This window comes from Triturus cristatus, chromosome 10, assembly GCF_964204655.1.
Source record: "Triturus cristatus chromosome 10, aTriCri1.1, whole genome shotgun sequence".
NCBI classification, from domain to species: Eukaryota; Metazoa; Chordata; class Amphibia; order Caudata; family Salamandridae; genus Triturus; species Triturus cristatus.
Genome location: NC_140593.1, coordinates 196142996 through 196205230, shown reverse-complemented (window position 1 = coordinate 196205230; position 62235 = coordinate 196142996). Strand labels below are relative to the sequence as shown.

Genomic DNA, 62235 nt, shown 5'->3' with positions numbered 1-62235 from the left:
GAGTGGTGTTGTCCTGGCTTTTGGCACGGGAACGCCTACTCTGCCTCTCATTAGCAATAGTTGTGGGGGTCATCTGTGGCGATGTTTTTTTGCGGCTGCTATCGCGGGTAGTGGTGGGGGGTAAGGGCCCGTGTCCATTCTCAGAGTAGAAATTGAGGTGGGGTGGGCATATACCCAGGTTGGCCTATTCCCAACCCCTAAGCTTGGATTGTTTCTAGAGGGAGCACCAGCAGGGGAGCCCCATGGCTTCATGAGAACTTGTGGGGGAGGAAGGGCGGCTACCATAGGCGTCCAACCATTTCTGATTTCTGGCAGTATCACTCCACAGGAGAGGGTGCAGAAGCTTATATGGAGGGGTAAGAGGTGGAAACAGTCTACAATGGGAGGGCCAGAGGATCAGGGTTTGCCAGCTCTGAGATGAGAGCACCCTAAGACTGACCCTGGTGAGGCCACTTCTGGCATTGGCCAATGTTTGTTTTTATTACATTTCAGAAAGCAAATATAAGGGCTGAAATTCCTGAGCCACATTTCTGATGGTGTATTCAATGGCACCAGCAGTGATATGACTCCATTGTGGCCTTCTCTTAAACAGGGTACAACTGTCAGCTGCGGACAGTTTAAGGCTTTCAGCCCTCCTTGTGGGGTGCCTCAGGTCTTCTCCCTCAGATCTACTCTCTTCAGTCTCTACGTTCCTCCCCTAGCTGCCGTGGTGCACTCTTTTGGCTTCAAGGTTCTGTCGTATGCTGATGACAAGCAAACCCTCATGTCAATAACTGACAGCATACCTCTGGTGGCAAATAGGTTTAAGAACTTCATGGCAGGAATCAGTAACTGGATGAAAGACAGCTTTCTAAAGTTGAATGTAGACAAAACAAAGGTCCTGATTTTTAGGGATCAGCAATCCATCTGGTCTGAACTTTGGTAGCCTAAATCGTGTGGTCCATTACCCACCCCAGTAGAGTCAGTCACAAACCTCGGCGATCTTTTTGACAATTCCCTGACTTCTAATCTGCAGGTTAACCGCATTACCAGTACTTGTTTCTACATCGTTAGATCTCTGAAAAAGATCTTTTCTGTTTATCCCGGCTGAGCTCTGTATATCGACAGCAATGGCTTTCATTACTTCTCGTTTAGACTACTGTAATGTCCTATATCTGAATATTAATAATTCTACGTAGAACAAGCCTCAGGTTATTCATAAATCCACTGTGTGTCTTAAACACTCCTAAACAAATTTATTTTGCAGAAGGCCTTTGGGCTCTTCGCTGGCTTCCACTAAGGAAGTGAGTGATTTTTAAAGAACTCTGCACAGTTTTTCTGGCCCTGCAGTAAAAGGGACGACGGCATATCCAGTCATCTTTTCAGTGGTATGTGCCCAATGGGCCACTCATTGGTATCTAGAAGGTGGGGGTCCCCAAGATCAGTCAAGCCAGATGGGGGGGGGGGGGGGACTGGGACGTTCAAGATACGTAAAGCCAGATGGAGGGAGGGGTGTTCGTTCTCCTATGCTGCAGTGAAACTTTGGAAAACCTTACCTGCTCACCTTTCTGAAATAGGAATATTGTCGGTTTTACAAAAACACCTCAATACCTAGCTCTTCGTCACCTAGCTCTTTGGGTCCACGGGAGTCCGCCTTCTTGTGGTTTAGGCAGGTGTTATTTGACTGGCTTAGCGCTTTTATACCCTAGGGTTTAGTACGTTTTATAAATTCGCTCATTTCCTTTAAAAGAGTTAGACAGATTTTGTTGCTTAAGCATTAAATAATTTTCAGTATGCCTTGGTGGCACTGCTGGTTAGAACAAACAGTTATTGCGAACACACTTCACTCGGAAACCGGTTAATAAAGCAATGCCTGGCGAACAGATAATAAATACCCAAAAATGGATTTATTTAAAAATGTGTTGCTTACAGATGAAGCATAAAGAAAGTATTTTAAAAAATCTAGCACAGTCAAACGTCGAGATGCCAGGAAGTGTTTACAGGCCGATGAATCATATTCCCAGTAATGTTTTTACAGTGTCTTCCATGAATTTCAAATCAACTGAAGTAAACTTTCTGGTTGGTAAGTCTCATGAGGAAACAGGATGCGGGGGTCACGCGTCTAGGCATTCTTCACTCACAGTTCAGTTTTCAGAAGTTTGAGGGCTTTCTGCATGTTACTGTACACTAAAAAACAAAACACATTTCATTAATTACTCCAAAAGCCATAAAACGGTTTTATGATATTCCGAAGAAAATGGAACAACATCATTTTTATATTTTCATTTAGTTAGCTAAACCTTTTCGGTATGCGGCGAAGGTAAATTTGCCTCTTCCTCTCTATATATATATATATATATAATACATAAAAAATAATATGCTTTTTCCTGGTTGTTCATCTAATGTAATGTGATTTGTCGTCTCAAATGTGGCGTAGGAAGCGCTATAGAAAAATCAACCTAAATAAAATACACGTTTTTAGATGCCGCTAGACTGCTTACAGGGACGGCTAAATTTGCCTCTGTCGCCGGTGATATCAGAAGACTTCACTGGTTACCCATAAAGAAACGGGTGCAGTTTAAGTCACTCTGTACTGTTTTTAAAGCTCTTCACTGGACCGGTCCAGAGCATCTGCAGCAGCAGTTTCAGTGGTATGTCCCCAATAGACCACTTCGCTCTCTGGGAGCAAAATTGGTAACAGTCCCTATCTCTAAAAAAGCCAGCTGGGGAGGTGGGAGTTTTTTGGTAGGGGCAGCCAAAGCTTGGAACGCCCTCCCATTCCAGCTTAGAAATAGTATGGATCTACTGGCATTCAGGAAAGCCTTAAAAACCTGGCTATTTGGCGTTTAATCCGTGGCCTCATATGTGAGTCTCTTTGGGAGGTTTTGTAGATAGTGGCAAGAAACCTTCGGGTAGCAGTTTGCGCTTTAAAAATATTATAACATAACATAACAAAAGGTGGCCATCTCTGCGCACATTTGTTCTCATCTCAAAAGGCAATGATATGTAATTATCTCAGCTCATACATGTGGGTAAATCATTTGTTATGTTTTACTCATGGTAGTGAAAGAAACACCACAAATTTGCTCGACGGATGACCTCACAGCATTGAGACCTATTTCCAAAGAAATTACATCACACAGCCTTTCATCCTCATGTAGTCACAAAGTAAACTTAATAAGTGTAAAGATAATAAACTACCTAAAAACATCACAAAAAATGCTTCGTCAAGTACTGCACATATCACTTCTGCTTTAACCCCTTCAGTGCCACGCCCTTTCCCCGCCCTGTGCCGGGTGTTGCATTAGCGGGCGGGGTTCATGACGAGATAGTCTCGTCATGGGCACAGCGTAACCGCGCTCCATGACGAGACCATCTCGTCATGGGCACTGAAGCGGTTAAATAAATGTGAAACGACCCAAAGTTGGTAAGGGTAAACGTTTACATGAACAGTAGTTCATCCCCACTGTTACAACATGATTCCCTTGTTTATCCACAGAACAGACAAACATGTTTTTTTAGTGCAAACTTCTGTCAATAGCCACATGGCTTTCGGGTCTTTTTGCTTTAACCACTGGCTGCTGTCGAGGCTCAGTGGCTACCACCAGGGCTTTAAGTGGGATGAAAAAACAGGGGGGGGGGGGGTAGGGGTCTCTCAAAGGGGTGTGACCAATGTAATTAAAGGCGTGGCTTGAAAACATGTAAACTAAAAATCTGTGCTTAGCATAGTGCGCCGTGCGATTTGTATTTTGCTGTTTCTGACACTGCATCTAGATATATGATACAAGTAATATCATACCTACAACAAGTCAGGACAATCGTCTTTGTCAATGGTTGTTAGTTGCATAAGATAAATAAGCAGCAACTATGGCTTGTCTATATTATTGAAAAAGCTTCCATTTAAATCTCTGGTGAATCTTAAATCTTAAATCTGATGTTGCTGCTCCTGAGTTTCAAAAAGAGAAGGGAAATTCAGAGAGAAAATGGCTCTCTATAGGATTTCCCTTCCCCCTACAACGCTCACCTGGCATGACGTCATGCCGTAACTTCTCCACTAGTGAGAAGTAAGCAGTGTGAGCACGCACACATAATATGCCTGCTGTCACTGCAGTCTGGAAAAAAACGTGCCGCCTGTGCCAGTGACCAAAACAGAGACCCGTTTCGAGGCCCCCTTTAAAACACTGCCGGTGCTCAGCACCGGTGAGACCCGGCCCACTTAATGTCCTGGATACCACCACAGCAGGGATGTGTTAGGTTCGTTGGGCTTGGCACCGTCAATTACTTACACAGCTCAGCGTCTGTAGGCTCGTACGTGTACCGATGATTGGAGTATTTTCCAGGAAGATCAGCTCTCACTACCATAGATGGATCTACAAGGGTAAAAAGACAGCACAATTCACATCTTCTAAATAGTACTAGGTGGATGACTGTAATTGGAGAAGTAGGGCATGCCTACTTATAGGTACATAAAGTGTAATTCACAAAGCATGAAACTGGTAAATGAATTTCTCACACTTATATGTATGGCTCTGGTAGTTACACAGTACAAACGTAGCCAAAGACAGTGGAGGGCTGTCCAGGGCCACAAGCAACAGAACACAATCAGCAGGTGCTTTCAGGGCTGCTGAATTCAGATGGTATGGGGAACTTCTGTGGCATACAGGTTGGTAAGGATCCAATTCACAAAATAAGAGCTTTCTGACCACAAAAGGGCATTTTTTAAATCACCAAACCCAGTTTGTGATTTGGTGAGATGTTACCAAATCTTACCGGATCGCTAATTGGGTTTAGGAATAAACCCGATTCAGTATTTGGAAGGGGCGTGTTAAGGGTGTCCTTTCCAGATACCGAATGTTTGAGCCAGGGGTCTCCAACCTTTTGTGAAACAAGAGCTACTTATGTTAAATAAAATTTACCATGAACTACCAATACTATTAGTGAAATTCGGTCATAAAACATTATTCTAGCACCTTAAAGGAGGTGGTTAGCCATTTGTGAATGGGAAAGGGTCCCAAGGAGCAGACAGTAGTCCATGAGACCACTGCCCACTCATGAAAAAGGTTAGTGTAAATTTTGTATTTTATTTTGTTACATGCATCCCCTTTTTCCTTTAAGCATAACGGGCTGCATGCAGCAAAAAGAAAAAAAAGGCGGCTTCCTTTATTTTAAATAAATCACAGACATGGTAGTCTGCTGAGCCCAGCAAGTCACAGTGCCTTTCATTGTATCTAATCCCAATGGGTCTCAATTTACGACCTGCCTCATGCATATTACTGAGGTGGGTTGAATTGTGGGTCACTACGGACTTATATTTTGAGAACCAACCTATTAATACATAGGTCGGTTCTCAAAATACCAATGGATTCGTTAGAAGTCGCTTTCGAAAATTGCGACCACTTCTCACAAATTCAGTTTTGTACATTTCATTTAAGGAATTGCAAATTGTGAATCGTTATTTGCTGCAATTTACAATTCCTTAAATGGAATCTTTGTACATGAGGGCCTTGGTGTTGTTTGAAGGTTTGTGGCTTAAATTGTTTCCTGATTTTAAGGAGGATCAGCTGGAACTGATGAATGTAGGTATATGCTTGCAGACGTAGCATACTCCAGGATTAAATGCTGCAGAAGGGGTACAACATTGTATCAACATCCTCAGTTTGGCATGTGTAGGAATCAGAGATGCTGGCATGAGCATTTTCATCAAGTGTTTATTGTGGGAAGCAAGCATGTGATCCAAGAAGGGTTGTGTGAGAGGTAGGGTCATGGGATGGGAAGATTCTGAAATCATCACTAAAGCAGAGACTGAAATTTTGTGCTGCTTTCTGAATTGCACTAGTGCCATGGTGGGCGTGATGCATGCGAGGGAAGGGGATGCTGTTTCATCACAGGATCAAGGAGGCCTAGCTTCCAGGTTTTTCTATCTGCCAGATTGAGCAGGAGTCTTACAACGCTTCCTCTTCTGGAGCTGTATCATGAACAAGTTCTGCATCTGTGTCTGAATCTGTATCTCAGGGAAATGCTTGATCCTGTGCTCCTTACCCATGGGGAAATTCTCATGGTAGCATTCCATATTTTTGAGTTAGTCTGTGCCGCTCCATGTAGGTAATAAGCATATGCGTGTCTTTCTTTCATCAACCTCAAAGGATTAGCCAACCCAGAATTGCGAGACTGCTTCCTCTCCACATGGGAATACAAACTTGACTTTAGAAAAAGCATTGTTGTGCCAAGTTTGAGGAACAGACGAACACATTAGAAAAGGAGTCAGTTGTCATCATGTGTTTTTTTAATTGATTCCTACAAACTAGCCTAAACCAATGACAGATGTAACTGTCTATGTTCTCCCTTCTTTTTAAACACATTAATTTCATGTATTGTTTATGCACTTTTAAAGTAAATTTTGTATTTAGTGCTCCTTAATCGGATCATTTGCAATGAACTTTGGTATAAGGATTTTTATTAAAAGAAACTTTTTGTGATATGAATATTTAGAAAATGGTGTCGTGTTCTGCTCATTCAGGATTGGGGTGATGGATGGCTGCCATGTGAGTGTCCTGGATTGGAGTTAATGAATAATCCGTGACCCCAATGGGATCAATTTATGACTTGGTATTATTTCATAGAGCCCTGACCCTTTGGTCTGTGGAGCCCCTCTCATTGTATTTATAAACATTCAAGACTCCGCCTTCATGGACTAAGGACATGCCTTGTCCTGTTTAGAGTGCATCCAATTTCCCAAAAGCAGTTCTGCATGAACTTCTCAAAATGATGCCCTCACTGGATACAACAGTTGGCACTGCCCACTGGACTTGCAAAGGATAATGGAAACTTGTAAATGGAGAATAGTCAGGGGACACCGCTAGCACCATCTGATAACTTCCAAGGGTGCCTTGTCTGTAGACGGATACTTCATCCCAGAAGCAGACTTTACCTCTGGATTTCATGTTCTCATCAAGAACTCCTATTGATAGTATCTAAACATGTGGAAAGTTGGACAAAACCTCAGTCTGTACTCCACTGGATAGACTGTTGCCTAAAGGAAAAATTGCGGGTTCCAGAAGGTCCTGGCTCTATCCAGTCATGTGCACTCACTGATGGTATAAACACAAGCAGCTCATGCAGGAATTTAACAGGGACACGCACATGTCTATGATGTATACGCTCTCTCATACTGACATCTACTAAATTGCAAATTTCCCTTGTCAGCCACAGATGCGCTTGATATTTTTATAAATTACCTTTGACTAAATTTCCTTTTTTCTGTGGTATTTAGTTATTACCTTAAAGTTTAATTCTGACTATTAAAACTTGGGGACTGATTTAGGGTTTAGCGGACAGTACTCAATCCATCAAATTAGAGAAGGCCATTACCTCTGCCATCCTGATGGACTACCATTTGCCAACTTCAGAGATGATTGCCATCACTCTGTTCCTTGAAATGAACGGCCATCACAGCACTTCCCTACAAGGTAGAAAAAGTTTGGTGGACGGCCCCTATCGGTTCTGAGAGCTCTCCATCAAACTTTTAAACTTTATTTGGTTTTCCAGAAACAAACTCCCAAAGTGTGAACTTGTTTCTGAAACAAAATACCCTTAAAGTTTGTTCCCAAGATGTGGGGTCATTGTTTTTATTTCTGTCCCTTACTGTCAGATTTTTTCTGGACATAAACATTAAACCATCCTAATAAATAGGGTGGTCAGTGTAAAGTTCTTCCTCTGACAGCCCCATTCCAGCAGGCTGTAAGAGGAACTTTCTGTCGACTATCCTGGGAGGGGTGGGGGGGGGGGCGGCAGTCACTGGAAAGCTTAGGTTTTGCCCATCACTAAATGAGGCGGGCGAACCAAGAGTTTGGCAGACAGGACACTCGTCGCATTTACAACACAGTAACCTGTGCGCGAAACTCTAAATCAGGCCCTTGTTTTTGATCCCTGTGTTCTTTATCTCATAAATCTAGTGTTGTACTGTGTGTTTTTACGGCACATACCCCTTATCCCCAAATATATCCCTGAAAGACAATCTATGGACTTGCCCAAGCTATGAAATGTCAGCCAAAAGATACCCATGGGGAAAGCTTGTTTTGCCCTTGTTAATTCTCTTTATTTGGAGGTGAGGGCACCCAGTCACAGATCACATTAGGACAGTAGTTCTTCCTCTGCCTTGGAGCCATATGGGTGGGTTCTCATTATATTACCCTCTTTCCCTCCTTTGTTTTTTCCCAGCATTTATTTTCTAATTTGCATTAACCCCTCCCCCTTCTATTCTCCCTTGCTTAACCATTTTGCCCTTCATCTTCTCTGCTTTGCTTGGCTTTGGGTTATGGTACACACAGTCAATAGAAAGACTGCGGCAATCTAAGTGATGTTTCTTGTTCACATGACCTCTAGAATTCTTTTTCCACGATGTGAACCTGTTCTCCCTTAATTCCTTCTGGAACTAGTCCTTCAAACAGGAATGGATTTTTGGTTGGAATTCGCAGGAAAAGATTCATACAGCCCTCATACATGTTACAACACCTTCGTGTTAATTCAGCGTACATAGGATTATTTCACTCTCATCTGAAAAATAAAACGTCTCCCACCAGGTCTTTTACACGCGAGTGATCTTTAAATCATTGGACCTTTTATGAAATCAGACTTGCGATCCTTTAATACTTAATTTTTCCAAAAGTCATAGAGAAATAGTTACCTACATTTGATTATATAATATTTTCTGATACTCTCGCATGTGACTCCTTCATTTGTTTGCGGTATGCCTTTTATTACAAAGTACAAAGAGAACTTACCCACGAAAACAACCTTGGGTACATACTGGCCATCAAGTAAAAGGTTCTTGTCAGTTGGATCATGCTGGAATTAAAAGAGCGACATGTATTGAGTATTACATTCTAGAATTAAGTGCTTTTAAATAATCATGCAGGTGTATTCTCATAAACCAGGCATCCATGCAGATTAAATATGCCCAGTTAAGAGGAATGTGACAGTGGATTCTGGGTACTGTATCCTATAAACCCTTCAATCAATGGTGTCGCCTGCAAAGTTTAAGCCATGGACATCGATTCACCAAAATGGCAAGCGAAGCAAAAGTGAGATCACACAAGCTTTCAACCCTAAATGACATCAAAGGATTGATGTCCCACTAAATAACCCTTTATTGCATACTGAGGGTGGGGTGAGTTGGGAGGGCAAAGAGTGTGAACTGCAATAGGTAATCAGGGCTCATGGTACCCCTGGTGGCTTTCCATTCCTTTAATTCCCTCCAGGTGCCCTAAGACCAGGGAATGCAAGGGCATTAATAGGGGCAGCTATTGTTCTCCCTGCTTGCTCCAAATTGATACCCATAGCAAGTGTACATTATATATGGCCTATTTTTTCATGAATTAAGCAACATTATAGTGGATTAAATCTAACTCTAGATGTGATTGTACAGCATACATTCTGAACTTGTGTATTTGAATACACGATCATATGTGAAAATGAAGAAAAAGGAGGTTTGGAGAGATGCAACATTTGTCTGGGCTCACACAATTTGGTCAAGTAGGGAAGCCGGGATTAATCCCAGAATTTCTGTTTTCACATTGTGCATTTCAGCCATAGACGGCTATATCTTTCTTTCTCTCATGTTTTGCAACAAACGTCACTATTTTGTCTTTTTTCTTTAATCATAAGATTAGAGTTTGGGTGTCAGGCAGATGCAACATCAAAGTTTCGGGCTCGAGGGTGCAAAAGGACCTGGAACTGAGCCAGACCCAGGCATTTGGCTAAATCCTGGTTCGACCTTTCAGCAGCTTGACCTCTTCCAGGACGAGGGAAGCGGACTTTACAGCAGGTAAGGAGCTTCGAGGCAAAGCAGTGCCATCTAGGAGCCGCTGGGTGATGTCTGCTAGGCGGCAATGAAACAAGAAATTTTACCATAGTTAAAGATTTCCAAAAAGGGCTAAGGAAAATAGCTTGTGCAAGTCATATGTGACTTAAGTGTTGTACTACGGGAAGCCCACTTCTATTACGCTATGTAGCTGAAGGAAAGAAAAATAACTAGAAATTCCAAAGAAGGACCCATATTAAGTCCCTCGCTGCCCGCAGAGTTAGGGATGCATTGCCAACAGGTCTGCTTGGCTTTTTTTTTTTTTTAAGATGGTGCTTCTTTTCATTGTGGCACTCTTTTGCATGCCCAATGAATGCCTTTAAAGTCTTTTTTTCATCAATAAAAAAATGAGCCATGTCAACATTGGTTGATGCCCAGCTTTCAAAGCTGGGGTGCCATCACATACATACAATTTGGCACCTGCAGAAGTGAAGGGCGGGCACGATTTCAATCACAAGCATGTTTTTTTTTCCAATCTGTAATCTTTTTAATAGGAATTTCAGATATTCCTTTTAAAGTGTCCATTTTGTTGTTTGATGTTCCCTAGTAGTTCGAGTAAAACCAGAGTCTGTTTACTTGAATCTATAACTTCAGAAAAAACACCTATTGCAATATTTTGCCACAGGTGTGATGCTGGTAGTTTTGTAAGGATGAATTTACGTTTCATCTTAATACCAAAAGAGAGACAATGCCGCTGGCTAATATTAAGGCCATAAGGTGGAGTAACCTTCTTAAAGATGACGTGGTTGGAGTAAGGTGGTTTGATGCTTTTGAGCACTGGGTACTGTAGATCTATTATAATGATGCTAAACAGGCAAGGCATTTTTTAAATAGAATGAGATCATGGTGTTTAATTTTCAAGGTTTCTTTCTTAAAATGCCCTCACAATCCATTACTGTGCATAATGTAAAAATTCAAAATATCTGTCTTGTGCCTTGCACAGAGGCAATCTATACACGTCAAATTTGAAAGATTAAATTAAATGCACCCCTTTGTACGTAGAAGAGCAAAAGGAATAGTAAAAAGATACCAAAATGCTTCTGTATCATTATGTATATCTACACACTGAGAACATCAATAAAATTGAATGTGCTCCTGGACACGCCCCTTAGCTTCGCCCATACTACCATCCCCAGTCCCCACTCCTAGTGTCCAGCCCCCAATCCCCACTCCTAGTCTAAAAATCAATTTGGCAAGTACATGCAATTATTTTGTTTCATTTAAAGCACTGGTTAAAAGCTCGGCATGAGGTAAAATCAGTATGATCTGGAAATGTAGAATGCCTGAGCACATGGTAAAAACGCATGATCATGTTTTGTTATCTTTTTGTTGACATGGAACAAAGGAAATTGACCCAATTATTCTACTGCCCTACACTTTATTATAGTTAACCTATCATAGTATTCCTACGCTTCTCAGGTAGCTTCACCCGTGCTGTACCTACTATTCTCTGCCATACTCTGTCAGTTCTTCGCCTCTCACTTCCTGCAGACTTTTAGACAGGAAGTGGTGTCAAGTGTCCTTGCCGAGGACCTGGGAAGTACTTCCTGTTCCAGAACAACAAGTTTTGGATGGAGGAGTAAGAGAAACCCGGAAACGAATGAGTGATTCGTACCTGCTGCAAGGACAAGTTGAAATCCCTGCAGTAACCTCTAATCTTCGATAATTTCCAACTTCCCTCTGCCGTGACCCTAATTTACAAGCCTAATTAAGAGCCTACAATTCCTAGCGTGTTTATTGTTATTGGCTGAAAAAAATGGGAGTTTCTGAAAATGAACCTCATGCCCTGGGCCGAACTGACGTGTGTATGTGCTATTGTAGTGAAATTGTATTTATATAGCGCTTACTACCCTTGATGAGGCGTTGAAGTGCCTTTTGGCAAGTAGCACATTATTCCGAAGCCCAATAGGATTAGTGGGGGATGGTGAAATATAAGTATAGTATTAGTATAGGGAGGTACGAGTTAATGTGAGTGGGGGACATGTGTGTCTGGTAGTTGGTGTGAATAGAGTTATGGAAGGATAGAAGAGGGAATAAAACCAGAAGTGTTGACGTCTAGCTTTCTTAATGTCCTTTAACTTGTATTAATGCATTTGTGATGGGAAATACCAAACTACAAGTAGTACTTTGGAAACATTAAACGCATCATTGGTCCAGCTGGCCGCTCCTGACATGGAACAACTTAAGAGGCCCGGCAAAAGAGTGAAATATTTGTTAGCATCATTCACTTCAGATAAAGAAAGAAAGCTGCTCCTTTTAACTGAAATTGCCTTCAAGGGAACTTACAACAACGTTCAGGAGAATGAATTTCTCTGCTAGTTTCTGGATGCCTTTGTGCTCAGCAAATGCTTTCTTCAAAGCTGTAAAAAAACATAAACATATGTAAATAAGTTGTGCCTTACAATCAAACCAACCTGCTCCCTCGTCAGCTAAACAGAGCTGCGAGGTTTGCCACGTCCATACGTGTGTAGCTCATCCTGTCCGCAGTTTGTTTCTTTCCATCTGGGACTTGTAGTCCTGATTTTATGATGACACAATCGGTGCTACAAATCTCAGAATGCAAAGGGGAAAAACTGGATTCGAAGACCTGCTTAGGTATGGAAGTTGGCAATATTAGAGCTTTGCAATATCAGAGCTCACAAGTTTATAGATTTAGCAGCTCGCCCAGCCAGGATTTTTTTCTTTGCATTCTGGGACTAGCTTTCCTCTGTATTCCATTATCGCTGCAGGACTTCAGATTCCAGAATGCAAAGAACAATCCTGGCTTGGATGTGCTGCTCATGCATTACCCTAGGAAACACGCGACCTCTGAAATATGCTTTTTGCAGCATACAAACAACACATTGCAGACCAAAGAAGTGATCATTGCTTTATAAACCAAGGGGCATATTATCAAGGACTGGCGATAACTATCGCTAACCTAAGTTAGTGTTAGTTTTTTTATCACCGTCTATCGCCCTTTTAATTTGCCTTGTTTGCGACGTGTCGCTAACAGGCGACAGCTTCCGTGAAAACTGCCGCTAACCGCTGCGCGATGGCGATAAGTAAACTGGCGATAGCAGGCAGAATCCAGCGATAAGCTTTTAGCGACAATAAAACGCACACTAAACTGCAAGTGTGGACTTAGAAAAAATAGCCTATCAGTCCACCTACCATAGAAAAGATGTACAAAAAAAAGTGAAATGCAGATCTGAGCACCCAGGGCCAAGTGCAGCACACATCAACAACCCCCTCAAGCCCCCCAACATCCAGGATTACCAGGATGAGAGCCTGGATGTCCCGTTGGACTTGCGTATTGCGCCTGGATGCCTGCTGGACTTGCGCCTGGATCCTGGATGCCTTCTGGACTTGCGCCGGGGGCCTGTATGCCTCGCTGGACCTGCGTCTGGTGCCTGGATGCCTGCTGGACTTGCGTCTGGAGCCTGGATGCCTGCTGGACTTGCGCATGAAACCTGGATGCCTCGCTGGACCTGTGTCTGGTGCCTGGATGCCTGCTGGACCTGCGCCTGGAGCCTGGATGCCTCGCTGGACTTGCGCATGGAGCCTGGATGCCTCGCTGGATTTGCGCCTGGATGCCTCGCTGGACCTGCGTCTGGTGCCTGGAGTGGGATGTGGAGTGGCTGTGGAGTCGATAACCTGTGGCGGTAGTGTCCCATGCTGAAGGTGTGGTTCCAAGGACATGGACTACTGTCTTCTCGGTGATGAGCTTCAGGCAGCTGTTGGTCATCCAGACTGCGATGTCTGGCATTCCTTTCTGGAAGTTGAGTCTGGTGGTGGTGGGGTCTTTGGTGAGGGAGAGGATGAGCTGGGTGTCATCAGCGTAGGATGCAATGTTGAAGCCGTGTTGTCAGACGATGGCGTTGAGGTGGCCATGTAGATGTTGAAGAGGGTCGGGCTCAGAGATGACCCCTCTGGGACTCCGCAGGTGATTTATGTGGGATCTGAGAGGAAGGGTGGCAGTCTGATCCTTTGGCTTCTTCCGGTGATGAATGATCGGATCCATTCTAGGGCTGTTCCTTGTATGCCGGCGTCATGTAGTCTGGCGACTGGTGTACAGAGGGAGACGGTGTCAAAGGCCGGTGAAAGGTCAAGTAGGATGAGGGCTGCCGAGTGGCCATTGTCCAGGAGGGTGCGTATGTCATCTGTGGTGGCGAGTAGGGTGGCCTCGTAGCTGTGGTTGCTTGGCAATCAGGAATGGGATGGGTCGAGGATGGTGTTGTCATCAATGAATCGTATCAGTTCCCTGTTGACTGTTTACTCAGCAACTTTGCCCGCGAAGGGGAGAAGCGAGATGGGCCAGTAGTTCTTAAGGTCAGTGGGGTCAGCTGTGGTATTACTGAGCAGGGGCCAGATTTCTGCACGCTTCCAGTCATCTGTGTAGGTGCCGGTTTTGAAAGTGGTGTTGATGGTGCGTTGTAGATCATGTATGATGGCGGACGCAACTCTGTGGTAGATGTGAGGAGGGCATGGGTTGGTGGGGGCCCAAGAGTGGATGCCTTTCATGGTCGAGGCGGTATCTTCAGCTGTGACTGGCATCCAGGTGGAGATGGTGGGCTGGCTGGTGTGTCCGGCCGCCGGGGGGGGGGTCTGTAGACGAGGGTTCCTCAGAGTGTGGAGTTGTGGCTGGTCTGGATCTGGAAGTGCAGGTGTTCGGCGGAGGGGAAGGTTTAGCTGGAGGCGGAGGGTGCTCTTTTTTGGCCAATGGCGAGGCCCCCTCCAGGTGGTTGTGGCAGTCCTTCCTCTGGATCTTGTATCCGTGTGGGATGGCTGTGTTGATGTCGGGCGGAGGAGGAGTTGGTCCCGGTCTCCGTGAAGAAGGCGATGTCGGGCGAGAGGGAGTCAAGTATCTCCCAGATTTCCACAGCGTGTTTGTGCACGGAGCGCACATTGAAGAGGATGCATCTTAGGGTGTCACCAATGCTGGCGTCAGCTGTGTTTGAGTCCTGGGTGGTGGTTAAGCTCTGGCAGCAGTGGAGGCCGGAGAACTGGACGTGGGTCGTGTTTGGCAAGGCCTGTATGCAGTCTCTGACTTTTCCAGGGTTGAGTGCGTGGAGTGTGGCTGTGCTGGAGCAGTGGGTGGCCCGGGATTCAGGGTTCTTGGTGCTGGTCGCGGTCAGGTCGCAGATGGGCTTGGCTTAGGTGCACCTTCTGTGCGCCAGCGGCGCGCGTCCACTGAGCAATCGTGCAGTGTCCGCCATTAATTAAGGGAGGGTGGATGATCGACCACCTGGGAGGCGGGAATGAGCGAGGACAGGGGTGCGGGCCCGCGGGGGCAGCAGCGGCAGGAAACTTGAAGTGAGGGCTCAGAGAAGCCAACAAAAAAGTAGAAAATGGGAAAAAAAGGGATAACTAACTGATGTAATCATGTTATGTATCCTCAGGGGGTGGGGGGAGGTGGGTGGGTGGGTAGGACTGCTCCGAACACCAAGCAGGGCATGGGTGGATGGGCATTCACACTCAAGTGCGCATTGACTGTTTGGTTGGCCCACTCAGGCCACCCAAAGCAGTCATGCGCTCTTCCCTGTTCGCAATGCAGGCTGCATTGCAGCCTATATGGATAACATACCCACCCCTCCGGCACTTGGCTGCATGACTTGTCCCGTTGCCAATTGCCAATCCCACCGCTGCATCGCAGCATTGTGATTGACACAGGAGAGAGAGCCTGGCTGCCTACTTCATTTTAATGGAAGCAGACGCAGAAGAGCAGGAGCTACGAAGACACGAGAGACAGATTAGAGATAAGACTTCCCTCAACAAATTTCTGACTACACCCGCTCACACACATCCCCGCGTCCATGCACCATCCAGTGTTCTTTACGGCGTTTATCACCTCACAGCTGTCCAGACCCCCCCGCACTTATCAATGTTGGCCAGTGTGCACCCATGCACAGTGGGCGTACCACCCGTGTGCCAAAGGCACATGCGTGGTTGCGACGCATGCCATGACATCGCATTTCATTCCAATGCATACCAATACTAGGCACATCGCAACAGTAGAGTAGGTGTTGCAAGGCGGACACATGAAGATCACTATTCCCATTTCAGTGAGTGGAAACCAAAACTAACCTTAGCACAACAAACCCAAACGTGAACCCTGGAATTCCATTTTAGGACCCCCAAAAGACACTCAAAAATCACAAAGACAAATGCTCACCCCAAAAATGTATTTTTGTACCCCAAAACACCCCCAAAATGTTTCATATATTACCTCCCAAAACACCCCATTTTTCATATTTTACCCCAAAATACACCCCATTTTTCATATTTTACTGCATAAAACACCCCCAAATTATCCTATTACTGACCTGAGAATGCGTTGTATTCAAATGCGATGTTAAGGTACCCGCAGTCGTAGTTGCGTTGTTAACGATGTACTGCCTACGTTGTAATGGTCCTCTCCCGTGCAAAGGGCAACCCATGGGCTATGTCGTTTCTGTCCGTCTGCCCCTGGCCCGCGCTCAGCACCAAGGTGCATTCCTCTTGGACACTCCACCGCTACAACGTCAGTGCCCTCCTCGCCATCAACCCTATACGCCACCTCGCCTGCCAGGACCAACCTCTGCTCCGTACCGGACATCGCCTTTGCCATCACTGACAGCTTCAGTTACACCGGCAGGGGGCACCCCGGACATCAAGGAGGAGGCCTTGCCCTCACCTACAGGGCACACTCTGACTGACCACGCATTCTAATGTGCCAAGGGTGACCATGGACCAGGTCAAGTCCCAGATCTGGACCAAGCCCATGGACATCCTCTGTAGCACCCTCATGTGCAGGCTCCCCGTCCCATGGCCCCCCATTCTCCAATCCCATTGTAGACCTCATTGCACACCAGGGTCTCCCTTCCACCGACAACATCCAACTCTGTGATCTCAAGTTCCACCTGGGCTACCCCAGTGACCAGAGCACCACCCCCTCCTGTCACCGTCGTCAGACGCAAGCAGCAACTCACCTCAACAGGCCACATTGCAGGACACACGGTCGAGCACGTCAGCTCCGCCAGCGGCTACTTCAACTACAGCCACAACAACGGACTCTCCTGGCACTACCATCATTGAATGAATCACGTCTTCACCTTGCCCACCGGACGGCAGCGCCATCATCGCACCCCCTCGCAGCTGGATCAAGGCCACCACAGAACGTCTCAACAACTCCCTCCACACCAACACTTCATCAATGCTTCCAAACGATGACACAGCAGAGCGGTACCACCACCGATGGATCTCTAATGACGCCGACATCTGGACACCCCTCATGAACGGCACTGCGTCAGTACCTTGCACCCGCCTGATGGGAGGCGTGAGGGAGGCAGTGCCACAGGGACAGGCTGGCCCCATGCATTGCTGGAGTTGCGTCATCGTTGTGCAAAAATGCGTGACTTAAGCGCAGGCGGACACATCAAGATTCCTGACGTTTCTGTCATTACTTGTGTCATGGAGCGCTGTCCAGTGATTACAGCGCATCCATGTTGTCGCAAGAAGGGCGTAGTGAGAAGTGTCGCAATACGGTCTTTTCTCAGCGCAGCAACACTTTTTATGACTGGGGCACAGGTATGCGCACTATCTTATTTATTGTGCGCATTCCTGCACTGTAGTTTTGTCGCAGGTCAGCGCTGCAACATTGCTTGCAGCGCTGTCCTGCACCAAAAGCTGCATTGATGAGGCGCCAATAGTTATCACTATTTATTAGACCTGCTTTTTCTTGTCTTAGCTTCCTGCAGCTAACGGGCCTTAGCGCGAGTTTTTTTATGACTTCGCGGGTCCGGGCCATCCTTGACAATAGGGCAAAGTGGTGTTAGTGTGAGTTTTTGTGAAATTTTGCCAGGGAACCCTACCTTGCATGTCATTAGCAATAAATATCGCTGGCATACAAGGCGATGGAAATTCCTCCCGCTATCGCCTGTAAACTGTCGCTAACGCATGCCAGCGGCAGCTTGCTAATTGGGCGAAAACAATATCGCCACTTTAGCCTCAATATAGTGCCGCTAAAGCGGAGATGAGCCCTTGATAATATGCCTCCAATTGTGCTCCTGATATTCGCCCCACGGCGAACTATCAACACATTACTAGAAAAGTACCATCATTTAACAGATGGAAAAAAAATCAAGGCAGGGCAGGAGGCTAAAACAATCTAATTATTTTAGCCAAACAGGGAGGAGTAAATAGCCCTGGCCGTAATTATGTGGCAACGCTGAAAGTTTCTAAATAAAGGCGCAGGGAAGCACTTTCGATGTTTGTCAATCAAATTCTTCGCCAGCCTGCTGATCCAGCTGAACGAGTCTGCGTGGGAATCAGCGCAGGTGCGTGGGTCGAGGCCGCCCCTGGCAGGCCAATTACCTGCTGAGTCACGCCTCATGTCACTGGGTTGCTAGGATACAAAGCATGGCACTCCCAATCACCAGACTGGTTCCTTTTAAGAACATGCTGGGAGGCGGCCTCCTATTTGTGGGTTTGTTCATTAAAACCCAACGCCTCTTTAATTTTGAACCTTCTCAGTAGCTAAACTGACACGCAAGCGTTTTGCCAGGGGCGTCGTAACTTATTTTGACACGCTAGGCGCAGTAAATATTGTGCACCCCACCTCTGCTTCTTTTCCATTTGGGCCATTTCATATCTGTGAGTCGCCTCGGATCTGCAGTAAAGCGCTGCAAGGCTGCACGTTGCGGCCTCCGTCTGTGTCAGTCCCAGTCTGAGGTAACACATGCTTCAGACTGGGGCAATGGAAGGGCTCGCCAGTGTGGCCCGTGCATAGAAAATGTTCTGTGCTCTCGAGTGTTCCATTGGGGAGGTTCACCAAAGAACAGGACACAAGTTTTCCAAGCATCGACCTTATCTTTACAAATGCTCGTGATCGGGTGTCTTAGACTATTTCAATTGCACACCCACCAGACAAGTCCCCGAATGCATTGCATTGCTAAATGACAGCCCCAGACAGGGAAGAAAAGGTGCAGATTTTTTTTGTTGTTGCAGAGTTTTATATAGCGCGAACTTGACCCGAATCCAATCGGGTATCAGGGCGCTTTACATAGCACCAGTTACGTTACATGAGGACAAGAGTCTTCTAGGGACCCTACAAAGGGCTCCAAATGGCCGCGCTGCTTCTGTACATTTTTAAACAACGGGCCCTAATGAGCTCATTTCTTGCGTCGGAAAAGAAAACTAGGTTAAGCCGTACTTGCCTGGTACATAGGGCGCCACCTCATTCTAGGTCATTACCAGCGCTTTAAATAGCCATATACTGAGTACCTGCACATTCATTTGAAAGGGAGCGTACGTGCAGTTCTCAGCGCTGCTGCAACAGAGTGCTGGCACTTCTCAGGAGCCAACAGGTACTAAGAAGAGAGGGTACCTGCACTTCTATATTTTCAGTAAGGGTACTGGTCATTGCAGACACTGTTTCTGTTTCACCTACAAATCCTTGAATTCAGATGTAAGTAGTCTAACGAAAGCAAAACAAGACTACAACACCCAGAATGCACTAGTTACCAGACAATAGTCCAGGACTGGAAGCAGTGCCCCTAATGACCTGGAGAACGGTGGGCGTTTTTACTGGAGAATGGCTGGGTTTAAACAGACCTACTGCTTGTAGTAATGCTGCCTCTGCTGCAGGACAGGATACAGGGCATTCCATCTGCTGGCCCCTGGCCCCCAGAGAGAGTGGTCTGTGCGTTTCACCCTGAGGGAGATCCTTTTCGGTAATCAGGTGCTTTTAACTAGGAAAGCGACACAGACTCTAATTTTGAACATATGCACCACACAATCTCACAATTTAATGCCGAATTGATTTATGTTAAACCAGGAGACGAAGAAGATGGTTTAGAGAGGGGCGTGAAGGCAGGCTAGAAAACCCCGAGTGTCATTTCCAGTTGAGCTGAGCTTTTATAAGCAAATTACAGTTAAACGTGTTGGTGAAAGTAGGAATAACAAGCAGCAGCAGAGTTACCACCCGATGAAGTGCTTCTTTTACGACGCAGTGCCACCACTTGTTTTGCTCGTGGTGACGTCACATGTTCTGCATCACGTGAGATGACTTTGTTGCATTTTTATTGCATCGTGGTATGGGCATGACCGGCATACAGAAGTAGTTTAGCACTACAACTGTCTATTTGCAAAATACATGAAAATCTCAGTATAAATCTATTTTTTTCTGCACAAATAAGGTTTAGCTGCACTACAAGCAATGCAGCAGTGCCTACCATTGATCCCTTACCTTGAGAGTGTGGGCAGTCGTCTCTGTGGTTGATGACGAGCAGTGGTTTGTTGCTGTTAAAGAAAAAACATGGATGTGATGCACTGTGTAAGACACAACAGCAGAATACTCTGGTCTGTGACTCCTGGTGAATATTGGGGCACATTAATCACCGATGTTGAAACCACGCACCTCACACACAAAATGTTTTCCATTCGTATAGCCGCCATCAATGTGCAGCTGTGGAAGGTGGATCAAATTAAGCAGCGACATTAACTGAATTATGCAGCAGTAGATTGCAAAGTGTATACTGCACATGTACAATATGTGTTTCAGTGGGATGAACTGCAAGATTGAAAATAACAGATCTTAAACATTTTTTTTTTTGGGGGGGGTGGGGGGGGGGGGTTGTGTACTTCGAGTGCTCTTTTCACATAACCGTTGCTCTGAGATCAGTGCTTGTAATGCAACAGTTTGCATGAACAATGAAACAAAATATTTTCATGACAAAGAAAGAGTTATGATTTCCATACTGCTCAAATTGAATATCTAAGGATTCAACTGCTGCAGACAACGGCTCTTCTACAGTCGATCAACTGGGGAAGTTACTGCTGTATGAACAAAGGTTTCACCTCAATGGTTCCCGTGTGACAAGTTAAAACAGCAAGCAGCAGGTGGGGAGCCAACTTGTGTAAAGTGTCTAAAAGTTCGGTGCATCATGTGTGCCACATTTTAAAGTAATTTTTGACCAGTGTCTCATTTGTAAAACAGTTAAGTGCCGGGGCCCATAGTTTGCTCAGAAGCCTGCGGCCGGCGCTATTTACTGTCAGCGTGCCGCATACCAAGGCTGTGTGTGTGGTGTTGATTTCACCTCAGGGGTCTTTTTAATCCACCACCACACACTCCCTGCCCATTTATTTCACTCGAGAAGGTCTTTCGTTCCCGCTTTTTCTCTTTCATTGTCACAGTTTTCCATCCTTCTATTCATCCGTCTGCCCCCCCACCCCCCCGCCCGGTCCCTAAACGTGTTTTTCCTGTTTCCCAGTCTTGACCAGGACTAAAGTCTTATGAGGAAAAATAAACACCAGCCCCCCAAAAATGAGTGCCGGTGGGCTCCACATGCAACCACTGGCTCAAATTAAACGCTTCGTTTGACACCGTTTGAGATAGATTTTTTTCTGTTGAAATAAGGATATTATGCAGCATTCATAATTATGTGAAAACCTACGTAACCACTAATTGTGTAATTTCAGTGGCCCATGTAGTGACACTTTTAGAAACATCAATACGGACCGTACCAACATACACGTACTAATGAAAAGCTAGCTGGCTTTAGACGCAGACAAAACATTTGAATAAAAAAATAGGAGCACTTGACGCTGCTGTGTTGCACTTTGTGATATCTGACATGGCAAATAAATACATATTTCCAAAGATAATGCGCATTAACGATGTAGCAGCATCGAGAGTTATTTTTTAACCGCGAAATTATCTCGTGATCGCTGAAGGCTATGCACATGTCCACTAGGTGGCGCCATTGGAAAGTACTGTTTGTGTTTAGGTTCTTACCTGTTCTTGGCTTTGAACAGGCCTTCCTCATACGTCTGAACCCATTCGAGGCTGTCGCCCCACCCTGTGGAGAAATTGAGACAGGTGTAAAGGAAGGTGCTGGAAGTTACTCATTTTAATTTTTATACAACGGACACGTCGTTAGGATGGACGCTCGCGTTCCCTTGAAAGATGGCAAAAAAACGCACAAGCAAGTAATTATAAAAAAACACAAAGCTAGAGAGTGCACGACTGTTCAGCTGGAACACACAATAGAAAGTGACTTGTGAGAATCATCGTCCTGGTCAGAGAATCATTCATCCAAGGATATACTACTGAGAGTAGCCTTCTAGAGGGAGAAGGAAGGTGCTCAGCAGGGAGTGATGTTTCTTGGAGAAAACAAAGTTATTTCAGTGCAGGGGCATCAGGGAAGCTTGTCGGGGGTCTGTGGTGTTGCGTTCAATATAGAAACAGCAGGTGGGAAGCAATACAGGATGTCATGGGAGAGGTGGGGAGGGGTAGGGAGCTGGGGGTGGGGTGTCAGTGGAGAGGTGGGAAGGAGTAGAGAGAGTTAGGGATGGGGAGTCAGGGGAGAGGTTGGAAGGAGTAGAGAGCTGGGGAAGGGGTGTCAGTGGAGAGGTGGGAAGGAGTAGAGATCTGGGGATGGGGTATCAGGAGAGGTGGGAAGGAGTAGAGACCTGGGGATGGGGTGTCTGGGGATAGGTGGGAAGGAGTAGAGGGCTGGGGTGTCAGTGAAGAGGTGGGAAGGAGTAGAGAGCTGGGAATGAGGTGTCAGGGGAGAGGCGTGGAGGAGTAGAGAGCTGGGGATGGGGTGTCAGGGGAGAGGTGGGAAGTAGTAGAGAGAGTTTGGGATGGTTATCAGGGGAGGGTGGGAAGGAGTAGAGAGCTGGGATGGGGTGTCGGGGGAGACGTGCAGAGGGGTAGAGGGCTGGGAATGGGGTGTCAGGGGAGAGATGGGAAGGAGTAGGGAGAGTTGGGGATGGGGTGTTAGGAGAGAGGTGTGAAGGAGAAGAGAGCTGAGACTGGGTTGTCAGGCGAGAGGTGGGGAGGGGTAGAGAGCTGGGAATGAGGTGTCAGGGTTGAGGTGGGAAGTAGAAGATAGCTGGGGATGGGGTGTCAGGGGAGAGCCGGGAAGGAGTAGAGAGCTTTGGATGGTTTGTCAGGGGAGAGGTGAGAAGGGTAGAGAGCAGGGGATGTGTTGTCAGTGAAGAGGGGCAGAGAGCTGGGAATGGGGTGTCAGGGGAGAGGTGGGAAAGAGTAGAGAGCTGTGAATTGGGTATCAGTGGAGAGGGGTTGAGAGCTGAATATGGGGTGTCAGGAGATAGGTGGGAAGGAGTAGAGACCTGGGAATGTGTCAGGGGAGAGGTGAGATGGAGTAGGGTGCTGAGGATGGGGTGTCAGGGGAGAGGTGGGATGAGTAGAGAGCTGGGGATGGGGTTTCAGGCGAGCGGTGGGAAGGAGTAGAGACATGGAGAAGGGGTGTCAGTGGAGAGGTGGAGAGGAGTAGAGACCTGGGGATAGGGTGTTAGTGGAGAGGTGGGAAGGAGTAGAGAGCTAGGAATGGGGTGTCAGTGGAGAGTTGGGGAGGGTAGAGAGCTGGGGATGGGGTGTCAGGGTAGAGGTGGGAAGGAGTAAAGAGCTGGGGATGGGGTGTCAGGGGAGAGCTGGGAAGGAGTAGAGAGCTTTGGATGGGGTGTCAGGGGAGAGGTGGGCAGGGGTAGAGACTTGGGGATGGGGTGTCAGGAGAGGTGGGAATGAGTGGAGAGCGGGGGACGAGGAGTCAGTGGAAAGGTGGAGGGCGATAGAGAGCTTTGAATGGGATGTCCGTGGATAGGTGAAGAGGGATAGAGAGCTGGACATGTGGTGTCAGGAGAGAAGTGGGAAGGAGTAGAGATGTGGAAATGGGGAAAGGTGGGAAGTGGTACTGAGCTGGGGATGGGGTTACATAGGAGAGGTGGGAAGGAGTGGAAAACTGGGGATGGGGTGTCAGTGGAGAGGTGGGAAGGAGTAGGGAGTTGGGAATGGGGTGTCAGTGGAGAGGTGGGAAGGAGAAGAGAGCAGGGGATGGAGCGTCAGGGGAGAGGTGGGAGGGGTAGAGACCTGGGGATGGGGTGTCATTGGAGAGGTGGGCAGGAGTAGAGAGATGGGGCTGGGGTGTCAGGGGAGAGGTGGGAATGAGTAGGGAGCTGGGGATAGGGTGTCAGGGGAGAGGTGGGAAAAAGTAGAGAGCTGGGATTGGGGTGTCAGGGAAGAGGTGGGAGGGTAAGAGAGCTGGGAATGGGGTATCATCGGAGAGGTGAGAAGGAGTAGACAGCTGGGGATGGGGTGTCAGGGGAGAGCTGGGAAGGAATAGATAGCTTTGGATGGGGTGTCAGGGGAGAGGTGGAAAGGAGTAGAGACCTGGGGATGGGGTGTCAGGTGAAAGCTGGAAAGGAGTAGAGACCTGGGGATGGGGTGTCAGGGGAGACGTGGGAATAAGTATAGGGCTGAGGTGTCAGTGGAGAGGTGGGAAGGAGTACAAAGCTTTGGATGGGGTGTCAGGGGAAAGGCGGGGAGGAGTAGAGAGCTGGGGATGGGGTGCATGTATTTGTATTGTATGTTTTTGGTATTTGTTAGGCGTGTGTGACCCGTAGGTCTGGCAGTGCCAGCAGATACTCAAACCTCTTGTGAGCTTGTTCCATTCGGAGATATAGAGGTAGGGCGTTCCAGGTTTCAGGGCCTATTTTGGAGAAGGCTTGGCCTCCGTTCCTTACTGTATGCACTTTAGGTACTGCTAGGAATTGTTTACTGGTCGAGCGCAGAAGTCTAGTTGGTTGGTATTTTATTAGTTTTTTGGCTAGATATTTTGGCCCTTTGCCGTTTAGGGTCTTGTGGACCAAGCAGCATATTTTGAAATTGATCCTCTTTTTTATGGGCGGGGGGGGGGATGAGGGGGGGGCAATGGAGGGTCTTTAGGCTGATTGCGGAAGTGGTGCGGGGAGGGAGGTTTAGGACCAGTCTGGCCGCAGTGTTTTGTACGACATGAAGTTTTGACAACTGCTCCTCAGTAATGGAAGCTAGTAGCGCATTCCCCTAATCTAAACGGCTAATGATAAGTCCCTGTACTAGGGGCATGCGGGATGATAGGGGAATCCACTTAAAGATTTTTCTAAGGGTTCTCATTAGGCCGTAGCTGGTGCGTACCACGTTGTTTATGTGGTCTGCCATGGAGAGTTTATCAACTATTATTGTGCTCAGATTTCGCGCTATGTGATTTGGGTGGAGGGCAGGGTCCCAAGGACGGCGGCCACCAGTCATCTGTCCATATTTTCTGAGCGTTGCCAAAAAGCAGGATTTCAGTTTTGCTTGCATTGAGTAATAAGTGGTTACTCGCCATCCAGTCGTTAATGGACGACATGCACTGTGTGAATCTGGATTTGATGTCATTGGGATCTGATCCAAGTGTGATCAGTAACTGCATGTCATCGGCGTATGACACTGTGTCGAACCCATATGCTCAGATTGTCGTCACCAGTGGTGACACATATGGATTAAAGAGCGTGGGGCTCAATATGGATCCCTGGGGGACTCCCTTGTCAATTTTCTGATTTTTGGAGGAGAAGACAACTATTTGAACCTTGGAGGACCTGTCTGTCAGGTAGCTCTTGATCCAGCTTAATGCTGGGCCCTCGACACCAAACTCCAATAGGCGTTCCAGAAGGACGTCATGTGAGATAATGTTGAAGGCCGCTGATAAATCAAGCAAGATCAAGATGGCAGACTGTCTTGCGTCGAGAGAGAGCCTGATGTTGTCGACTATCTCAAGCAGGGCAGTTTCGGTGCTGTGAAACGCCCGGAAACCCGACTGAGATGGGTCCAGCAGATTGTTGTTTTCCAGATATTTATTTAGCTGGTCCTTGATCAGTGATTCCATGACCTTGCCAAATAAGGGTAGAAAGCAGATTGGTCGATAATTGTCAAGTTGTTTAGGGTCGGCTGTTGGTTTTTTCAGGATTGGTCTAATTATGGCCTCCTTCCAGTGTGAGGTAATGATAGATTTTGATAGTGAGAGGTTACATTTTTTCGTTAGGTGTGGGATAAGAGTTGGCGCGATTTTAGATAATATCTGAGAGGATGCAGGGTCGGCTGGAGATCCAGATTTGATTTTGTTTAGGGTGAGGGCTACTTCTTCCTCTGTAATAGTGCAAAATTGTTTGAGGGAGGGGGTGTGTGAGGGAGGAACTTTATTGCACTCCTGTTTGGATGGAGTGTCTGTTGGGAATTGTTTGTAGATATCGTCTATTATATCTACAAAAAAAGATGAGAGGGAGTCGACCCACTCTTTGGAAGTAGTGAGCAGTTGTTGGCACGAGGAGGGGTTAGTAAATTCTTTTACTATTTTGTACAGTTCTTTATGGGAGTTGGAGGCGTGATTTATTCTGTTTCCTAAATATTTTTTTTGGGGCCGTAGCTATGTGGTCCATATAGAGCCGATGTATAGTTTTATAGTGCTGTTTGTCTGTTTCATTTTTTGTGTGTCGCCATTTACATTCAGCTTTTCTGACGGTGAGTTTGTCAATTTTTAAGTCTGGAGTGAACCAGGGGGAGAGTTTAACCGGGTACCCAGTAGCCTTTTTCAGAGCGATTATGTCCAAGGTCTTACTGATGGTGAGTTCCAAATCTCTGGCTGCCTTGTTAGTGTAGGTGATCTCGGATGGGGAGAGGAGAGTGAAGTGAGTGGAGAAAGATTCTATGTTTCTCTTGTTCCAAGATCTACTTGGCTTTGGTTCTCTCTTGGGTTGAGGTTCAGTCGGCATCCCGTGTATTAAAAACCTTATTACGTGGTGGTCGGACCATAGGACTGGGAGTAGCTGGTGGATCACGACATTGGGGGAGTTTGTGAATAAAAGGTCTAAGGAGTGGCCGGCGATGTGGGTGGGGCCCTTCACCAGTTGCTTTAGGTCCAATATACTAAGACTGGTGATGAGATCTATTGTGTGGGGATCCGATGAGAGTTCAGAATGGTAGTTGAAATCCCCTAGTAGGAGGAAATTGTCGGTGGCCAGAATGTGTGGCATAATTATTTCTGTTAGATTATTAGTGAAGTGAGCTTTGTTACCGGGTAGTCTGTAGAGTAGGGCGCCTTTCCAGGATAACTTGTTGATATGCTCTGAGTTGAAGATACATATCAGCTGATAGCAATAGCACTTCCCCTTGGCTATGTCAGGTAAAGATGAATCTTGTAGCCATGTTTCTGTGATAAAGAATACATTGGGTTTTTCTGAGTCCAATAAGGACCAGATTTCTAGTGCGTGTTTTGGGAAGGAGGGCGCATTGCAGTATAGACTGGTCAGGTGTTTGGGCTTTGTTGTGGAATTGATTAGGGGGCTTTTGTTGCTACTGTGGGATGTTTCGATTTGTCTACTTGGTGAAGGGTACTCGTGCGTTATGTGACTCGTTAATATTGGCAGGGTGGAGGTGCTGTCAGGTTTCCCATGGGGTACTTTGTTAAGAAGGTGAAGTCCATGGTTGGTGTATTAAAGAATGGCCATCCTGTACTAGTGAGAGAAAATTGCTGGTGGGAAAAGGGCAGAGTGTCTGGCGTCGGTCAAGCGCGGACGGGTGCAGACGGGCTTGCCTTCGGCAGGCCGCCGGTGAGCTGCTGCGCGCGTCCGCTCGGCGCACTTCCTTTTATGCCAGGAAGTGGGCGGGACCGCGACAGCTTGTCTGAAGCGCTGACCGGCTTCAGGGGGAGTGAGTGACGTTGGGAGGAAGTGAGGATGAGATTGTTGGTGCCTAACCCCTCTGCTCAAACCGCACAATCCGCGGCAGACCAGGGGTGCACAAAAGACAAGTGAGTAAAAACGAGCAATTTAAAAGCAATTATGTTTAAAATAAAAGATTCTGCAGCGTCAATTCTGTCTTGACCTGCCTTAGTTGACTCTCTTCTGGTTTCTGGGTGTCAGGGGAGAGGTGGGAAGGAGTAGAGAGCTGGGGATGGGGTGTCAGGTTGGAGCTGGGAAGTAGTAGAGAGAGTTGGGGATGGTTATCAGGGGAGGGTGGGAAGGAGTAGAGAGCTGGGATGGGGTGTCGGGGCAGAGGTGCAGAGGGGTAGAGAGCTGGGAATGGGGTGTCAGGGGAGAGGTGGTAAGGAGTAGAGATCTGGGAATGTGGTGTCCGTGGGTAGGTGGAAAGGGATAGAGAGCTGGGGATGTGGTGTCAGGTAAGAGGTGCGAAGAGGTAGAGAACTTGAATTGGGAGATATAAGAGGAAACATGAACCAAAGTATGATGTGCGGAAGAAACGGATGACAAGACGAAGGGAGAGGATGAAACAAGAGTGCCCAGAGTGAAGGGGGAGTCCCAAAAAGAGATGAAATCGATGGTACATTGAGAAGGATGCAAAGACTTTGATGGGTACCATGTGCTGTTAAGGAGGTTCTCAGTTTTAAAAAAAAAAAGAGAACAAAAGGTCTTGTCTCATATCTCTGGAAATGTTGTCCCAGAGTGAAGAACCTGAGAAGGACTGAAGCGAAGCGCAGGATCTGATATAACTGGGTGATTAGGGGGCGTGGGGGGGTGGTTGGGTTCTAGGTGGAGAATACTGAAACTAAAGATGCTTTATGCCTCTGCATCATGGCTTAAGCTTTTTCAGATAATTCGATGTTTTTATAGTAAAGGCATTGAAAATAGAGCAGGTACATCCCATTAAAATGTAACTTTCGAGTCCTGGTGATATAAAGTGTATTTAAAGGTGCATAGCTCTCACGTCCAGGCAAAAGTATTGATTTACAAAAGAGGCTGAGGCAAGACTGTATCACGCCTGTCACTGCCTTGGGGTATATATACTACAGGAACAAGCATCCCATCCTGTCCAGGTTTTAGTTTTGCATTCTTGCACTTGTAGTCCTGGTTGTCTCCTTACACAACGAGCACTACACGTCCCACAACGCAAAGCAAACCCTTAGATGAGCTGCTCAGGCGTGGACCAATGAAACGTGTGAGTTCTGCAGAGTATTTCAGGCGCAGATACCTTGTAAAGGGAGCAGGGCAGAGGATTGAAAGAGGAGTTCAAATTCTAAAGTCCCAAATTAAGCACTTTCATAGAGCGCATTTCTTGTTGTTTAATAATCCTCACAGAAAATGACAACACAGAAAGTAACAGATAGTGCGACAGGCAAAAAAGGGCACCAGTTTTACTTCAGAGCAACACATTCTTCTTTCCTTTTACAAAATATTGTTACAGTGTGTGCCCCATTGACTCGACTGAGGACTACAATGCAAGTGCACTGGTTTCTTAAATGTAAACGGGGATGTAACATTTATACCTGTGACATGCGTCCATCTTGTCACCCTCTAGCACACAACGCTTTGAAACATTGGGTATAGAGAACAAAGAAGAAACGAACGAGGAAAAGCTGGAACTAAAATTTTAAAAAAAGAAGGAAAAAGAAAACAAATGCCATACCCCTGGACAGAGTCTGGACTTTCTTCACTTCCGGTTTCTTGGCGCTCTCCTTGGCTAGGCTGTACGAAGACAGCACCAGGAGCAGAAGGGCTGACAGGTAACCTTTCACCATGTTGAGCGATGTCTGGGTAAATAAACAGAAAAAAAAACAAGGGCATACCTTAATCTTCAACTCGTGATCGCAAAGCAAGAATTAGGGAAACCATGCTATCTACCCACCTCATAAGTTCATAAAAACATACATTGCTCTGTTAAATACGTAAACGCCTTTCACAATTCACCAAACAATTAACTGCTGCTGGAGCGGGGAGTTTTAAACCTCAAACAATAACTTTTTATGCAGGTAACAAATTCAGGTTGGGGAGAGGCAGTGTTGTATGTTGTTAAGGAGTGGCCGTCCGAAAATGGGTAGTCAAGATAGTAGTGAATGAAGCAGTCACATACACGCTCAACTATGACCCTTTTGTCATATAGTTGTTTCCATAAGGGTTCCAACATAGCACAATGACATCCCATCCCCAGCTGACACTTTACGTTTTCTGCAGTTATTGATTCATCTTCTCACTGAAAAAAATGCCAGACCCAATTTCTGAACATACAACATTGATTCAAAATAAGTAAATTCTAAATACTGAAGTAGGCACTATACAGAAACCTAATGTGCCGTTCAAAGGTGACTCATGTACACCAAGCCTCTCCCTGAAAACAAACACAGGAGCTATCACAGTGTGCAGAGAATCTTAGACTCGCGCTGCAGGAGCTCTTTGTGGTCAAAGGACATTATTCGACGATGGAAAAATCTCTTGACGAATAGCGCGCATTATAAGCTTTCCCGGAGCGGTGATATTTTGCTATAATTGGATGTAATCGGCAGATCTTTCGAAGCTCCTCGAACCTGGTTGGGTGGGAGCGGGCTCGCGCCGGTACCAGACTCCTGCCTGAGCCCTTTGTTTGTTTCAGATTCCTTCGCATGCAACCTGAACCCAAAGCTCCCCTGGCCGCAGGTGAGCTCCCGGCAGAGCGATGACAGCCTTACCTGGCCTCCCACCTGCACTTGTCTTCCGTGCTGGGAAGTGCTCCGGCTTTGGATGGGAACTTCTGAGACTGAGGAGTCGCTATTTATACAGCTTGGCCGCCTGTCCCCTCCCACTTGCCCTGGAGGCCAGGGCTGATGCTACACTGGCACACTTTGTACACTTAAAAGAGTACCGAGGACGTCAGCAAGCCAGGGAGACCCTCACTGCACCCACAGAGAACCGTGCCTCCAAAGTGACACCTGCTGACCCCTGGATTTGTGCATTTCTCCAATTTATGGGAATTTATTCCTGATTTTGGCGTGTGTCCAAGTACAGGTAAGCTAGATTGCTAAAATCTGATTTGCCCGCAGGCTGATTTGTCCTTTTACGATTGGACGGATCTTTGCTTTGGGTAGGTGTCCATTGTGTACGTGGGAACGTGCTCCCAGCTCTGAATCATCACTATAAATACACAGGTAGATTCACCCTTACCTGGGTGGCTGCCAACTGAGAAATGGAGTCGAACCTCTGGGTGTGATCAAAATGGCTTAGTAGTTTTGATAATTATATTAAATGAGGTATGAACATGTCAAAAACATTATTATTATTGGTTCTCCCTTTGTCTGACTTTTATCCACTGGAACGTGCTAGCCGCTCTGCTCTCCAGGGGTTAGTTTACCATGAAACACAGGACCTGTTGGTTCACAGGTTTTTGGGCTCTTCTGTTTCTTCAGACAGAACAACAGGATGTCTGGCTGACTGAGCCCCACTGCTCCCGAAACTGAAGCTCAGTTGCCCCAGAAATGTGCTCTTGGCATATCTAAGGCTTGAATGTTTCTATGGCAGGTTTGGGAAGAGGCGTTCAGTACTCTCGGTGTTCTCAGCACAGTAACTGGATCACGAGAACGCCTTTGTTGTCCTCACAATATACCTCTTTTGGTAAATGACCTAATTAATACCGCGCAAATCAATGCTTTTGACTGAAATCAACACAACTGAAAATGTATGAAGGTAAGGGGCGGAGTTCATCTATTTCTTGAAGAGTTGTGGATGCTCAGACAAGATGTGAACATCCACAATTATAATGTGTGCAAATGCACACATTATGCAAATGGACAATTTTACAACAGACATATTCTCAATCTGCACGCATGTATAGATCCAATAAACCAGGTTTGACTAGAACCAAAGATCTAAACAACATACAATTTCTCTTTCAAGTAACTGGGGAGGAATGATTCCCCTATGGCAATGTACACAGTATCTGTGCATCTCTTTTTGATGTGAGTGGAGTCCTTGAATTCTCTTTCAAACTGCTTAAAATGCAGAGGATTTCAAAACCCTTTTATACTCTAATTGTGACAAGGGGTTAGCTCCTCTCACAGCAACAAACTAAGGCACATCGAGACAATCACAAAAAGTGGATTCGCTTAGTCACCAGCACAGCGTAGAACTTTCCCTCTTGCTAACTAATATCGGTGAGTCGTGTATAGGTTTAATTCTTAGTTAACAGAATCAAGGCCCTGGAACATTCTGACTTACTAACTATTTAGAGCAAGGATCCATTTAGGAGGCTCAATTATAGATGTCCACCTGTGTTCTGGTTGGAAGACACAGCAACAGAGAACCCTCAGCTACTTTTCCACAAATACCTATGTTTTTAATATTGTGTTTTAATTTGTTGAATCCCGAGGTGCCTGTAAACGAATACAGTACACCTCTGAGCTGCTGGAAGTGTCTTTAAAAAGGAACTGGAATCAGGTTTTCCCAGAGCTTGCTAAGTGCATCTAAATATCAGCTGTCTCCAGTTGCAGCTAAGGGGAAAACAGGTCACTGGCTCCTGTTCTGGAGAGATGGGAGGCATTCATTTAGTTCTGAGTAGACCACAGTGCCTTACTGCGGTATCTGCAGTACTAATACTGTCTGTAGACCACAGTGTCTTACTGCGGTACCTGCAGTACTAATACTGTCTTCAAACACCACATGATGCACAAGGGAGCACTTGACCTGGTTTCTGGGATGAGTGTAATCTCCGCATGAAATATGGAACCAACACGTCAAGCTTGTATGCCGACCAGCCTAATAGCACATATTTTGCTCTGATTGAGGTGCATAAATGTGTTGCCAAAAGTAATTCCTCTTTTCTCAGAATCGCTTATGTTTCAAAACCATTCAAATGGAGCTAACATAATTATTCAGGTGCAATGCAAGTTACAATGATTGCGTAATCCCTTTTCTGGCCATACACTTCATGCACACACACACACACATTTGGATATTATCTGGGTAGTGACAGAAACACATTTGTTGGGCTAGTAGCCCCCGCATAAATGAGTAAATAATCAAATTTGAACAACCTCTTTTTAGTTCACTCTTATGCTAGAAGGTTGTGACATAACTATAAAATTTGAGTGGACCATAGGGACCTTATGCAGGCCCAAGTTTCGGGTAACTTAATGTGAAGGTTAGCTGGCAAGTGATTGCTGAGTTTGTAGAAGCTTAACTGAGCTTCATCAATTGGACGGTTGAGCATTGCTTCGAGGATGCGTTGTTCAGCAGCTACTGAGAGTAAGGTGCGGGGCTGCATTGCAGAGTCCAGCACTGTCACGAGGAAGCCCTGGTTGAGGGACTTGCATTGCAAAGTTCGTCGTAGCATACCAGCGGTTCCAAAGAAGCTGCGGGGCTGGGATGCAGAGTCCTATGCCATCATCGATGATGCTGTCGATTATGGGCTTGTGGTGCGAAGGCCTGCATCAAGGATGCATCATGCAGCAGCAGTTCTCGAGAGACTGTGTGTCAGGCCGTGAGGTAACGAGCCGCGCCTACTCCCGACAAACGTCGGAACTACAATTCCCGGCGGCCTTTGCCGAAGGGGAGGAGCCACGAGAATATAGTCGCGTACGACGCTCCTGGCGTCGTACGTGATACTGACCAGACTTGCCAAGCGGACGCTTGGCACGGTGATTTCCGCGTTACGAGACGAGTGCTATCGTCCAACCCGGGTTCAATTCGGACCCTCCTTCTGGCTACGCGACACGGCTGTCCGTGAGCGGGAGGCCAGGAACCTTGAACCGAAGATACGAATCAGCTGCGGACCTTCCACGAAGGCGGGAGGACTCGTAGCGGTGTATCAGACCCCCCCGTGTCTCCCTGAGTTCACAGGGTTTTGGGCAGGACTGTTCCCGGTCGAACTCCGTGAGACCTGGGTCTGCCGACGACCAGAGGGGTAAGACTCTTGACCCCCGGAGCGGAGGTTGAGAGTAGCTTTTACTCATTTGTTTTCGAGACATTTGGCCACCACCCTCTAGGCTTCCAGGGAGGAAGTGGAGGGGCTTCTTTTTTCTTTGGTTAGTAGGGGCAAAACTTCAGGGACGAGACTTATGTTCGTTTGATAAAAACATTGCTGCATTCCTTGGATTCCCCGGTGAGGGGCCTTTTTGGTTTGTTCTGTTTCCTGCTGCTAGATGCTGGCAGAGTTCCTATATGCTTTCAGTGTGGGCAGCATGGTTCTTCTCATCCGTGATTGAAACACATCCTACCGTCAGGACTAGAGAAGACTGATGGTACGAAGAGGTCTTAGCGAGAATGAAATGAGAGTAGTTAGGGAAATGAACTGTTGTTGACCTGTGTGTTTTCTCTCGTTTCAGGTATCCCTTCCCTTGCAGCCCCTTCCCTACCTTTCCCTCGCTTGATTACCTCTATGCTCTGTTCACAATTGTCTAGTCAGAGTGTGGGGAAATCAGGAGGTGGACCCATATGAGCATCGCCCTGATCCTGAGGAGCGTGGAGCCGTCGTGACAGAATCACGTACCCACGAAACAGTCTCCTCCCGGTCAGGGTTCGGCTCAGTGATGGCTACGTTAGAGGAAGTTATCCGAGCTTTGAATTTGGTCCAACAGGAAGTCGCAGCTTCTCGCGCAGAGAATGCGGTGCTGAAGGATAGACTTGATAGACAAGCCAGAAATCCCTTTGATGTGTCTTCAGGCAGTTCACAAATCCAAGTACATGTCCCCCCGCCGATTCCCTTGGCTAGTCCGGAAAGGTATGCAGGCGACCCCCATAAAATACAAAATTTCCTGACACAAATTGCACTTCATTTCTCTTGTAGACCTGCCTCTTTTGCCACAAACATATCTAGGGTATCCTTCGCTATATCATATCTCACAGGGGACGCCGCCAATTGGGCGGTTCCGTTGGTCAGAAACGACGATCCACTACTCTCCGATTGGACAGCCTTCCGGATGGAATTCGAGAGGGTGTTCGATAGGAGAGCCACCACACTCAGTGCGGATAGGGAGTTTTTGGAACTGCGGCAGGGTAGGAAGGATTTGGTAACATACATGACCTCCTTCAACCGACTGGTGGGAGAAACAGCATGGCCTGAGGAAAAACGAATGGCCCTGTATTACCAAGGACTTCGGGACGAACTAAAAGACGTCCTGGCCCAAATTGATCCCCAGCCCAACACTTGTACGGATCTCATAAACCTCACCCTGAGACTAGACCATCGAATGTCCGATAGGGGCGGGGACCGTAGAGGAAGAGAAAGAGGGACGGGGGGCGTAGAGAGACCAATCCGACCATCTCAGGCCTCGAATGAGGCCGTTCCCGAGCCCATGGACGTCGGAGCTATAAGGCCTCCACTGTCAAAATCCGAACGCGAATCCAGGCGAGTGCAGGGGCTCTGCATGTACTGTGGGAAGAAGGGACACTACGTAAGGGAGTGCCCTGTGAAGCCCAAGAAAAGGAATGAGTCATACCCAGGGAAACAAGTAGCCACCGCACAAACGGAGTCTGACGAACGAAAAACCGGAGACATCAGGCGGGAGGAGGTAGCTGAATGCAAATGGATAGTTCCGTCGTTGGGGTTTTCAGGGGTACAGGGAGCAACCGCTCACATAGTGTTAACAATGACCCTCCGAACCGGGCGGAAACAACATCTGGTTCGGACGATGATTGACTCCGGGGCCACCGGTAACTTTATAGATGACGGACTAGTGCAGCGACTGGGACTTGGAAGAGTGCCCAGCGAAAAACCAGAGACCGTATTAGCAGTAGACGGCAAACCGTTGAAATCCGGCCCAGTTACTGAGCATACGGATATCATAGAACTAGTGCTCGAAGGCTCACCACAAGACCATGTGGAGAACCTCGCGCTGAACATCATTGAGGCACCACAATACGAAATAATTCTGGGCATGCCATGGCTCTGGCATCACAATCCCACCCTGGATTGGAAACAAAAAACCATAGCGTTCAACTCTCCTGACTGTATGACCAAGTGCATGAAAGCACATACCTCGCAGGTTCTATCCATGATTCAGGGTTACCAGGTAGCCACAGCAGCCGAAAAGGACGTGGCGTTGCCCGCGGAGTATCGGAGATACCAAGAGGTGTTCAGTGAAACCAAGGCGGAGAAACTCCCTCCACACCGCGAATATGATTGTCAAATTGATCTCATAGATGGCGCCATCATCCCATCATGTAGGGTATATGCCTTATCGGAACCCGAAACGAGACACCTACGGGCCTACCTAGATCATTTCTGTTCCATTGGCTTTATTCGCCCTTCTCGTTCACCAGCGGCATCCCCCCTTTTTTTTACGGCGAAAGCCAATGGGGAACTTCGCACGTGTATCGATTACAGACAACTGAATAAAAACACCATTAGAAATCGATACCCTCTCCCACTCATCCCCGTGTTGTTGGATCAGGTCAGGGAGGCCAAGATATATACCCGATTGGATTTAAGAGGGGCGTACCACCTGGTGAGGATCCGAGACGGAGATGAGTGGAAGACGGCTTTTAAAACTCGTTTTGGTTTATTTGAATACTTGGTTATGCCGTTCGGGCTATGTAACGCCCCGGCGGCATTCCAGTATTTCCTTAATGATGTTTTAAAAGAATACGTGGACAGATTCGTAATCGTCTATATCGACGACATTTTGGTCTATTCAGTCACACCTGAACAACATACCCGTCATGTCTTTCTCATCCTACAAGCACTACAGGACAATGGCCTCTATTGTAAACTTAGTAAGTGCGAGTTTAGCGTTACAGAGGTAGAATTCCTGGGAGTCATATTAAATCCCCGGGGGTTTCGAATGGCAGAGAGGAAGGTGGAGGCAGTCCAGAATTGGCCCATTCCCAAAAGCGTGAGGGAAGTGCAATGCTTTTTGGGGTTCTCTAATTACTACAGACGGTTCATCCCTCAGTTCTCGCAAGTAGCCGCTCCCATCACTAGATTGCTGAGAAAGGCTACCCCGTTTCTGTGGACCTCACAGGCCACGGAGGCATTTGAACAACTGAAAAGGGCCTTCTGTAACGCCCCCATTTTGCGACATCCCCAAATGGAGAACCCATTCATTGTGGAGGCGGACGCCTCAAATGTGGCCACCGGGGCGGTGCTATCACAGAGGGACAAACACACAGGCCAATTGCACCCGGTGGCATTCCTATCCAAAAAGCTAAATGCAGCAGAAGCAAATTACACGGTGGCCGAGAAAGAACTCCTGGCCATCAAGACTGCTTTCCAAGAGTGGAGGCATTACCTTTGGGGAGCACAACATCCAATAACGGTATACTCGGACCACCGGAACTTGCAGTATATGAAAACGGCCAGACACCTGTCACAAAGGCAAATGAGGTGGATGCTGTTTTTTGCAGGATATGACTTTGTGATCACCTTTAGACCAGGAGCTGACAACAGAAAAGCAGATTCATTGTCTAGGCAGGGGGAAGCGGAAGAAGCCATACAGGATGAACCAAGAACAATCATACCCCCCGAGAGAATTGTATGTACCATCGCCGCAAATCAATTCATGGAACACGTGACCGGTAACCGATCTCCACAACAGTGGAAAAAATGGGCATCTCAAGACGTTCGTAGGACTCTCAAACATGGAATCCCGCTGCACGACAACAAACTATACCTGCCTACCCACACCCTCCGTTTGAAGGCGTTCAATTGGTGTCACAATGCGACAGTAGCAGGCCACCCAGGAGTGAAAAAAACCATGCACTTGGTGCAAAGGCAATTCTGGTGGGAGGGTCTGGCAAAGGACGTGAAACTATGGATAGAACAATGCGAAACATGTGCCAGGGCAAAAGGCGAACAGAACAAGAACAAAGGACTGTTAATGCCTCTACCCACGCCTTCCCAACCATGGCAATCGATCAGCGTGGATTTTATAGTGGGTCTCCCACGGGACCAGGGATGTAACGCCATATTAGTAGTCGTAGACAGTCTGACGAAAATGGGCCATTTTATTCCCTGCAAGAACCTGCCTACGGCCAGCGAAACAACGCAACTACTTTTGACAAATGTAGTGAAGCTACACGGAATTCCCCGGGTCATAATCTCCGACAGAGGCCCCCAATTCATAGCACGGTTCTGGCACGTGTGGTGCCAGGCCCTTCGAGTGGAAGACGCTCTGTCCACCAGCTTCCACCCGCAAACCGATGGGCAAACGGAGAGACTAAACCAAACCCTCAAGAAATATCTGCGATGCTATGCCAACGAAGCAGAAAAATCGTGGGTATCCTTGTTATGGTTGGCCGAACTATCATACAACAATGCGTGGCATTGTTCAACAGGAGAAACCCCTTTTAGGGCAAATACGGGCTTCCATGCAAACACCTTACCAGTGGCCATTCCTAGTGAAGTACAAAATCATCCAACGGTCTCGGCACAGATGAAAGCCCTCCTAAAAGGTCATCGCCGCATCCAAGCCCATCTCCAACAAGCCAAGACATCCTACAAGACATGGGCAGACAAACACCGACAAGAGGGTCCCACATACCAAGCAGGCGATAGAGTATGGCTCTCTACCAAGAACCTACGGTTCCGTTATCGAAGCATTTTTCACCCACGGTATATAGGTCCATATACCGTCGTGCGCAGAATAAACCCAGTGGCCTATAAACTGAAGTTGCCAGGGTCATTGAGAGTCCACCCAGTATTCCACTGCAGCCTGCTGAAACCAGCAAAAGGCAAACCCCACAAAGTACCGTCCCCCGTGATAGTGGACGGGGAAAAAGAATATGAGGTACGACGCATCCTGGATTCCAAGTACCGCCAAGGATGCCTGTGGTACTTGGTGTCATGGAAGGGTTACACTGCGGAGAACGATTCGTGGGAACCGTGCTCAGGGGTCCATGCCCCCCGTGCGGTGCGATCGTTTTATGCCCGAAATCCGACCAAACCTGGCGCTAGGAGGCGCTTGGGAGGGGGGCGTACTGTCAGGCCGTGAGGTAACGAGCCGCGCCTACTCCCGACAAACGTCGGAACTACAATTCCCGGCGGCCTTTGCCGAAGGGGAGGAGCCACGAGAATATAGTCGCGTACGACGCTCCTGGCGTCGTACGTGATACTGACCAGACTTGCCAAGCGGACGCTTGGCACGGTGATTTCCGCGTTACGAGACGAGTGCTATCGTCCAACCCGGGTTCAATTCGGACCCTCCTTCTGGCTACGCGACACGGCTGTCCGTGAGCGGGAGGCCAGGAACCTTGAACCGAAGATACGAATCAGCTGCGGACCTTCCACGAAGGCGGGAGGACTCGTAGCGGTGTATCAGACCCCCCCGTGTCTCCCTGAGTTCACAGGGTTTTGGGCAGGACTGTTCCCGGTCGAACTCCGTGAGACCTGGGTCTGCCGACGACCAGAGGGGTAAGACTCTTGACCCCCGGAGCGGAGGTTGAGAGTAGCTTTTACTCATTTGTTTTCGAGACATTTGGCCACCACCCTCTAGGCTTCCAGGGAGGAAGTGGAGGGGCTTCTTTTTTCTTTGGTTAGTAGGGGCAAAACTTCAGGGACGAGACTTATGTTCGTTTGATAAAAACATTGCTGCATTCCTTGGATTCCCCGGTGAGGGGCCTTTTTGGTTTGTTCTGTTTCCTGCTGCTAGATGCTGGCAGAGTTCCTATATGCTTTCAGTGTGGGCAGCATGGTTCTTCTCATCCGTGATTGAAACACATCCTACCGTCAGGACTAGAGAAGACTGATGGTACGAAGAGGTCTTAGCGAGAATGAAATGAGAGTAGTTAGGGAAATGAACTGTTGTTGACCTGTGTGTTTTCTCTCGTTTCAGGTATCCCTTCCCTTGCAGCCCCTTCCCTACCTTTCCCTCGCTTGATTACCTCTATGCTCTGTTCACAATTGTCTAGTCAGAGTGTGGGGAAATCAGGAGGTGGACCCATATGAGCATCGCCCTGATCCTGAGGAGCGTGGAGCCGTCGTGACACTGTGGGCTGTAATGAGAGGTCTGGTATAGGGGATGCATTGAGCTGCAATGCTTCCTAAGTGGAGTTGCGAGGAGATGCATCATGCTGTGTTGGTTCTGCTTACAGGACCACAGGTGGTCTGGCCACTTCCAAGGGTCCAAGATTAAGACAGTACCACTTGGGGAGTACGACTCACAGAAGACAGAGTCCAGGTGCTGCGTTCAAGGTGGTTGGACCCTTTTTTGTCCCTGAGGTGCTGACCAGGAGGCCAGCCAACTAGCCCTTGGAGTCACCTTGGTGGCCCTGGAATCAAAATGCAGATGCAGTTCTTTACTCAGGCATCAGGGTCTCAGGCCAACAGGGAAACAGAGTAGGGGTCATTCTTGCAGAGCATCATAGAAGTCCTTCTGAGTCTTCCACAGGTCCAGAGGTGTACGGAAGAGTTGGGTCTGAGGGTCCATTATTTCTACCTGGTGACTACTTTGAAGTAGGAGTAGATTGTGAATATTTCCACCCACAGAGGTGTTTGGAATTTCCTGCCTCCCTGTCCTGGCCTCAGCTAGTCTGGGGTCACAAAAGACTAGTTGCAAACCCTTTGGGAGTGTGCGCAGGCAGAGCCTTTATGGTGTTCAAGTGTTGTTGGGTGGTAAGGCACAGCTCTTCCTCCTTATCAAGTCAGATATGGCCCATCCTGTTAATACTTATTCTGCTTTGTCTCAATGTCTGGCAGCAATACACAAAGACCAACTGCAAGCTGTACCCCTTTTCCCCGCCTGATTCCTCTACAATACTTTCCCCTCTTATTACACTACCAACATTTACACCCATTCCATATTCAGCAGCCTCTCTTGGAAATGACATACATCCCCCTTATTTCAACCCTTCCACCAGCAAAACCAACACTCCCATGACCCCATCTACACCACACACCCGGGCGATATATATATCGATGACAACACCAGTCCACCCCTCCCAGTTCCAGATAAGCAACCGGGCAGGAGGCAACACAACTGCCCAGACTACATGTTACCCTCATACTACCTACGGGACACAAGCACTCCTCCCATACCCACAATCCAATCATCAAGCATGCTACCACTTTCACCAGACCCTAGCCATAACGAGATTCTACTCTCTATATGGCAAGTCAAAGAGGACCTATAAGTTCTATGTGAATTGCTTCTTCACCAACCCTTGACCAATAGATCTGAACAAGAAACCAGGACAAACTTCCACACACACCACTCCAAACTCACCCCGAAACTACTGCCCCCTAGGTGGAGATCAGTTCCTCACCACAATACTTCAACCCACCCAATCCGAAGGACCAATCCCCTATGGGATAAGGACTTACTCTCCCTACTGCGCTCCTATGATCTCCCACAACCCACCCTCAACACAATGCTTCCAGACGACTTCCACAAACATTCCCTAATCCAAACTATTCCTTCCAATACACACAGATTCACAAAACATAATCCCAGAGGCATAGTCGAAAACAACCTTAGACAAGTTCCCCTTATACAGGAACCCAACTCAACCCTCATCAAGCCCCGTTTTAAATGCATACTGCTAAACTGTAGATCTGCTTCAAGACATGCTGCTGATTTAGCTGACCTCATACTTACGCAAGAACCGGACCTATTAATCCAGCATGGTTAAATGAATCTTCTATGTCCATCCTCGACATACTGGTACCCCCGAACCACGACATCATCAGACTAGACAGATTGGATAAGCCAGGGGGTGGTATTGCCTGCATACATCGGAACAATATCTCAGTGAACTGATCCCAGTCTCCAGTATTCCCCTCTTGTGAATACCTATGCTTAGACATCACTAACAATAACAAACCAGTTTGCTCTCTGCACACTCTCTATCATCCACCAGGTGATAACTTCACCTTTATCGAACATCTCATGGACATTGTTTCTACTAATGCCGGACAACAAAATACCCAAATATTTCTCGGAGACCTCAATCTCCACTGGAATGACCCTAATAATTTAGCGGTCAATAGTCTCAAAATCTTCCTCTCGGACCTCGACCTCACCCAAATCTGTAACAGCCCCACACATGACAAAGGGTCAATCCTTGACTTAGTCGTCTCTAAGGCCGATTCCATTCAGCTCGATACGATCAGTCCATATGATTGGTCTGACCATCACATCATCACTTTCTTCATCAACGAAACGGTGAAACTGAATTCTGCTCAACCGACAAGAACTACAATATGGAAGAGGGATCTGAAAAATATCAATGTGGACCTCATCACAACCTCCAGCTCCAACATCCTTCTTCCCCCAGTAGGGCTATCCGAAGTTCAAGATCTCACCAACCACTACTTCATTCCATGAACATGGTATTAGATGAGGTCACCCCCCTACAACTGAAGAGAGTCTCCATAAAAGATTCAAAACCCTGATATGATGGAAGACTTAAGAGGACAGATGGTCCTTAAGACGAATTGAACGCAAATGGAGATCTGCACCATCCGCCAACCACCTCAAGCTGCTAAGAATGAAGAGAAACGCCTACTACAGAAAGATCGGACGATCTAAAGCAGACTTCTTCAGTCATCAACTAGACCAGGCCAAGAATCGTCCCCAAAAACTTTTCGAGCTAATCAAAACACAATCTAAGGATGCACCTCACCCCACCCAAACTAACACAGGCTCACTACCCAACTGTAAAGCGTTTGCCTCCTTCTTCTCTCTAAAGACCGAAAATATAACGAAGGACCTACTTAACGATTTAATCACACACACTGACTCACGTATTTATTTATTTATTTATGGTTTGTAACGCGCTAGAATCGACTCTATACAGAGTATCTCTGCGCACAGAAAGCGAAGAGAGAGAGAGAAAGAAGGATACCAGCAGCAACAGTTTAGCTTATAGTTCAGTTCAGTATGGACATAGGGTACATGAATTAAATCTAAAATAAAAATGTTTTAAGTTTTTTTCTAAAATTAAGATGTTCTGGACATTGCCTAAGCTCGAGAGGAAGTTTATTCCAAGAAATTGGTCCGACAACCGACAAAGCTTTGCCACCTTGTCTGACCTTCTTTGTGGTTGGTACTCTCAATAAAAGTTGGCTGCTTGACCTGAGAGATCGTGTGGGATTATATGGGATACATTTATCCTTCCAATAGGAGGGCCCACATCCATGTAGGCTCTTATGGATCAGGCAGCAAATCTTAAAATTGATCCTCTTACGGACTGAGAGCCAATGTAATTTATCCAGGAGGGGTTTCGATGGCGTTCTTGGAGGGGCATTCAACACTAACCTCGCTGCAGTATTTTGTATCACCTGGAGTTTTGCTAGGACACCCTCATAGGCTGACAACAGGAGTCCATTGCAATAATCCAGGCGACTCAATACTAGTGCCTGTACCAGAGTTTTTCTGGTGGAGTCCGGTAATATTGGAAAAACTTTTCGTAAGAGTCCAATAACATGGAAACATTGGCCAACCACCCAGTTACCATGTTGTTTAAGAGAGAGCTCTCGATCGAGGCGTACCCCTAGGTTTTTTACAACCTGTTTAGGTTCTGGCACTTGGCCAAGCTTGCATGGCCACCAGTCCGGCGTCCACAAAGCTCTTGCCTCCCCGAAAAGCACGACTTCGGTCTTATTTACATTACATTGGAGATAGTTCGATGTCATCCACTTTGCCACAGCTTTCATGCCTTCGGAAAAGGCCGTCCTCACTTCGTCGGTGAGACTTTTGAAAGGAAATAAGAGCTGGGTATCATCCGCGTAGGAGACGGGGATGAACCCAAACTCTCTCAGAATTCTGGCCAGGGGTGCCACATAGATGTTAAAAAGAGTCGGGCTCAAACAAGAGCCCTGTGGCACCCCCTTCGTGATGTTAGTCTCAATCGACCGAAATGAGCCCATGCTGACAGCTTGGGTACGGTTAGATATAAAGCTCTTTAACCAGGCTAATGCTGTGCTCTCAATGCCGATCATGGTCAAGCGTTCGATTAAGATTTTATGGGATATCGTGTCGAACGCTGCAGACAGATCTAATAGTACCAGGATAACAGAGTACCCTCTGTCTTGGTACATGTGAAGGTCATCAGTCACCAATAGCAGGGCAGATTCGGTGTTGTGTTTTGGTCTAAAGCCAAACTGAGAACAATCTAGCCTACCAGTCTGTTCAATATAGTTTGATACATGTTTATTAACATGTTTCTCTATAAGTTTCCCCAAAAAAGGAAGTAGGGAAATAGGCCTAAGGTTAGACATATCAGTCCAGGGAGTGAAAGGGTTTTTCCTGATGGGCCTCACTAATGCTTTCTTCCATTCCCCAGGAACTTGACCCTCCATCAGTGAGAGATTCACAAGACATTGAATCTGTGGGCTAAGAGTCTTTCCTACTACCGGTACGATTCTGGCCGGGATGATGTCTGAGGGACTACCGCTCTTAATCTGGCCTAGGTAGCATTCAATCTCTACCAGGGAGATGGGGGGAAAGGTGTCCAAGGTCATCGATCCTGGTTCTTTTCCTTCTTCCAGGAATAAGGGTGTATCTCCTGTAGTGGATAAATTGATTCTAGTGATGTCATCATGTATCCTATTTATCTTGTTAGTGAAAAACTGAGCAACTTCGTTGCATAATTGTTGTGACGCTAGTTCAGGAGTTTCGCAAGCAGCTGGTTTCACAAACGACTGGAGGGTTTGGTATAAAATCCTGGGGGTATTTCCTGCGGCAGAGAGAAGAGACTCTATATGTGTTTTTCGGGCGCATCGAATTTCTTTATGATAAGTGGTGAGAGCTGCCCAGTAATGGTTCCTGTCAGTTTCACAATGGGTCGTTCTCCACACCCTTTCTAGCTTTCTAGCCAATTGTTTAAGTGATTTTAAATGCTCCGAAAACCATGCTTATCATCCCTTCCAGGAGTCCCACACCGGAGCTCACCAATGCTTGACCTAAAAAAGAATACATCTTGGTCCTCCTTCAAGACCTACAGTGAAGAAGCTATACTCAAAATTCCCATGGCCGTGAATCCCGCCAATCATTTCACAGACCCTCTTCCCGCTAACTGCTTAAAAGACTTCATCCTACTGCTACTGCCTCTTTAGACCAAGATTATGATTACCTCTCTCCTTCAAGGAACCATCCCGGAAATCCTTAAATCCGGGCAGGTATCCCCAATCCTAAAGAAACCAATGGTTGACCCGCGGACTTAAACAATTAACGCCCAATATCCAACACCCCTGCCCTGGCCAAACTCCCAGAAAAATGTGTACACCTTCAGCTTGAAAAACACATAGACCACTTCAATCTCCTCAACCAATTCCAATCCAGCTTCTGTGCAGGACACAGTACCAAATCAGCTATGACCCACATAATAGATGATGCACTACAAATCCTAGACCAAAACGAAGCCTGCTTACTTATCCTGCTTGACCTTTCTTCGGTTTTCGACACCGTCATATACAACAACCTGCTAGACCTTCTGAAACATAGAACGGGATTATCCGGATCCGTTCTAAATTGGTTCACCTCGTTCCTCCAAAACATATCGCAACGAGTCAAGATTAATCAGTCCCTGTCCAAACCCGTCGCTGTCATCTCAGGAGTCCCACAAGGATCATCCCTCTCTCCAACACTTTTCAATTTATTCATGGAACCACACACCGAAATTCTCAATGCCTCTAACGTGCAGTATCATATGTACGCAGAAGATACACAACTATACTTAAAGATCCATACTCTAGAAGACATCAAATCTCTCAACACAACTCTAGAAAAAACTCAGACCTGGCTGGCCGAAAACCATCTAAAACTGCATACCCTCAAAACCAAATTCCTCCTAATCGTTCCTCCCTCCCAAGTAACCATAATTCAAGACTGGTCAAACACATAACAGCACTCAACTGCCAACCTCTTATCATCGACCTAGCGAAATCACTGGACAGAAATCTAAATATTCAGCAACACATCAGCACCACAACAAAAGGAGCAAACCTTAAGATGAACACATTGAGAAAACTAAAACCTTTCCTGCCCAAAAAGGACCTCAAACTGGCAGTACAAGCTCTAGTTATCCCAAGAGTGGAATATGGGAGAGTCTCATTCTGCGGTCTTCCCGGATCCTCAACGGCCCCTCTAAGAGCTTCAATCATCCCAGCGGCTAGACTTATTACTGGCTCCAAAAGAAACTCCCACATATCCCCGGACCTAAGATCCCTTAACTGGCTACCTTTCGAAGCCAGAATTCAACTAAAAATCGCATGCATGACCCATAAAGCCATTCATTGCAACACTCCCAGCAATCTGGCACAGAAACTGGTGCCTTCATGTGGTAACAGAGCATCCAGAAGTGCCAGTAACCTCTTACTGAAACCACAAAGATTCATCAAGAAGAAAATCTACAACCGAGCCTTCTTGGGGATGGCACCCAGGAATTGGAATGCTCTGCCCCCAGAAACTAGACGGAATCCCTCCACTGCATTTTTCAAAAAGGAAGTGAAATCTCTTCTCATGGCTAAATTCACTTGAGCCAGGGTTATGTGTCTTCGACATTTACCTTGTAAAGCGCTTTGATACCCACAAGGTTCTTGTTCGCGCTATATAAAACCCTCAAAATAAAATAAATAAATAAATGTGACCCAGGCTATAGGCTGCAAGCACCAAATGGCTGATGCAGCTTAAAAACTGATCCTGTGATCATCCTTTACACAATGCATAAATACATTTTGGCAATAAAAAGATAAATGAGCACTTTCGCACGTTTAGACAAAAGACAATGAAACTGAGAAAAAGTTGAAATACCACCACTTCAAAATTGTGCCTGACTAGGTAGAAACAGTAGGATCAACAGTAGGATCAATAAATAGTGAATTAGACATGTTTAGTAAATGATTACCTTGTATTCTTAACAAAGTCTTCATGAAAATTAACAATGAAACTTAGCGGGGGCGTGGCTTACCGGGCTGCGGAATGGCTGCTCCTTGAGATGAGACACCATCCTGCATAAATCCGCAAATCAATCAGGGATGAATTTCTGCTCCAGATGCCTTCTTGATGTCGGAACACCTGTGGCCACGAGCTGTGTTCTTTTGAGCTGAGCCTGCAGCTCCAGTGACGCTTCTGGGGCCCCGTAGAGGTGTGTGTCCGACACGGGGGAGCTCACTGTGGAGCTGAGTTGCGGCTGCCCCGTGCACTCGAGGCCACGGATGCATATCGGGCCTGTGGAAGCCTACAGCTTGGATTGGCGGAGCAGCGGACAAATTAACCCGGAGGCAAGACGCAGCAGACGATGGCTGCCGAGGCATACCAAGAGGTGTGGGAGCGCCCCAAGCTGCGAGGAGAGAGTTTGGAGGGATCCCTTGTGGCCGAAGACAAAATCATGTCTACTGGCGAAGGACATCTGCTTGAATTATCGGAGCGACGCTCCGCAGACGGTGAGGAGTATGATTGCAGGGGGAGTCTGATGCGGGAAGCCGCTGGTCATTGGGGACGACCCACGAATGTCTCTTTCCTGCTAAGCGAACCTCGTGGCAGGCGCGCATTGAAGGAATCGGATGCTGACTGGCCGCCATTACAAAAGCGGAAGTGAGAGGCCCAAGTGAAGCGTGTGTTGGCGTTTTACCTGGAGCGTTCGCTTTGGCAGCTCTTCACAAGATCACATAGGCTGCAGCCTTAAGACACTGTGGGGCGCTATAAAGGTGTAGCTGCTACAACATTGTTGACTGCCTGTATGGATCTGTAGTTGATGGTGGCCCACCGTATTAGCGGCCTGGTGGCTGTTGTCTGACCCCTTGAGCACATGTGGAGGGAAATATCAGGGGTGTAATAGACGCACACCCGGGTCACACGTGGATGAGCTACGCGAGAAAACAGAAAGTAGTCGCCATTGAATAAGTCCATATTGCGGCGATTGTAGTGGAAGAGGGGACGCCAGACATACGCTGCGGCCGGAGGGTGCAAGAATTGCCGAAACATCATGGGCAAACAGGATGCCAAGCAGCCCAAGATAAGCTTTGAGCAGCGACGGTCGACCAGGCAAATTGAGCCGGACGCAGAATCGGCTACTGAAGGGTCAGCGGAAGGACAACAAGAAGACCAAGGTGAAGACATGCGCACCCTTATGTTAGAAATGCGGTCCAGCTTGCGCACTATCGACGCGAAGCTGGACACTCTGTCAACCCAGATGGAATCTGTGAAGACCCAGGTGGGGGTGCACGAACACAGATTGGATGTTCTTGAAAATAAACAGTCTGACCTACACGACTTCCAGGTAGAGACTAAGGACCAGCTGTTGCAAATAGATAGACTCTTGGGTGTGATCCGGGCAAAGAATAAGGATTTAGAGGCCAGATCGTGTCATACCAACCTACGCATCACGGGGGTCCCAGAGACGACGGCGATCACGAAGATGGAAGTTTATGTAACTGACCTTTTGCGTGACCTGTTCGCTACGCACTTATCGCCTATGTTTTCTGTGGAAAGAGCACATCGTACTTTGGGAACTCGACCACTGGTTGGGGCTCGGCCGCGTCCTATATTGGCAAGAATCTTAAATTATCAGGACTGCGACGTGGTACTACATCAGGCTCGCACGATGGGGACTATAACACACCAAGGAAATCGAGTTGCCTTCTATCAGGACTTCACTCCGGCGGTTCAGGCGGCCAGAAGGGAGTTCCTGCCAGTGAAACGGATCCTATTGCAGGCACAGATTCCCTACGCCCTACTCTACCCAGCCAAACTTAAAGTGTCCTATGATGGATCAACTCATTTATTCACGGACGCCAAGTTCGCCCTGAAATTTGCCAAGCATGTTGGGGGCAAGCTGAAGAAATTGGGCCCTCGATCTGGAGATGCTACTGACAACCAGCTAAGTGATAATGACTGATTTATATGCTATGGTATTCCGTCTGTTACTCTCTTCTTGCCTGGGCCTGCGCCCGGGGACTTTACTGTTGTTCAGGTTTGGTTGTAGGAAAAAGACTCTGGTCTGCTATGTTCATTGATCTGTATATTGAACTATATCGCCTTTGTCAGCTGAGAGCAGCCAAATGCACAGAAGGTTTATTTTTTTTTTATATGTGCTTACTTTATCGAATATGCAATTTGTTTGCCGGTTTGGCCAAAGGAGGGAGGTACTTGATTGTAACCGCAAGTGGAGGTGGGATGAGTTAATGTTACTTGAATCACAGGTTTGTTCTTACCAAGACACATTGTAAATTCTGTCCCTTGCAGTTTCTTGGCCACCCCACTTCGGTAGGGGTGTCGTTCGGTACTCACTCGTCCTCATGGGAAGTTTCCCTGGTGTATTCTATTTGTTGTTTTGCACGGGGTTTGCTTCAACCTAATTGGGGGGTTGATGTGGGTGGGAGGGTGAGGTTGGGTACAGTTTCGTATTGGGTTGGTGATGTGTGGCCATGCTATGGGTGGTATGAGGTATGGTACAAGGAGACGTTCAAATTTAAGGTGGAAAACGATGATGCAACATACGTGAAGGCCCTGATGTACACAAGACTACAATAAACTGTTTAACCTGGAACATACGCGGACTCAACGATAGTAGGAAATCCCGCATGGTACATACATATCTTGCAAGACACAATATTGATCTATGCATGTTGCAGGAGACTCATCTCCATTCCCCGACATCTGCGAAACTCAGACATAAAAGATGGGGATCATCATACACTTCAGTATATTCCAACTATTCCAGGGGGGTGGCTGTGCTGATTCGACGGAGACTGGATTGGAGGGAGCGGGAGGTGTACACAGACCCTGATGGGCGATACATTGTCTTACTGGGATATCTGGGTGGCACTTTGCTGGCACTTTGCTGGCACTTTGCTGACACTTGTATGGCCCCAATGTAGACTCACCTTTTTTTTTTTTTCAGGAAGTGTGGGCCAAGGTCTGGGGTCCCTGTGGGGTGGGGACTTTAATGCCATTCTTCATGACGACCTAGATTGACAGGGAACGGCGAGGACACACCACCCAGCGGCCAGTAAGGTCCTCAATGCTCTGCTGGATGATGGAGATATGGTGGACATCTGGCGACTTCAAAATCCACTGAATAAGGAGGGTACATGCTTTTCGGAACATCACCGGGCCTGGTCTCGCCTAGATTATTGGCTGATGTCCATGGATATGGCAAGTTGGGTGGCTGGGGTGAAACATTTGTAGAGAACAATTTCAGACCACTCCCCAAATCTGTTGACACTATCTCTACCCAACACTACACAAAGGGAATTCACCTGGAGGCTCCCCCCACAGGCGCTTCTAGACGAGGCATTCAAGGAAGAAATTTGCACTGACATATCTGAGTACTTTACATTAAACACTGGGTCCGTGGATATGGAAGCCTCATTGTGGCCATTAGAACCACTCTGGGTAACATTGAGTCTCAGATAAAAGACCTGGAGACTCGCATACACAATGGGGGTGAATCTGCTCTGCTTGCGGATTTGAAGACCAAACTGTTAGAATATGAAGAGGAAGCACAAAGGAAAGTTAAATTTGTAGGGAAATATGCGGAAGCACGAAGATATGGGGAGGGGGATAGACCGGGGCGTACACTTGCAGGTATGCTTAGAACCCCACGCTCCACTGCCTTTGTTCCCGAAATTATTAACAAATGGGGTACCACAATTAGAGGATCCCCAGCTATTCTAGATGAGTTCTCATCATTTTATGCGCAGTTATATACAGCCACGCAAACAGACTGCCCGGATGGTATGCAGGAGTTTCTAGACTCAGTGGCGCTGGCATGGTTTAACGATAGACGCAGAGAATATATGCACCTGCCCATTACAGTTGAAGACGTAACTGATGTCATCATGAGTTTGCCATTAGATAAGGCCCACGGGTCAGACGGGCTGACGACTGCATTTTATAAGGCGTATGTAGAGGAGCTTGCACTTAGGCTCTTAGCGGTGTTCGGGGAAGCACACGAAACGGGTATGTTGCCTCAATCCATGCGTGAAGCTATTATTATTACGTTACTGAAGCCGGGAAAACCTGAAAATGAGCTGGACTCATAATGGCCATTATCACTTATAAACGTAGATGTCAAAATTTTGGCAAAATTTATAGCTAACAGGCTGCAGCCTATGCTCCCCATGATTGCTTTACCGGACCAATCGGGCTTTATACCCGGTAGATCCACCTCCCATAACCTCCGTACGTTTTTTCAGTATTACATTACCTCCACCCTGACGTGCAACCTGCGGTGGTGTTTCTGGACGCCACAAAGGCCTTCGATTCACTCGAATGGCCTTACTTATTTAGAATTCTGGAAAGGATGGGATTTGGACCGCTGTTTCTCTGGTGGATAAAACTGCTGTATACTAACCATCAGCCAGGGTGCGAGTAAATAATCTTAAATCTGACCCTTTTCCGATTACGCAGGGCACACAACAGGGGTGCCCGTTGTCCCCATTAATATTCGCCATAGCGATGGAACCCCTGGCTGCGCGCATTAGACAACACCACACTGACAAGGGGATAGGATTTGGCGCTCGTAGTCTCTTCATTTCGCTATACGCTGATGACGTTATTCTATACATATTGAACCCGGAACGCAACCTAGATGTTGTATTGAGGGAGTTTATCAAATTTGGCGGTTTGTCGGACGTATCTATAAATTGGAACAAGTCGGTGATATTTCCCCACACAGACAATACCAAGGCAGTAACCTCGGAATTCCCGCTAAAATGGGAAAATGACACAGTGAAATATTTAGGTATATGGATTAGCCGAAATGTACAAGGACTCTGGAACCTAAACTATGGTAGGGTTAACTGGCTGGAAGACAATGTAGTTCTATGGGGCAGGCTCCCATTGTCGTTGGCTGGTAAAGTTGCGCTGGCCAAAATGATAATTCTGCCTACATTTTTATATCTGTTCGTGAACTTGCCACTCATCCTTTTTTAAGACTTTGAGGTCGTTGTTGATCTCACTGGTGTGGGCGGGTGGCCAGGCCAGGGTGTCATGGGAACTGTTGTTGTTACCAACCAAGCAGGGCGGGCTGGGTGCCCCGAACATGAAATTAAATGCATTTTGTGTGCAGGCGCAATTCCTACAATATTGGGTTCATCAGACGCCATTTCAACCACATGTAGCTGTGGAGAGGGATGCGGTGGCGCCTGTGCCGCTGTGTTTGGCAGTATATCAGGGTTACAAACGGCCCACGGATGGGATCGATACTACCGAAACGCTCAGGTGGGCGTGGGAGGGATTGAGGAGAAGAGCGGGAATGCCAATATTGTATGCTCCCTCGATCCCCCTTGCACAAAATCCTCTTCTACCTAACGTTAGAGACGAGATTAGCAGCAAAGTTGCGCAGACGATGAAAGTCCATACTTTTGCAGACTTATACCCAGGAGGGGAGTTCAGGGCCTATCTGACAGCGGTGGACGGTGAGAGGGTGCCTTTCGGGGAGGTATTTCTATATTATAAACTTCGGGCTGCCTGCCGGAAGCTGCATACAGATTTCCCATCCCAGCCACCTACTCTAAATGCCCTAGAAAACTTACACCGTTGCTGCGCAAATTGATTACCAGACTCTACACTCACATGCAGACTGACGCTCCTTTGGCAACCTCAAGTGCACGCTTTAAATGGGATACCGAGTTACCCCTCCCCCTGACAGACGACGAGTGGTCTTATTGTTGTGCTCAAATGACCGAACTTTTACCTAACTACAAACTTAGACTAATCCACTTCAAATTTTTACACCGTTATTATAGAACGCCAATTGGCCTACATAGGATGGGATTAAGGGACAATGACTGTTGCTGCCGCCTCGTTCCTCCATATGGCTTGGGAGTGTCCGGTAATTATCGTCTATTGGTCTCAAATTTTGAATCCATCAACCAGATCCTGGGTCTTCAGTTGCCCCCTTCCCCCTTGTTGGGCATATTAGGTTGTGTCAGGAACACGCACATCAAAAAACGCGGGTTGCACGCATTGCTTTTATTATTTGCCAGGCGACAGATCGCGATAGTCTGGGGCAAAAGAAGGAAACCCACACTTAAAGATTGGGTAAGGGAAGTAACGTATGGCCAAACTCAGCTAGCGACGTATTGGAAGCTTATGCCACCTACCTCCAGGCCTAAGGAGATATGGGAGCCATTTCTTGACTGGGTTCAGGCACACTCTGATGATTCTGGTAATTCTGGAGGGGCCGGGGATGCTGCAGGGCCTGTGGGGTCTCCAGAATGCAATGTGTAAATGTGGGGTCTAGTTGGGGGTTAAAAGAAAATAACAATTGCATTTAATAACACGCTACAGGTGGGGCTCCCACAATATCTGACGGTTAAGTTGAGTAACGCATCATTGAGTATCTACGTGAAGTTGTTTGTTGTCTCCACAAATCTATAAGTCATCACTGACCTCACCGCATAAATGTTTTTGGACAGTTGTATATGTCTCATGTTCCCGCTATGTATATGGTCGATTACACACCACTGTATTGTTCTGCAGACTGCATTGTACTGTACTACCTTTTTGAAAATCAATAAATAAAAAATAAATAAAACAATGAAACTTAGCATTTTTATCGACTATTGTAGAGATTCATAACAAACTCGATAATGGTGCAATTCATGCATTCAAAGTACTATTTGACTGAAACCTTCAGTGAAAATGCCTAACATTATAATGATCCTATAACCATAAAAACAATTTTATTTTCATGATTTTTAAAAATTGTTTACATGCTGCTACATTTTTAATTTTGGCAATAGGCCATAAGGAGAGTTGGACACTTCTTTGTAACAATCACTGACAACCTTACAAAATGCTCATAAAGGGTGTGTTTGATTTATTTAATTATGCTTGAACTTAATTATAAGTTCATTTTATTAAATAAGAAAAGCTAACTTTAAAATGCATTTGGATTGTTTTCCTCCTTAGGCTGTAATATTTCATAGCCCTGTGTAATGGATTTTGATACTTTCCTTAAATGTTGCTTTATTTGTTCTTATTCATGCAACATTCTTTTAGCGAAAAGAGACACTCATGCAGAATTTCTTTGTGTATGAATGGTGGGAATCTGACATTTGGACTATATCCATGGAGAGCAACAAAGTAAATACGCTTTTTGTCAACAAACTGTGAGGATGGAATGGACAGTCGTTTCTCATGATGAGTAACCCTGGGCGAGACACTACGCTTCGCCCACGTAGTGTACATAGCGCTGCCTGCTTCGCAGTTTTCGAAGTAGGCAAAGCAGGCTAGCGCTACGCACACCCAGGGCGAAGCGTAGCTGCCTGCCGCCGCCACTTTCTTGCGATAAATGCGCATGCGCGGGCGTCCGCGCATGCGCATTTGTCAGAAGAAGTTGGAAATGGAAGAGGGAGCCCCGGAGACGCCGCGCTTTAGGTAAGTTTCTTTACTTTTGTATTTATTGTAAATCCGGGGGTTTGATTTAAAAGGAGGGCAGGCGGGAGGCGGGTGGCGCGTAGCAGGGCTACGCGAAGCACGTAGTGTGCGTAGATTTGGGCACACTACGTGCTGCTTCATGTAGCCCCACTACGCCCACTACGCCCACCCTTAATGATGAGCATGGGAAAGTATGCTGGAGTATCAACTTGTACCTGGAGAACGGGATAATGGTCACATGATGATCAGACCATTGTAGGGTGAATATTGATGTCACAACAACAAATTTGAACTATAAAAATTGACTTTCCCAGGAGGAGGGATGCGGAAGCCCCATTTTCCTCTCTTGCTCAGATAGGCATCTTGCGATTTTGAGGCTTCTTCATTCTCCTCTCCTCGATTGTCAACAGCCTGCCAGACTTTCTCTTTCATGCCCCTTGCCTTTTTAACCTTACTGATGAACTTGCCTGTTGGACGTTCGGAGCAGTTTGGTGAGAGACCAGACTTGAACTTTCCTTATTTATGCTCCTTTCCCCTTGCTTGTGGACTTTTACCTAGAGTACTTTTAACTTGATTCCTTTGCACATGCTAGGAGAACGCTTGTGAACCATCCTCCCGCCTTTGTTGGTGGTAGGAATCTCTAACGATTGGAATCATCCTTTATGGATGCCTGTATTTACAAAAGATGTAATCAAATAACTTCATGTAGATTCAGGACTTCAACTTGTTTTATTTTAACCTTTGCAACGCAGCTCCGTGGCGCTTACTGGAGGTACCTGGTGGGCTAGTTGGCCACCAGGGGACCTCAGGATTCAAGGAGACTTAATCCCCCAACTTAAAACGCGCCGTGGGGCACGTTTGCACAGTGGTGAAGGTAGGGGGCCGGGCCTGAGGTGATATGTGTGCAAACACGCCCTGTGGTGCATTTTAAGTTGGGGAATTCATTCCTCTTCAATCCAGAGGTCCCCTAGAGGCCAACTAGCCCACCAGGTACCTCCACTAAGCGCCACAGAGCTGCGTTGCAGAATGTTGTAAAAAGAGGCATGTCATTCAATTGTTGAAGTTTACTAATCAGTTCAGTTGATGTACCTTGTCATATTATAAATATATCTTCAATGTATCGTCGATATAAAATCAGATGTTCCATCCAACCAGGGTCACAAAACAAGTGCTCTTGTTCAAATTTCATCATGTACACATTTGCGTAGCTGGGGGCCCCTGAAAAACCCTTCAAACAATAGTATAGGTATGAACTGATTTTTTCGGGTTATAAAATCGAGCGTGATCTCACTATGGTTTCGCTTCACTTTTCTACAGTTTTTCACGAATTTTTAAGAAGAAAACCCATCCGTTTACCAAGAGGTCTTGGGCAGAATAGTGTTCTTCTCACAATTAAGTAAGAGGCTGATTTTCTGGCAATTTATTGTAACTAAGTTGAGATAGTAATGGTCATAGAATTTACGTATTGATCCTGTTTTTACATTAGGCAGGATTTCCTGGCTGTATTTGATACCCTGATCCACAGAGCAGTGACTTTTTGCATGGCTATTGACTTGCATTTGCATCATAGTGGAGGTATTTTGTTTTACTCTCTTGTTATGTTGAGCACGGGTGATAAGCATGTTTTTTAGGGGTTTGACTCCAGCATGTCCAATCTGACTCTAGGCCTATGGTGTGCTTCTAATCTATCAACTACACCTTTACTCTATTTTCCATTCTTTACAATGCTTTATGTATGACATATGCCCATAGGTGATCTCTGTAGTTTAAATGTTACTTTATTAGCATCATACATTTTCTTAGACGTAATTATCAACCATTCCGGAGCTTAAAGGCCAGTTATGAAAATATTGTTTTTGCTTTGGATTATTATAATTGTTACATTGTATCCATGTTCATTTATAGATTACCCCTGACGAAGGGTGATTTTGCACCCGAAATGCATTGGGAGTCATGAAATCCACATCAGAATGCATTATTGAATTGATGAATCCAATACAAACTTGCTGAAGTGCTTCATCTGTGATTAAAACAAGTTGAAGTCCTGAATCTATATGAAGCCATTTGATTACATCTTTTGTAACTTTTGAATTTGTTTTGTGTATTAGATAACTTTGTTTATTTGTGCAAACAATTTGCGTTTTAAGTCATCGATTAACATTGTGTTATAACACTCATTTTGAGTGCTCGAGGTAGTGCGAACTCTGTCTAAGACTTTCAGTCCTAGATTAGCTGTTTCAATTTTGAATGAGTGGCGGGGTGAAACCACCACAGAGGGCGCACACCAACGTTGATAAGTTTTGATTCATTGAAAAAAATGGTTGATTTAGTAAATTGAGTGCATCACCGCTGTTATATTTTCCACAACTTTCTTAAAGTGGCATTTCCAGAATTGTGACTTGAAATCAGACTTCCAACAGAAGGAGAGTCACCCCTCTTACACACAATGGACAGGGTTGTCAAAACTGAACCAAAAATAGTTTTCCTTTTGTCAATATCAAATCAAATATTGGGCACTACATTTAAAAATACAATGGACATGTGCTAGCAACTTAAAGAAAACAGGGTACAGTCAAATGTATTTATACAATTCATCTATACACAAAAATATTATACAAACAGCATAGGTGTTTACTCTAATGTACTCTAATTTTATATATATCTATATATAAGAAGGATTGTTATTGCAAACTATGTACCTGACCTTACCAAAGGAAACAGTTTCTCTCGTATGGTAGGACTCAATGTCCCAGAAGGCAATGGATAACACGCCCACTGGGGGCGGTCATACTAATGAAGTAATTAAAAGGAAACATCACCACGAGAGCCTCAGTTGCTTGTTTGCTGCCCATGAAGAAGGGATTTGATATCCTGAAACGCATCGGCATAGAATACAATTTTAAGGGAAACAAGACGGCATGCTGCATTCTTGTCAGACTGTTAGCAGATTACCACTAACCTTCAAGCCGGATACAGCAGGAGCGATGAAAGATGATAGGGAACCCTGCCCCCACTGCGGAGCCGCCCGGGAGTATATAAATAGTACCCTCGCCGGACCACTCCCCATCAGGGGAAGGGAAAAAAGGGACAAAAGAAACAAGAAAGGTAAACCAGCAATTCACTTGCAGTGGACAGGTAACAGACTTCAGTCAGGCTCTGGGACTTCCACTGTATACACCCCGTGGTCCCTGCAGTGAGAAATAAGGAGAACACACTCTATGCATTACCAGAAGTCAGGAAGAATGGGGTCTAAGGTTACTGACAACAACCCCCCCACTTACAGGTGCCGGATACAGGTTTCTCTTAGTCCAGGGCTAATCTAACCACCTCAAGAAGCGTGTCCCTCTTCACATCACATGACATGCGAACTAGACTCCTTCTGAAATACATGTAAGGAAAGTACTTAGCTCTGATGGACTGTGGTTCCCTAGAGCAGGAACATCAAGGAGAGAGATCCGCTTACGTGTCGAAGTAGACAGAAACCCAGAAGAGAGAGAGACAGCCGTCTCACCCAATAGCGAATCCCAATGGAGAAGTTCCTGTTACTGTAGCGAGTGAAAGCAAAGTAACTCAAATATGAGCCTAAAACAAACGGCTCTTGGAGCCCCCCCTGGGGGGTTGGAAAGTAAACAACAAAAACGGGATCCGAGCCTTTCAAGCGGCTCGCCGAGGAACACCCTGTCGAAACCAGGATGCAACGATACAATGTTGCGCGTCTGCCTTTCAAGCGGCTCGCCGGGGAACACCCTGTCGGAGCAGGATGAAATGATACAATGTTGCGCGCCTCAGCGCGTGTGGAAATTGCTCTGGTACGGGGCTCAGCGGGGCTGCTCCGGGAATAGGACGGGTTTTGCAGGATGTCAGCGGGACACGAGGAGCGTGACTCGAGGACGGCAGGTCAAACGCGGTAGCTCGAAGGAACGGGATTGACAAGCCCCGAGCTGTCCCAGGGCGGAGCTTAAGAAGGAAGTCTGAGGGACGGTAGGAGACGCCCCTCACTTGACTTCTGGGAAATGTAGTCCATTCCACCAATGTCCCGGCATTACTCGCTCCCGCTCACCTCCTGTGTGGTCCCCGCCCCAAAGTGCGCCGGGACGTGACAATTCTACAGCGAAGCAATGTCGAGTGACCTCCCATGCACAAGGCACATTGGTTAAAAAAAAAAAATAGAAAAAAATTATATATATATATATATATATATATATATATATGTCCCAAAATCCACGTAGTACAGTATGCTCTCAGTAAGAAAGGCACGGCAACTCCGTAATGCAGGTCCAAATATTTATTACACAACGCGTTTCGGCAACAGCCTTGATCACGTGTAACCATGAACACAAACACCCAAAGTTAAATAAAGTTACGTGTGGACAGCAAGTATCATGGAAATCAAGAAGGGACTAACGATGGCTCAAATGTTCCCTAGCATGGTCGCCATCTTGGAAGGGCAAAATGTTTCAATGGCAAAATTAACGTAAATCATACAATGAAATACATAATTAAGTTCGATCAGAGTGCCAACAATGAAAACAATAAACATTGCATAGTATGCACATTTCATCTACAGAGCAGTTCAATCTACTTTTAAAAACGATAATCCCTAGTCGGGTTCGCCATCTGAGAGAGGTCAGTCAAAGGATCAACACAGTAAAATAATCACAAATAGATGATTCTACAACAGATCTGGCAAAAAGAGTGTTGATCATAAAGATAATTCAACAACAAAAAATTCTAAAATACATAGTGTATACAGAAAGTTCGATTCTTTCTGTTAAGCCTAGTCATTGCATCAATATACTAATGTAAATTCATCAAAAAGGTAATGCCTCAGAAGCTGAATTTTCTCACGGATATAGGAGAAAAAACAGGTCAATTACCTGAAACAGTAACACAGCCCCACTCGGCATCGCAAGTGTAGAATCTGTCTCAATGGACTAAAGTTCTATGATTCAAACATAGTGTTGCTAGTGAAAGAATAAATGTCCAATGACACTATACAGTGACCAAATCTACACCAAAGTCTCATCTTAAATTAACATGAATACCAAAAAAGATATACCAAGATCCCAGTGCGAAGAAGTGTGAGTGTAGAGCAGGAACAGAGGAAAGGGTAGGATGCCCGTGTCGGTGTGTGCCAGTGCAAGGGCTCCTTCCTTCACTCCTGTATAAAAACATACAAACTATTCACATTAGAATACAGTGCATAAAGAGGAAAAAAGGTGGCTGTTAGTGTTTTAGCACATCAAAATACAGTCAATTAAAATTACTGTGAAGTAAATTCAAAATCACTGATAAAAATAAATAAACAAATGATACAATACAGTTAGAGCAGAGACCACACTCTCAGTAGGAAATGAATCATGTCTTAAGATGAATGGACAATTCTTCATCTAAGTTCAGACCCCCCGGACTTTTGGTCAAAAATTCAATGATATATCTAGATTCACGTTGTCTCAAGGTCAGAACTCTATCACCCCCTCGAGGGTTTCTGGGAATCTGTTCCAGAATCATATAACTCAGATCTGCGACATTAGCAAAATGATGTTCATTAAAATGACGGGCCACAGGGTATTTGGGATCATTGTTAGAAATAGCTCTGAGATGTTCTAATATCCTCTTTTTAGCTGGACAAATCGTACTCCCTATGTACCACAGTTTAAATGTGCATTCAATCACATAGATTACGAAATTAGAGCTACAGGTCAGAAATTGCGTTAGTTTCTTACTAATCCCATTGTATTCTAGAGTACTCTTGAATTTACTGTGTCGACACGCCTTGCAATGCCCACAAGGAAAAAATCCAACCAGGCCATGTCCTTCATCTGTAGGATACTGAGTAATGTCATGCTTGACTACCATGTCACGGATATTTTTGTCTCTCCTATATGTGATGGTAGGTCGGTCAGGTAATGTGGTTCCCAAAATACCATCAGATTTCAAAATACTCCAATGTTTGGTGAGTATATGTCTGATTCTCTGTGCCTCTGAGTTGAAAGTTAGAATCATCCGTGTCCCTGTCTTTTCAGTGTCCTCCTCTACACAAGGTCTATCTTTCAAAGTGTCGGTGCGCTGTACACCGTCCACTCGTTCTAAAGCTTTTTTGAGAACCCAATTAGGATAGCCTCTACTCCGAAATCTATGGATGATGACTTCTTGTTCCAGACAGAAAGCCTCAGAGTTATTGCAGTTCCTTTTTGCCCTCAGCAGTTCCCCATACGGTATGCTCCATTTAAGGGCTTCTGGGTGGCTGCTGAGGGCATGTAGGATACTGTTACCCGCTGTCTCCTTCTGAAACAACGAGGTGCACAGTTTGTCCTGTTTAATCTCTAAGCAGACATCAAGATACTCAGCTTGGTTGGCATGTATGTTCCCAGACAATGATATGTTGTACTTATTGGTGTTCAATTTCCCCAAAAAAGCCTCAGCTTCCTCCTGTTGTCCACTCCAGATGATAAATAAATCATCTATATAGCGCAGCCATAAGAGGACTTTCTGAAAATCCTCCTGCAGGGTAGTGCTGGCGAAAATTTCTTGCTCCCAGTATCCCATAAAAAGATTGGCGAAACTGGGAGCAAAGCACGAACCCATCGCAGTACCCTTCACTTGCCTATAGAGGGCGCCATTGAAGGAGAAGATGTTGTTCTTAAGGCAAAAGTCAGTCATTTCCATTATCATCAGACTATGCTCCCGATATTTTAAAGATCTGTGCTTCAAAAAGTGGTCACAAGCTTGAAGCCCTTGTTGATGGTCAATAATCGTGTACAATGATTGTACATCGAGTACCATGAACAGATAATTAGATTTCCACTCAAGATTCTCTATCTTGGAGAGAAAATCCTTAGTGTCTCTCAGGTAACTTGGAAGTAGAACAACAAATTCTCTCAAGAAATGGTCACTGTATTTAGAGATGTGCTCGGTAACACACCCAATTGAAGACCCAATCGGGCGTCCTGGAGGTTTAATCTTACATTTATGCAGTTTGGGGAGAAGATACAAAATGGGAAGTTTAGGGTGATCTTTCTTCAGATAGCAATATTCTTCCCACTCAATGAGACCTTTGTCTCTCCATGTGGTGAGTTTCTCCCAGATGTCAGTAATACTCTGGTTATACACATTGGTGGTGATCTGTATATAGAAATTACTGTAATCTAATTGCCTCATTGCCTCACTGATGTACTCTTCCCTATCCAGTACCACCACATTCCCCCCCTTATCGGCTGGACGGATCACAATGCTAGTGTCTTCAGCTAATGTTTTAAGTGATTGTCTTTGTGTAAGGGAGAGATTATTCTTGGTGTCAAAAGCACGTTTATGTGTATTTAGTCTGAGCTTCATCAAAGATTTTATTCTATAGTCTTGAAATGAATCGATGTTATCGTGCGGGAGAAGGGGTATAAAGGTGGATTGAACCCTAAAGTGTGTGTGTGCTGCCGCTGCCTGTTCCACTTCCATATTATCCAAAGTCTGTGTGATGTTAGATATTTCACTGCTGTTGTTGTTAACTTGGGCCAGTTCAGCTAAAGTAATCAGAGTATCTATATCACTAATCATCAAGTTACTATCAGGTATACTGTCTGCTTTCTTACATGGCTGTTGATGTCCCAATCTATTTAATATGTGCCATTTTTTGAGTTTCAATTTTCTTACATATTTAAAAAGATCAATTCTAGTATCTGTATACTTGAAAGAGGAAGAGGGACAAAATGAGAGACCTAAGCAAAGTGTACGATTTTCTATATCAGTCATCGGTCTTTTAGAAAGATTCACCACTGTTCTATTTACCATTTCGGTATCCATTAGTAATTTTTGTTTGAGCGTGTTCGGCGATTTCCCACTACGCCCCTTCCTCTGCCTGTGTTCCCAACGTTGTTGGATTCTCTTCTTTCTGTTACGACGTTTCCCCTGCCTCTTCCTCGTCCACGTCCCCGTGATGTTGGGGGTTTGCTGTCCCTTGTAGATTGTCGATCCTTCTGCAGGACCCGAAACTCCTCTAAAAAATTAATAGGCCTCGAATTTCTTTCTTCACCAGATGTATTCCCACCAGAAATGTCAGACTCAGTGTCGCTCATAGTGGAGTTATCAGTAGCAATTGGGTTAACATTCACAAATGAAGTTGATTTGACTGTCTCTTGGGTTTTGTATAGATGGTCATATTTCTTGCTGAATGTTAATATTCTCCCGCTTTCATAATCAGAATGGTCTCTATTCATTTTCCTTTGTTTTCTTGCTTTCATTTCTTCTTCATGTTTGGAAAGTCTTTCTTTCATGGTATCAAGCACCTTCTTCAGCGCTGATGCATCTAACAACTGCTGTAATTCAGAAATGCTCAAGGTGATCTGTTTTAATAGTTCCTCCTTGTCCTGCCAGGCATATTTGATGAGTATTTCCATCATCCCTCTTGAGCTAGATGCTAAATGTTGCGACCAGTCTTCAAGCATCTTCGGATTAGGGGCTTCGTAGGTGGGAGTGATAAAGATGCGTAGCCCTCTAGGTGCCATAGCTTGATCTACATAGCTTTGTAGTGAGGTAGCTTCCCACCACTTAGACATTTCAGTCCATTTGAGTTTTTCCAGTTTTCTGATTTTATCATCC

The 62235-nt window shown here is 46.2% G+C and overlaps 1 protein-coding gene across 1 annotated transcript; it reads right to left on the bottom strand.

Annotated features, from left to right (window-relative positions):
- Nucleotides 1–1864: 1864 nt before the first annotated feature.
- Nucleotides 1865–30345, bottom strand: LOC146789200 (anterior gradient protein 2-A-like). The gene is made up of 8 exons (XM_085630797.1): nucleotides 30076–30345; nucleotides 29040–29163; nucleotides 21594–21657; nucleotides 20046–20098; nucleotides 12125–12198; nucleotides 8760–8823; nucleotides 4266–4349; nucleotides 1865–2166 (listed from the first exon to the last, which is right to left on the bottom strand). Exons 2-8 carry the CDS (start codon nucleotides 29149–29151, stop codon nucleotides 2117–2119), a joined length of 501 nt encoding a protein of 166 aa, XP_085486923.1. The 5' UTR covers nucleotides 29152–29163; nucleotides 30076–30345; the 3' UTR covers nucleotides 1865–2116.
- Between the last annotated feature and the right edge of the window lie 31890 nt (nucleotides 30346–62235).

Bases quoted from the DNA above. Each gene is read 5' to 3' on its own strand.
- LOC146789200 (XM_085630797.1), bottom strand. From the start codon at position 29,151: ATGGTGAAAGGTTACCTGTCAGCCCTTCTGCTCCTGGTGCTGTCTTCG. The intron at 20,099-21,593 runs GTAAGAACCTAA...TTTCTTTAACAG, and splicing joins CTGTTCAAAGCCAAGAACAG to CAACAAACCACTGCTCGTCA. The intron at 12,199-20,045 runs GTAAGGGATCAA...GTTTTTTTACAG, and splicing joins CGACTGCCCACACTCTCAAG to CTTTGAAGAAAGCATTTGCT.